Raw genomic sequence first — 72,089 nt, forward strand, 5'->3', positions numbered from 1 at the left:
AAAGCCAAAATAAGGGGGGAACATACAGATTACATATACATCTTTCCCAACTCAAAATTTAGAATTTAAAGGAACAGCAATTTTAGAATACATGGAACTTCTCATTAATGGACATCGATCTCATCGATGATCATAGGAATTCTATATACAATAACAGAGTCAGTCGAGTATTGTATTCAGTTCTAGAGCCTCGTTCAGACCTTGTGGATGTAATGTATTTAATTGAAAAGTCCAATAAATCTCCTGCCTACACAACCTCGCAAATCTATCCCCTCCTCTTTTTGTTATTGGAATAAATTCTAATCCAATAATTCTCAGGGATGCCGGATTACTATCATGATGTTTATTAAAGTGCCTAGGAACACTATGATTAGTAACTCTATTTATTACATTCCTCCTGTGTTCCATAAATCTTACTTTAAGTGGCCGAGTGGTTCTTCCCACATATTTCAAATCACAAGCACATATCAGTACATAAATGACCCAACTAGAGTCACAATTAATAAAGCTTGTAATAGCATAATCCTTTTGTATCCAATCTCGAGGCAAAATTAATGTTTTATTTATTGTATATTGACAAGTGGTACATCTCGTTTTGCCACACTTAAAAAATCCTTTTTGTCTAGTTAACAGCCAAGATTGGCATCCATTTTTCACCTCTTGTTCTTTTATTGGTTTCATATAACTAGGGGCAAGTAGGGTTTTTAATGATTTATTCTTCTTAAACGTAAATTTCGGATCAATGGGGATACAATCTTTTAAAATCATATCATATCTCAAAACATTGTAATTTCTCCTAATAATACGTTTAATCTCCCCCGATTGGTTGTTAAAAGTGGATATAAACGAAATCTCTCTCTCACTATTCACAGATTCTTGTTTTGATTTAGACCCTAAAAGTAAATGGAGACTCCATCCAAACCTCCAACCATATTAAGGAAGTAGGAAGTGGGACCTATTTGCATTTCAATAGTTCCCATTATATGTCTTGGAAACTGAACATCCCCAAAGGACAGTTCATGCGTATCAGGCGCAACTGTTCGTCAGTCAGCTTATTTGAGTCACAAGCTAAAGCTATGTGGGAAACTTTTAGAACTCGAGGTTACCCCGAACCATTGCTAAAGAAAGCATATGATGAAGTCTTGGTAATGGATCGAGGTGAGCTGTTGGTTCCTAAATCAAAACAAGAATCTGTGAATAGTGAGAGAGAGATTTCGTTTATATCCACTTTTAACAACCAATCGGGGGAGATTAAACGTATTATTAGGAGAAATTACAATGTTTTGAGATATGATATGATTTTAAAAGATTGTATCCCCATTGATCCGAAATTTACGTTTAAGAAGAATAAATCATTAAAAACCCTACTTGCCCCTAGTTATATGAAACCAATAAAAGAACAAGAGGTGAAAAATGGATGCCAATCTTGGCTGTTAACTAGACAAAAAGGATTTTTTAAGTGTGGCAAAACGAGATGTACCACTTGTCAATATACAATAAATAAAACATTAATTTTGCCTCGAGATTGGATACAAAAGGATTATGCTATTACAAGCTTTATTAATTGTGACTCTAGTTGGGTCATTTATGTACTGATATGTGCTTGTGATTTGAAATATGTGGGAAGAACCACTCGGCCACTTAAAGTAAGATTTATGGAACACAGGAGGAATGTAATAAATAGAGTTACTAATCATAGTGTTCCTAGGCACTTTAATAAACATCATGATAGTAATCCGGCATCCCTGAGAATTATTGGATTAGAATTTATTCCAATAACAAAAAGAGGAGGGGATAGATTTGCGAGGTTGTGTAGGCAGGAGATTTATTGGACTTTTCAATTAAATACATTACATCCACAAGGTCTGAACGAGGCTCTAGAACTGAATACAATACTCGACTGACTCTGTTATTGTATATAGAATTCCTATGATCATCGATGAGATCGATGTCCATTAATGAGAAGTTCCATGTATTCTAAAATTGCTGTTCCTTTAAATTCTAAATTTTGAGTTGGGAAAGATGTATATGTAATCTGTATGTTCCCCCCTTATTTTGGCTTTATTGTATAATTAAAATTAAAAGCAACCAATTTTGGTAATTGATTTGTTGTCCCCTTTACCTATACTGGTGTCTAAGTATTAATCTATACCGGGTTGAGATGGTACGGTTGCTATGGAAACCATCACTTCCGGTGATCGTATTCATAATTTACATACTTTTCTAGTTTTAATATAGTCCTCTGATATGTTGTGCAATATACGTTATGAAATAACCAATTCTGTTGTGGGAGAAAACGGGCCATTCCACTACGAGTGGAAAATAGCTACTAACTAAATACAATAGTATGCGCCAGGCCTGTTACTATGGAAACAGGTCACTTCCGGCAAACGCGCGAGTTGCCGAAGCGTCCCCTCCGTCAACTAGGCTTCCTGTTTCATTGCGGTCTCCTAGCAACGAGCAATTCAGGAAGTGACGGCTCCGTAACCATGGGGAGCGATACACTTCCTGTGTTGCTGACTCATGTGATTTCTCTATGGGGCGTTTTTTGTGGATTGACAGACGGCTGCCCCTATTAATGAATAACAATACAGGAAGTTGTCACACATAACGTCATGTGATCGGTGACACCTGAGCGCCTGAAATTTTTCGGGTTTTGTGTTTTGGTTTTGGGTTCGGTTCCGCGGCCGTGTTTTGGGTTCGAACGCGTTTTGGCAAAACCTCACCGAATTTTTTTTGTCGGATTCGGGTGTGTTTTGGATTCGGGTGTTTTTTTCAAAAAACACTAAAAAACAGCTTAAATCATAGAATTTGGGGGTCATTTTGATCCCAAAGTATTATTAACCTCAAAAACCATAATTTACACTCATTTTCAGTCTATTCTGAATACCTCACACCTCACAATATTATTTTTAGTCCTAAAATTTGCACCGAGGTCGCTGTGTGAGTAAGATAAGCGACCCTAGTGGCCGACACAAACACCGGGCCCATCTGGGAGTGGCACTGCAGTGTCACGCAGGATGTCCCTTCCAAAAAACCCTCCCCAAACAGCACATGACGCAAAGAAAAAAAGAGGCGCAATGAGGTAGCTGTGTGAGTAAGATTAGCGACCCTAGTGGCCGACACAAACACCGGGCCCATCTAGGAGTGGCACTGCAGTGTCACGCAGGATGGCCCTTCCAAAAAACCCTCCCCAAACAGCACATGACGCAAAGAAAAAAAGAGGCGCAATGAGGTAGCTGTGTGAGTAAGATTAGCGACCCTAGTGGCCGACACAAACACCGGGCCCATCTAGGAATGGCACTGCAGTGTCACGCAGGATGTCCCTTCCAAAAAACCCTCCCCAAACAGCACATGACGCAAAGAAAAAAAGAGGCGCAATGAGGTAGCTGTGTGAGTAAGATTAGCGACCCTAGTGGCCGACACAAACACCGGGCCCATCTAGGAGTGGCACTGCAGTGTCACGCAGGATGTCCCTTCCAAAAAACCCTCCCCAAACAGCACATGACGCAAAGAAAAAAAGAGGCGCAATGAGGTAGCTGACTGTGTGAGTAAGATTAGCGACCCTAGTGGCCGACACAAACACCGGGCCCGTTTAGGAGTGGCACTGCAGTGTCACGCAGGATGTCCCTTCCAAAAAACCCTCCCCAATCAGCACATGATGCAAAGAAAAAGGTTAGGTGGTATACAATTATGGACGGACTGCCTGCCGAGTGCAGACACAGAGGTAGCCACAGCCGTGAACTACCGTACTGTACTGTGTCTGCTGCTAATATAGACTGGTTGATAAAGAGATGTCGTAGTAGTATGTATGTATAAAGAAGAAAAAAAAACCACGGTTAGGTGGTATACAATTATGGACGGACTGCCTGCCGAGTGCAGACACAGAGGTAGCCACAGCCGTGAACTACCGTACTGTGTCTGCTGCGACTGGATGATAAATGATATAAAAAATATATATATATCACTACTGCAGCCGGACAGGTATATATTATATATTATATAATGACGGACCTGCTGGACACTGTCTGTCAGCAGAATAAGTTTTATTTTTATAGAATAAAAAAAACAACAACACACAAGTGAAGTCACACGACGAGTGTTTAACTTTTTCAGGCAATCACAATATAAGTATACTACTAACTATACTGGTGGTCAGTGTGGTCAGGTCACTGGTCAGTCACACTGGCAGTGGCACTCCTGCAGCAAAAGTGTGCACTGTTTAATTTTAATATAATATTATGTACTCCTGGCTCCTGCTATAACCTATAACTGGCACTGCAGTGCTCCCCAGTCTCCCCCACAATTATAAGCTGTGTGAGCTGAGCAGTCAGACAGATATATAATATATATAGATGATGCAGCACACTGGGCTGAGCCTGAGCAGTGCACACAGATATGGTATGTGACTGAGTCACTGTGTGTATCGCTTTTTTCAGGCAGAGAACGGATATATTAAATAAACTGCACTGTCTGGTGGTCACTCACTATATAATATTATGTACTCCTGGCTCCTGCTATAACCTATAACTGGCACTGCAGTGCTCCCCAGTCTCCCCCACAATTATAAGCTGTGTGAGCTGAGCAGTCAGACAGATATATAATATATATAGATGATGCAGCACACTGGGCTGAGCCTGAGCAGTGCACACAGATATGGTATGTGACTGAGTCACTGTGTGTATCGCTTTTTTCAGGCAGAGAACGGATATATTAAATAAACTGCACTGTCTGGTGGTCACTCACTAGTAAACTCTCTGCACTCTCTACACTTCTACAGTACTCCTCCTAGTCCTAAGCTCCAGTAAATCTCTCTCTCTTATAATCTAAATGGAGAGGACGCCAGCCACGTCCTCTCACTATCAATCTCAATGCACATGTGAAAATGGCGGCGACGCGCGGCTCCTTATATAGAATCCGAGTCTCGCGAGAATCCGACAGCGTCATGATGACGTTCGGGCGCGCTCGGGTTAACCGAGCAAGGCGGGAGGATCCGAGTCTGCTCGGACCCGTGAAAAAAACCATGAAGTTCGGGCGGGTTCGGATTCAGAGAAACCGAACCCGCTCATCTCTAGTTTTTAGCAGCCGTGCAAATGCTATGCCGCCTCCCACAGGGAGTGTATTTTAGCTTAGCAGAAGTGCGAACGAAAGGATCGCACAGCGGCTTGAAATTAATTTTGCGCAGTTTCAGAGTAGCTTCAGACCTACTCAGTGCTTGCGATGCCTTCATACTGTTTAGTTCCTGTTTTGATGTCACAAACATGCCCTGCGTTCACCCAGCCATGCCTGCGTTTTTCCTGGCACGCCTGCGTTTTTTCGAACACTCCATGAAAACGGTCAGTTGACACCCAGAAACGCCCACTTTATGTCAATCACTCTGCGGTTAGCAGTGCGACTGGAAAACTTCGCTAGACCTTCTGTGAAAGTACGTCGCGCATGTGCATTGCGCCGCATACGCATGCGCAGAAGTGCCATTTTTTTTCCTCATCGCTGCACAGCGACCGATTGCAGCTAACAAACAACTCGGAATGACCACCCATGTGCACTGCAGGTGGGGCAAAGTAACGTGCAGAGAGAGTTAGATTTGGGTGGGTTATATTGTTTTTGTGCAGGTTAAATACTGGCTGCTTTATTTTTACACTGCAATTTAGATTTCAGTTTGAACACACCAACCACAATTATGGGCAGAAGGCCAAGTGTGGTACATAAGTTTGTGGAAACACCTCCCAATGGGACTGCTTGTCCTGCGGATGGTTGGAAGGTAGGACTTCCAATAGGAAGTCACTGCCAGTCACAGTGAAGCCACTAAGCCAGTGCAGTCACACAGACTGCAACTGGCTCAGCTGAGCTCACTGGCGGATTTTACTGAGGGGGCCGTAGTCCTGCAGCCCATAGGTAAAATCCGCCACTGGTAGCAGCGCTTGCCCAGTTGAATCTCTTCAATACTCTAGCAAATCCAATCTCACTTAAAACTGTTATAGCCCAATTTGTCTTGACTATGCTTTGGTCTTTGACTTCTTGGTAATGGTGGGATCCGGGGAAACAGAAAGGAGAAGGGGAGGGGAAGCGGGCATGGAAAGACTTATCTACAAAATGCAGCTCCTTTTTATAATATTCTGCACCATTCAGAGGCTAATATTCTGGTATGAACATTCTTTTGTTATGCATACTGGTGCAACATCTGCTACTAATATGATTAGGCTTACCAGGGTTCACTACGGGTGGCCGGCGGTCGGGCTCCCGGCGACCAGCATCCCGGCGCCGGGAGCCCGACCGCCGGCTTACCGACAGCTTGGCGAGCGCAAATGAGCCCCTTGCGGGCTCGCTGCGCTCGCCACGCTATGGGCACGGTGGCGCGCTACGCGCGCCACACTATTTTATTCTCCCTCTATGGGGGTCGTGGACCCCCACGAGGGAAAATAATTGTCGGTATGCCGGCTGTCGGGCTCCCGGCGCCGGTATACTGAGCGCCGGGAGCCCGACCGCCGGCAAACAGAAGACCACCCGGCTTACCATACTATTCCTTTAAAATGGTACACTCATGAATTACACAGGTTCTGTGGCTGATTAAAAGCAAGTGAAAAAAAGCAGATTTGAATTAAGGCAGCTGCAAAACCTGTGTAATTCATGAGTGTCCCAGTTTAAAGGGATAGCATGGTAAGCCTTAAGGTGTGTACACACGGTGCAATATGCACTTAACTTTCCTTACGATTTTGACTATATAGTCAAAATTGTAAGGAAAGTCTGTGCATATTGCACCGTGTGTACACAGCTTGCGATGCTGATGCACGGCCCCGCGGGATCGACATCGCAAGCAAAAATTGACTGTGCAGGCAGCCCAACATTGACTATATCGGCGGGGCCGGGCCCGTTGAATAGTCAATGGGGGTCATTCTGACCTGATCGCACGCTGCCGTTCATCACAGCACAGTGATCAGGTCAGAAGTGTGCATGCGCCGGCGGCGCAGTGCGCCAGCGCATGGCTGACAGCCGACGGCTGTCATTGCCTAGCGATCGCCTCTGCCTGATTGACAGGCAGAGGCGGTCGCTGGGCGGGAGAGGGCGGCACGGCGGTGTTTGGCCGCCGGTTTGTGCGCGTGGTCCGGCTAACGCAGATGTGACCGGACCGGGCGGGGGGGTGGGCCGCAGCGGCTGCGTGATGTCACACGCAGCTGCTGCGACCCAGGCAGCGACGAGTAGCTCCCGGCCAGCACGCAAAAGCTGCGTTGGCCGGGAGCTACTCCTGAAGTGCAAAAGCATCAACGCTGTACTTCTGCAGGGGGGGGGGGGGAGCTGGTCTGACATGCGGGGCGGACTAGCATCAGGTATGAATTAGGCCCAATGTCGGGTTAAACCCGTGTACACGGCTTTACTATGATGGTGTCCATGGTCCTGCATATCCCTTGTTTACTGCTGCCTAAAAACAAGTCAAGTGTATACAGGCTCCCATTGGTAACAGCACAAAATTAATGGAGTGCATCAGTGGTGGAACTAGCGAGCGGTGGGCCCATGTGTGACAAAATGGCTTGGCCCCCCCCCCATCCCATCCAAGTCCACCCCCTCACCCCTGGAGGGGATCTGGTGAGGGGGACCTGCTCAGGGAAGTGGATACCTAGCAACAGTGCCGTAACTAGACATTTTAGCACTGTGTGCAAGAAATGGCATCGGAGCCCCACCCCTGCATGCAAAACAGGGGCAGTGTGCGCCGTAGGCGCGCGCAAAAATACATAGTGGCGTGGCTTCGTGGGGAAGGGGTGTGGCCACAGAATAATACCAATTCATAAAACGGTGCACAGTAGTCTCCATTATTCAAATTACGCCACACAGTAGCACCACTACACCAGGTAGAGACCCTTTTACACCTTATGGCGGACAGATTCCTCTTTTTACACATTACAGCAGACAGCGTCCCCTTTTTACACATTACGGCAGACAGCGTCCCCCTTTTTTACACCTAACGGCAGACAGCGTGCCCTTTTTACACATAGCAGCAGACAACGTGCCCTTTTTACACATAACGGCAGACAGCGTGCACTTTTTACACATAACGGCAGACAGCGTACCCTTTTTACACATAACGGCAGACAGCGTGCCCTTGTTAAACATAGCGGCAGACAGCGTACACTTTTTACAAATAACGGCAGACAGCGTGCCCTTGTTAAACATAGCGGCAGACAGCGTACCCTTTTTACACATAACGGCAGACAGCGTGCCCTTGTTACACATAGCGGCAGTCAGCGTACACTTTTTTCACATAACGGCAGACAGCGTGCCCTTGTTAAACATAGCGGCAGACAGCGTACACTTTTTACACATAACGGCAGACAGCGTGCCCTTTTTACACATAATGGCAGACAGCGTCCCCTTGTTACACATTACGGCAGACAGCGTGCCCTTGTTACACATTACGGCAGATAGCGTGCCCTTGTTACACATTACGGCAGACAGCGTGCCCTTGTTACACATTACGGCAGACAGCATCCCCCTTTTTACACATTACGGCAGGCAGATTCCCCCTTTTTACACTTTACGGCAGGCAGATTCCCCCTTTTTACACATTGCGGCAAGCAGAGTCCCCGTTTTTACACATTGCGGCAGGCAGATTCCCCCTTTTTACACATTGCGGCAGGCAGATTCCCCGTTTTTACACATTGCGGCAGGCAGATTCCCCCTTTTTACACACTACGGCAGGCAGATTCCCCCTTTTTACACATTGCGGCAGGCAGATTCCACCTTTTTACACATTGCGGCAGGCAGATTCCCCCTTTTTACACATTGCGGCAGGCAGATTCCCCCTTTTTACACATTGCGGCAGGCAGTCCCCCTTTTTTGTAGTAAGAAAAGAAAGAAAGAAAAAAAGAAAGAAAGAATTATACTTACCCTCTCCGCTGGCTCAGGCTCCTTGGTGCAGCGTCAGACGATTCCCGGGCAGGAGAGAAGGAGGAGGAGGGAGGTGGGGGAGGGAGCCACAGCAGCGCTGTGTTATTGGTGGAGGCGCTGCTGCTGCTGCCCCTCTGCTTCACTATAGGCTGTTCTCGGAAGACAGCCTATAGTGAAGCAGAGGGGCAGCAGCAGCAGCGCCTCCACCAGTAACAAAGCGCTGCTGCGGCTCCCTCCTCCACCTCCCTCCTCCTCTTTCCCCCGTACCGCTGCTCCTCTTCTCTTTGGGCGGCTGTGCACTGCGAGCAGCGGTTGCCCGCAGCGCACAGCGGCATGTAATGAGTCAGTTTGACTCATTACATGCTTTGGGCCCCTGGACAGAGGCGGGCCCCAGTGCAACGCACTGGTTGCACTGGCGGTAGTTCCGCCTCTGGAGTGCATGACTTACAGAAGAAAAGAAGTGAAAAAGCCCTCATAGATTGGATCTTTTAGGCATCTCAAATAAATTTCTTAAACAAAACTTAGGATGTTTGGTCAAAGTGATCATCAGAAGAAATATCTTAAAGGCAAGATTCAATAAGCCACGGTAATTTACAGCGCAGTGACAAGGGTGGTAGCTATTCAGTTAGAGACCCTTTTTCTCTCGTGGTAAATTTGCCTGTAAAACCATGTTAACCCATATGTTAGTAAGTATATCTTTGGGTTAACATGTTTGCGGTACCTGCGGGAAGGGCACTTACCACAGATTTCAATTCGAGCCTTCTCAGGCTCGAACAGAAATCTGCATTAAGGGGGTCATTCCGAGTTGTTCGCTCGTTGCCGATTTTCGCAACGGAGCGATTAAAGCGAAAATGCGCATGCGCTTGGTACGCAGTGCGCATGCGCTAAGTATTTTAGCACAAAACTTAGTAGAGTTACTCATGTCCGAACGAAGGATTTTCATCGTTGAAGTGATCGGAGTGTGATTGACAGGAAGTGGGTGTTTCTGGGCGGAAACTGGCCGTTTTCAGGGAGTGTGCGGAAAAACGCAGGCGTGCCAGGATAAAACGCGGGAGTGTCTGGAGAAACAGGGGAGTGGGTGGCCGAACGCAGGGCGTGTTTGTGACGTCAAACCAGGAACGAAACGGCCTGAGCTGATCGCAGTGTAGGAGTAAGTCTCGAGCTACTCAGAAACTGCTAAGAATTTTCTATTCGCAATTCTGCTAATATTTCGTTCGCAACTCTGCTAAGCTAAAATACACTCCCAGAGGGCGGCGGCCTAGCGTGTGCAATGCTGCTAAAATCTGCTAGCGAGCGAACAACTCGGAATGACCCCCTAAGTGCAGCCTGCTGGCCTATCTCATCTCATAACCATTGAGGTGGAACAGATGTGGGCTGCAAATGTATCTGAGAGTTATATACATATGTGTGTAAGGGTGTAATACATTTTACCGGTGGCCAGGATGCTGGTGGTCACATGACAGACACTGGCATTCTGACAATAAGAGTTCTGACAGGGGGTGGGGGTCATTATTTTACCCCTCCCCTGTTCCCGTCTCTAATCTTAACCCACCTGGGTTTGTGAATAGTAGTGATGAGCGGGTTCGGTTTCTCGGAAACCGAATCCCCCCGAACTTCACCCTTTTTACAAGGGTCCGAGCCATACTCGGATTCTCCCGTATGGCTCGGTTAACCCGAGCGCGCCCGAACGTCATCATCCCGCTGTCGGATTCTCGCGAGATTCGGATTCTATATAAGCAGCCGCGCGTCGCCGCCATTTTCACTCGTGCATTGGAAATGTTAGGGAGAGGACGTGGCTGGCGTCCTCTCCGTTATTGTTGAACTTGATTGTGCTTTATTGCTTAATTGTGGGGAGCAGCTGTATTATATAGCAGGAGTACAGTGCAGAGTTTTGCTGACAGTGACCACCAGTATACTATATATAGCAGTACGGTACGGAAGGCCACTGCTGTACCTACCTCTGTGTCGTCATTAAGTATACTATCCATCTACATTCTATACCTGTGGTGCATTTTAGTTTTGCAGTTTGCTGACACAGTGACCACCAGTATATATAGCAGTACGGTACGGAAGGCACTGCTGTACCTACCTCTGTGTTATCATTAAGTATACTATCCATCTACATTCTATACCTGTGGTGCATTTTAGTTTTGCAGTTTGCTGACAGTGACCACCAGTATATATAGCAGTACGGTACGGAAGGCCACTGCTGTACCTACCTCTGTGTCGTCATTAAGTATACTATCCATCTACATTCTATACCTGTGGTGCATTTTAGTTTTGCAGTTTGCTGACACAGTGACCACCAGTATATATAGCAGTACGGTACGGAATGCACTGCTGTACCTACCTCTGTGTCGTCATTAAGTATACTGTCCATCTACATTCTATACCTGTGGTGCATTTTAGTTTTGCAGTTTGCTGACACAGTGACCACCAGTATATATAGCAGTACGGTACGGAAGGCCACTGCTGTACCTACCTCTGTGTCGTCATTAAGTATACTATCCATCTACATTCTATACCTGTGGTGCATTTTAGTTTTGCAGTTTGCTGACACAGTGACCACCAGTATACTATATATAGCAGTACGGTACGGAAGGCCACTGCTGTACCTACCTCTGTGTCGTCATTAAGTATACTATCCATCTACATTCTATACCTGTGGTGCATTTTAGTTTTGCAGTTTGCTGACACAGTGACCACTGATAAAGCTAATTATTTATCTTATAACACAAGCTATTTACTAATACCTTCAAGCCGTAATGGCCGCTAAACCACGTGCACGTGCTACGCACTCCGTACGCTATTTGCGTACAAAGACCTTGCACGTGGTACGCAAGTTACGTACACACGCTACGCTGAGTGTACGGAATACACACAGCGAGCGTACACAAAGACAGTACTTTTATAAACTTTAAACAGAATATGCTTATACTGTAAACCTTAGTACTGTAATACTGTAATGATATAACGCTTCTTAACCTTGTTAATATAAAAGCTGCTTGAGCGACTGAGACGCTCAGTATACCCTTAGCAATGTAATGATAAACACACGATACCTTGTAGGTTCCAAAACCTTTATCTAGATGATTTTAGTATGTAAAAAGGGGAAAAACAGTTACAGCTTATACACTACAAAACTAACATTAATACCTAAACAGAATAACTATACATAAATATACAATAGCGGCACAATCGCAAACAATAACATACAAAGAGAAAGAGTATGTGGCTAACACAGGCGGAGAACAAAGATGGTTACAGAGAAACTTACACACGTGGGAATGATCGCTAGCGCAGTCCTGGAAACCAGCTCTCAGTTAGTCAATGATGATAACCTTGTGGAGAGAAGTGAGTGAGCTGGCCCAGGCTGGCTGCCTTATATACACAACATACAGTACACTACAAAGGGCCCTACAATCTTATTGTTCATTGGACACAGGAATGTCTCTCTGCATTATAACAAAAGGTCATAGGTGGATTTGAACAGGTGGGCTGTGACTATTTCAAACTGCTAAGGTGGGAGGTATCCTCAGGATTCCCGCCGCATGGATAATGAACTGTAAATACAGTAAATGTCCATAAACTACTTTTAATCATATCTATACGCCGGAGCGATTAATCTCTTCCTAACCAACACCGGAATATTCCTGATAGAATACTCTTCAGTTAGGTACCAGACACCACTGTTCAACCTGTGTCAGACCCTTCGTATCATGAAAAGAGGAATTCCCAAGTCCCTGAACCATTTACATTAACCATACTTACAGATATTATTAAAGGGAATATTACCTACAAAATACACTATGTGGGTTAAATATACTATAAACGAGTTGCCCGCTACAAGCCCATAAACTCTACCATAAATACGCACATACCGCGTGTACTCGCCGGAGCGAGCGTACGCAATATGCGGACATGTGTACGTACAGCAGACTATATGCATGAGCAGCGGGCATGTGCATTGGGGTTAGTACAAGGCAATGTGAAGCATGCTATTTTTCGACTTTGACAGTCCACCCTTTGGCAGTCATCAATAACTGCCACTTCCTAAACAATTCAAACAGAAAAATATATGTCATCAAATAAACACCTTTTTATGATTGGGTAAAGGGAGGAGAAGAGAAGGTGGGAAAGATGTGACCTAGTGAGACAGTAAAAGCATGTGTGTATGAAATCCATGTCTGAGGGGTCATGTATCATCGTGCTGTATGTGTTTTAAATCAAGCTTCGAGGTATTGCGAAGTATACATTTGAATCCTTCTTATCCCGTATTAAGGGTCTGTGGATGGGCTGTCAAACTCTTCCGAGCTCTTTTCGGCTTTTGGTTGCAACAAATGGGGTGCACATTAGTTGATGATACATGAAGGAGGAGAGTATGTGGATGCTAATATGTGAGAATCACCTGTCGACTATGTGGGATACTACCTGGAGGTTGTAGGGATGAAGATAAGAAACAATCGTTATAAATGCGGTCATAAACTATGTGAGTTTTAATGTACAGTCGCCGATTGAGGTCTTGTTGATGTCTTGTCTTGATGTACATGTTGTCTGATGTCTCTCGGTGCTTTTGCTGTAAGTGGCGAACAAAAGCTGTTCCAGTGTCCATAAACTTACAGTCTCTAAAGTATTGGGTTTCCCGTAGATAGTTAAAGTCACTAAAAGTATTGGGTGTCTGTGACACAGTTCATCAATGGTCTGTATAAAAGAGGTTGTCAAATTCTTCTTCCAAGCGGATGTCTTTGTACTTTGGAGGAAAACAAAGGAGAAACGGGTGAAAGAAACGGACGTGGAATCACATTTTCATCACAACATTGTCTCTATCGTTGGGTCATAAATTAAATTAGTTGCTGTTATTACAGTGTCCTCGCTCCTCAGACTCATCACTCTGGTACTACCTTTACACTTCGTTAAAGTCCGACCGCATCTAAATATCAGACCAACCAATATGACGATTCCCAGAATACACAAGAGGAATTTCCCTACATCCATTATAATACCTTGGGCCCATTCTCCTAAACCAGAGAACCAATTTCGTGGGTTCAACCATGACACCCAACCGGTCAGCTCATTACCCACAGCAGCGAGAGTGAGATTATGCCTCCTTCGAAACTCCCACTTCAATTGCAAAATGTCATCCATCTTTTGGTCTATGACCTCGGCCGGGTCCTCAGTGCTGTTTGTAATATACGTGCAGCACTTTACACCATATTGAGTTGCTAGGGTAACACAATACCCGCCTGTCACTGCTGTGAGATAATTGAGAATCATCCTATGCTGAACCAGCTCTGTTTTGTAGGCTTGTAGCTCTCTCCCAGTATACCTGAACGTGTCGTCATACATTTCGGTGATATTGTCTATCAGGTTCGCAAGTGCGTTTATATACCTAAAGTTTATCACTCCTCTGGCGGTACGAGTGATATCTAACGCGATTAGGAATTGAATCCCGGTGGATTCATGGATCAGATCAGAGGCCGGATGCTCTGTCCTCTCTATCAGGTGCCTTTTAACGACGTGCTCGTAATGAGTGTGAGTATAAGGAGCTTGGGCACCGCGGTGAATGTCCTTCATTTTGATATGGGATACAGTCATTACTTCAGGCAGTACTTTTCCAATGTAACACAATCCCTCTGAGTTTGGGGCAAGCCACTTATACGCCTTCCTCCCGCATATGAAATATGCATCATCGGGGAGAACATATGGGACGGAGTATGACATAACCATGTTACAAACTTTCCATGTGAAATCTCCTAACCCTAATTCTCCCATCTGTCTAGTACACGTATCTGGTTGTACGATATGTGCACAGTATCCTGGTGATACTTCTCCCACTCGCATGGTCCTACTTCCTAGAGTATATCTAAACCGGAAAAATTTTCCACTGTCGGCTATCTGGCGTATAAGCTTTGAATCTATGGGCATTCTATCGGCTCTATGTGAAAATGTCATGGTTTGATTACTCCATGACACTTCCCAATTTCCCGGCTTTCGGGGATTGGAAATGTTAAAGCATAATAAGGACCTATCCACATGATATTGGTGGAGCTTCAAACTAGGAGGAATAGAGATATTAAACCTCTTGTCCACCGGCCTCCCACCACTTAACTCAAGTGCCTCTCCTACAGTTAAAGGGAATGGTACTAGTCCTGATTTGCTATGACCTTGAGGTACTTGAGAGCATACCCAACAGTCTGTCTGGTTTAACACTTTACCCACTAAGGAGTGATAGTCACCCAATGGATGCCGGTCCATGTTGATATTAAAACTGGACTGACATTTCTTGATGCACCCATCCTCAACTATATTGTCACAATGCCTACAGATGCAGTTCTCTTCAGCTAACAATCCTTCACAATTCCTTCTATTGTCAATGCTACCAGGTCGTTTTCTGATACTCGCCTTTACTCGGTGATTGTGTTGCTCTTGGATATCTACGCCTCCATCTCTGTCATCAGAACCCATTCCAGACCCCTTCTCGACCTCCATGGTACTCTCACCGAAACAGACTGCTCTGGTCAACAACAGGGTCAACAGGAAAATCCGGATCACAGTCTCTTGGGGTAAGTCCATCTTGTAGGAGGAAAAGGAGAAGAATGAGAAGGGGGGAGGTAGAAAATGAGGGAGATGGGAAGTGGAGAAAACAACAAAAGGGAAAAAGAAATCTAGCTCGACAACCGCCTCCGATCTTATTATTCTCAGTGCTCAGGTGCCGTCTCAACCTTCCTGAAACAGACACTCTAACGATACAATTTCCTCTACCGTCTGTTCTTTGTCGCGGGACCTCTCTTGATCAGCAACCTTCTTACAATGAGACGAATGGACCCAAGTCTCCCTCTCGGCGACCTTCAATGCTGTTGTGCTGGTTAATAAGACTTGATATGGTCCTTCCCATCTGTCAATAAGGCAACCTGAGCTTAGAAAATTCCGTATCATTACATAATCCCCAGGTTCAATGTCATGACAATTACTGTCTGGCAGATCAGGAATCACCAACTTCAGATTATCATTCTGATTCCTCAATTGCTTACTCATCTTAACCAAATATTTTACGGTTACTTCATTGTTACACTTCAAATCATCCTGGGGGTTAATCATAACATGGGGTTGTCGACCAAACAGAATTTCAAAAGGAGACAGATTAAGAGGGGACCTGGGAGTGGTTCTGATGCTGTATAATACGATTGGTAAAGCTTCGGGCCACAACAATCCTGTTTCGGCCATTACCTTGCTTAATTTGTTTTTAATAGTGCTGTTTACTCTTTCCACTTTCGCACTCGCCTGGGGGCGGTACGGAGTATGCAGCTTACTATTAATTCCCATTAACTTACACATTGCTTGAAAAACTTCACCTGTAAAATGGGTACCCCTATCACTTTCAATGATTCTAGGGATACCATACCTGCACACAAATTCCTGCACAATTTTCTTTGCAGTAAACACAGTGGTATTTGTGGCCGCGGGAAATGCTTCAACCCAATTTGAAAACACGTCAAAACAAACCAATACATACTTTAAATTTCTACAAGGTGGCAATTGAATGAAATCGATTTGTATTACCTGGAAAGGGCCATCTGTGGGAGGGATGTGGGATGGCTCTGTTGGTATTGCCTTTCCGATATTCTTCCTCAAGCAGGTGAGACATGTCATCGCTCTTTTACCCGCATGGGAAGAAAATCCTGGGGCGCACCAATAAGCTCTTACCAATTTACACATTCCTTCTTTGCCTAGATGAGTCAGCCCATGTGCCGCTTCCGCTAGACTTGGAAGGTATGCTCTGGGTGCCACTGGCTTACCCTGTTCGTCTGTCCAGAGTCCTGAGGACTCCTGGCCATATCCTCTTGACCTCCAAACTGCCTTTTCCTGTGGGGAACACAAATTTTGCATTTCACACAATTTCTGTGTATTGACGGTACTGAATACCATCAGTTGTGTGATGTCTGTCTGTATGGGGGTACCGGCTGCTGATTTAGCAGCTTCGTCTGCTCGGCTGTTACCAAGTGATACCGGGTCTTGGCTATACGTGTGAGCTTTACACTTGATAACAGCCACTCTGTCGGGTTCCTGTATCACTGTTAGGAGTCTTTTGATGTGGGCTGCATGCGCTACGGGTGTGCCAGCTGCCGTCATGAAATTTCTGAGGCGCCATAGGGCCCCTAAATCATGGACTACTCCGAAGGCGTACCTAGAATCCGTGTAGATATTGGCTGACTTGCCTTTAGCCAATTCGCATGCTCTGGTTAGGGCAACTAGCTCAGCAACTTGTGCTGTGGTGGGCCTAGGGGTTCCGCTTCTATGGTACCTTGGTCATCTACAACTGCGTATCCAGTACACAAGTCTCCCGAGTCCGTCTGTCTGTGACAACTACCATCAGTGTAGAAAGTAAAATCTACATCTTGCAGTGGGTTGTCACTGATGTCAGGCCTTGCCGTGAAATTTTGGGTCAAATATTCCATACAATCATGTGTGTCATCTCCTGTACTAAATCCTCCTTCTCCATCACTCTCATCTTCCACCCTTTGTGCCTGTCCAGGCACACCTGGGAGATATGTTGCAGGATTTAATGCACTGCATCTCCTTATGGTGATGTTTACCGGGGCCATTAATGCCAATTCCCATCTTGTAAACCGCGCTGATGAGACGTGTCTGGTTTGGGCAGAATTCAGTAAAGCTGACACTGCATGTGGTGTATGAATTGTGAGGTTGTGTCCTAGGACTACATCTTCGCTTTTACTTACTAGCAATGCTATTGCTGCAACACTTCGCAAACATGTGGGGAGGGATCGCGCTACCGTGTCTAGCTGAGCGCTGTAGTAGGCTACCGGCCTGCTGGCATCACCATGCTTCTGGGTTAAGACACCTGCCGCACACCCAGCATTCTCCGTTCCGTACAGCTCAAAGGGTTTCCCATAATCTGGCATACCTAATGCTGGTGCCTGCGTTAGGCACTGTTTAAGTCTTTCAAATGCCATCTCAGACTCGTCTGTGTGCGAAATCCGATCTGGTTTGTTTGATGAGACCATCTCCTGCAAAGGCAAAGCCAGTATGGAAAAACCTGGGATCCAGTTACGGCAGTACCCACACATTCCTAAAAATGTTCTAATCATTTGCCATCAATCCAGTGTCTTGTCCATCCTTGGTCCAAAGTGATTCCGGTATCTGGGAAATAATTTCCTCTACCTTGGACGGACACCTATTTACACCAACAGTGCGTAACATTAATCTTGTTGGGGAATCTAGCATATCCTGTACTTCCTGAGCGCGGCTCTCGGGTATGTCCAAGAACACACCTTCAGGAGTACAATATATGACATATCCCATTTTGCACAGTAAATCTCTCCCAAGGAGATTAGTCGGAGCCGATGCAGCCAGCAGAAAAGAATGCTTGGTATGCAAAGGCCCTATCGTAATCTCTGCAGGTTTGCTTAAAGGATAGTGTTGTACTACTCCTGTTACTCCCATGGCTGGAATTGTTTTACCAGTGGTTCTCATGCCCACGGTCGAATTTATCACTGACTTGGCCGCCCCCGTATCTACTAGGAAATTTAGAGATCTACCAGCTACATCAATTGTGACCTCGGGTTCAATTCCAAGGCTCGCAATTAATTTCACTGGCTGCAGATTACAGGTGTGGCTCCACCCCTATGGTGTGTGGTGACCTCCCTGCATCGCACTGGCAGCAATTACCTGTGAAGGGGGTAAATAGGAACTATCAGAGACTTGCCAGTCTCTTCTTGGGGGATACCTTCTTGTTTTCCCTGCGTGTGGCTCATAACTCCGTCTCTGCGGTCCTTGATCCCAATCTCGTATGTCATGTCGTTGTCTAGGGGTTTGAAATGATTTTTGTGTATTTCTTGATCTACATTCCCGTGCAAAATGTCCCTCTTTGTGACAATGATAACAAACTACCACATTTGACTTACCCACAGGGGTCTGAGACTTATGCTGAGCTGGCCTTGTGGTAAGGGCCTGTATACTTACGGCCATCAGCTTATCACTCTGCAACTCCCTGTGTCTGGTGATGTTCCGATCATGATCAATAGCGGCCTCTCTCAAAGTAGCCACCGACAAACCTCGCCAACATGGTTGGGTGGTCTGTACCCTCATCCTCAATACTTCCTTTAAACCATCCATTAACACAGAAACTGCTACTTCTCTATGATTCACATTTGTCTTAATGTCTTCTATCCCTGTATACTTAGCCATTTCCTGTAGTGCCCGATGAAAATAATCAGCAGCTATTTCTCCCTCTTTTTGCTTGATGGAGAAAATTTTGTTCCACTTAGCAACGGCTAGGAAATATACTCCTAACTGCAGATTGATTATTTTTACATTATCTTGGTTGTACTCATCCGTAAGGGGTACCTCTTCATTTAATTTACAGTCAGCGATAAATTTCACTGAGTCGACATTGGAGGGTAAACATGCCCTCAGCAATGTCCGCCAATCTTTGTTATTGGGCTCTGCAGAATTACCTAGCTCTCTAATGTATTTCTGGCTTGCAACTAGATCTTTCCTAGGATCAGGGAATTCAGACATCATTGATCTTAATTCTGTTCGGGAAAAAGGGCAGTGCATGGCGATGTTCCTGACGGGAGTGGCTCCCGATGCGTCAGTTTTCCCATTTGGGACCGCAATTACCCTGACAGGATTAAGTTTGTTGATACGACCTCACCTGTCCCTCCACTAGGGGCCTTTGATACTACTCTTACTGGTTGGGCCGTGCCCACTGTAGTCTCTTGTATGGTGGCTGCTAGAGAGAGTGCCGATATTGTGGTGGGCTCATCTTCCTGGCCGCAATCCTGGGGAAAGTTTAAAACAGGGTACAGCTTGCACTGGTTAACATTAGCATCAATAACCTTATTTACGTTACTCTTAACATCTATACATTTACTAAGTGCATGTTTATCATACCCCAGTGTGCCATTCTCTGTAACCACTTTCTCTCCTGTTATGTATGGTGGTGGTGGTGCGGTGGCTATCAGTTTCCTGATAGGGTTTGAACCAGCCGCTTGAGCCAATCCTCTTTGTATTTCACCCTCCTGTTGCCATAATTGTAAATAATCATAATGTCTGATCCGTCTCTTCACAGATTTAATTAGACATATCCTTCTCCTTAGATTTTGTAACACCTCGGGACTAAAACTGCCTACTCGTGGGAACTTTTCTCCATCATGCACAGTCATTCTTTCCCATTCATCGCACAAAACCTCTGTGTGTGACCCGTATTTTCCACACATGATATACCTTGCCGACCCTATTGGCCGGTTTACTAAATCAACTCTATTTACTGGAACATGTGGGTGTGATCCGCAGAGCACTTACCCTTCCCAGTAAATATCAGTAGCTGGAGAATTTCTGAGTGATCAGCAAACCTCCCTTAAAATAAAAAAAATTACACAAATCACGTTAGAATGTACAAATAGCGTTTATGACCCCACTAGCGTACGCAAATGGTACTGGGTCAAGTTACAAACTAATGCACACACTTACATGCGGTACAGTCGCACTGTGTATAAATAACTATTATTTATACGCCTTACGACCAGCGGAATCGATAATTGCGGCTGCGAATTCCTTTCAGCTTGAGCTTGATGGCCTATATGGGTATTGCACCAATCCTCCCTGAGTTGTGCCTCTTGACTCTATCTATAGCGGACTTCCTAGTCTGCTGTACCTAGACCTCCTGGTCTGTATCTCTGGACTTCCTGGTCTGTGACCTCCTGGTCTGTGTCTACAGTAGACCTCCTAATCTGCTATACTCTAATGCTCTTATTACAAGACTAACAAGGGATGTCTCCCAAGCCACCACGTGCTATCACTCGCACGGATGTACCTCTACGAGAACTCGATTTCCTAGGTTCCAACCAAAAATGAGAAGCTTATATATATATATATGCACACACTCTTTCACCTCATATACTCTTTACTTTCTTTTCTGTACAGAAAATTCCTTTCATGCAGTAACACAGGCTAGTCCCAGAGGAGTTGCAACTAGAGAAGGATTAAAATTTTGGACACTGAGATTAACTTGCGCTATTATCGCGTTGCCTCCGTATCGCCTACTAAACCAATACTATCGTGTGATTTGTATTAAGTGGGCGTACCCATACGCTCCGTTGCGTAATACACGCTACGTGTATCGACCTTTGCGTCGCGTACGCTTGTCCCGCCCTTTGTTAGGGACACGTGTACACAGGCCAGACACGTCCACAGTAACACAAGTAACACGTTTCTATCAATGCAAATGATATTTAACTGTAATCATTTACCGAGCACCACACAGATCTCCCTTGTATCTTAGGCAATGCCGTGTGCGTGTTTTTTCAAATTACTCCCTTACGTATTAATATTACTTTTAACTACCAATAGCAACAAATCTTTCTCAGCACGTTATCAATGATAAATGGCAAACAGGAAAGTGAGATATGTGAACGTACACAAATGAAAAAATGCAGGTGTGTGCGTGTATTTTGTACGCAATGTGTATCAAACAGAAATAAACAGTTTTAAAAGACAATAGCGTACTGTTCTTACCTTCCGGTTCCGGATTCCATCAGCACTCCTACAACAAAGCGAAGCAGACGCTTATCTGATCAGCACTACCGTATCCCCAACCACCAACACGGATACAAAGGGATACTACCTTCCCGCCCTTTGCTGACAGATAAAGTCTGCTTGTGTTCGCTAGTGCGGATATGTGGAGGACGGACGAGCCCTCAATTGATAAAGCTAATTATTTATCTTATAACACAAGCTATTTACTAATACCTTCAAGCCGTAATGGCCGCTAAACCACGTGCACGTGCTACGCACTCCGTACACTATTTGCGTACAAAGACCTCGCACGTGGTACGCAAGTTACGTACACACACTACGCTGAGTGTACGGAATACACACAGCGAGCGTACACACAGACAGTACTTTTATAAACTTTAAACAGAATATGCTTATACTGTAAACCTTAGTACTGTAATACTGTAATGATATAACGCTTCTTAACCTTGTTAATATAAAAGCTGCTTGAGCGACTGAGATGCTCAGTATACCCTTAGCAATGTAATGATAAACACACGATACCTTGTAGGTTCCAAAACCTTTATCTAGATGATTTTAGTATGTAAAAAGGGGAAAAACAGTTACAGCTTATACACTACAAAACTAACATTAATACCTAAACAGAATAACTATACATAAATATACAATAGCGGCACAATCGCAAACAATAACATACAAAGAGAAAGAGTATGTGGCTAACACAGGCGGAGAACAAAGATGGTCACAGAGAAACTTACACACGTGGGAATGATCGCTAGCGCAGTTCTGGAAACCAGCTCTCAGTTAGTCAATGATGATAACCTTGTGGAGAGAAGTGAGTGAGCTGGCCCAGGCTGGCTGCCTTATATACACAACATACAGTACACTACAAAGAGCCCTACAATCTTATTGTTCATTGGACACAGGAATGTCTCTCTGCATTATAACAAAAGGTCATAGGTGGATTTGAACAGGTGGGCTGTGACTATTTCAAACTGCAAAGGTGGGAGGTATCCTCAGGATTCCCGCCGCATGGATAATGAACTGTAAATACAGTAAATGTCCATAAACTACTTTTAATCATATCTATACGCCGGAGCGATTAATCTCTTCCTAACCAACACCGGAATATTCCAGATAGAATACTCTTCAGTTAGGTACCAGACACCACTGTTCAACCTGTGTCAGACCCTTCGTATCATGAAAAGAGGAATTCCCAAGTCCCTGAACCATTTACATTAACCATACTTACAGATATTATTAAAGGGAATATTACCTACAAAACACACTATGTGGGTTAAATATACTATAAACGAGTCGCCCGCTACAAGCCCATAAACTCTACCGTAAATACGCATATACCGCGCGTACTCGCCGGAGCGAGCGTACGCAATATGCGGACATATGCACGTACAGCAGACTATATGCACGAGCAGCGGGCATGTGCATTGGGGTTAGTACAAGGCAATGTGAAGCATGATATTTTTCGACTTTGACACCACCAGTATATATAGCAGTACGGTACGGAAGGCCACTGCTGTACCTACCTCTGTGTCGTCATTAAGTATACTATCCATCTACATTCTATACCTGTGGTGCATTTTAGTTGTGCGCAGTATATATAGTAGTAGGCCATTGCTATTGATACTGGCATATAATTGCACACATTAAAAAATGGAGAACAAAAATGTGGAGGTTAAAATAGGGAAAGATCAAGATCCACTTCCACCTCGTGCTGAAGCTGCTGCCACTAGTCATGGCCGAGACGATGAAATGCCATCAACGTCGTCTGCCAAGGCCGATGCCCAATGTCATAGTAGAGAGCATGTAAAATCCAAAAAACAAAAGTTCAGTAAAATGACCCAAAAATCAAAATTGAAAGCGTCTGATGAGAAGCGTAAACTTGCCAATATGCCATTTACGACACGGAGTGGCAAGGAACGGCTGAGGCCCTGGCCTATGTTCATGGCTAGTGGTTCAGATTCACATGAGGATGGAAGCACTCATCCTCTCGCTAGAAAAATGAAAAGACTTAAGCTGGCAAAAGCACAGCAAAGAACTGTGCATTCTTCTAAATCACAAATCCCCAAGGAGAGTCCAATTGTGTCGGTTGCGATGCCTGACCTTCCCAACACTGGACGGGAAGAGCTTGCGCCTTCCACCATTTGCACGCCCCCTGCAAGTGCTCAAAGGAGCACCCGCAGTCCAGTTCCTGATAGTCAAATTGAAGATGTCACTGTTGAAGTACACCAGGATGAGGATATAGGTGTTGCTGGCGCTGGGGAGGAAATTGACAAGGAGGATTCTGATGGTGAGGTGGTTTGTTTAAGTCAGGCACCTGGGGAGACACCTGTTGTCCGTGGGACGAATATGGCCATTGACATGCCTGGTCAAAATTAAAAAAAAATCAGCTTTTCGGTGTGGAATTATTTCAACACAAATGCGGACAACAGGTGTCAAGCCGTGTGTTGCCTTTGTCAAGCTGTAATAAGTAGGGGTAAGGACGTTAACCACCTCGGAACATCCTCCCTTATACGTCACCTGCAGCGCATTCATCATAAGTCAGTGACAAGTTCAAAAACTTTGGATGACAGCGGAAGCAGTCCACTGACCACTAAATCCCTTCCTCTTGTAACCAAGCTCCTGCAAACCACACCACCAACTCCCTCAGTGTCAATTTCCTCCTTACCCAGGAAAGCCAATAGTCCTGCAGGCCATGTCACTGGCAAGTCTCACGAGTCCTCTCCTGCCTGGGATTCCTCCGATGCATCCTTGAGTGTAACGCCTACTGCTGCTGGCGCTGCTGTTGTTGCTGCTGGGAGTCGATCGTCATCCCAGAGGGGAAGTCGGAAGACCACTTGTACTACTTCCAGTAAGCAATTGACTGTCCAACAGTCCTTTGCGAGGAAGATGAAATATCACAGCAGTCATCCTGCTGCAGAGCAAATAACTCAGGCCTTGGCAGCCTGGGCTGTGAGAAACGTGGTTCCGGTATCCACCGTTAATTCAGAGGCAACTAGAGACTTGATTGAGGTACTGTGTCCCCGGTACCAAATACCATCTAGGTTCCATTTCTCTAGGCAGGCGATACCGAAAATGTACACAGATGTCAGAAAAAGAGTCACCAGTGTCCTAAAAAATGCAGTTGTACCCAATGTCCACTTAACCACGGACATGTGGACAAGTGGAGCAGGGCAGACTCAGGACTATATGACTGTGACAGCCCACTGGGTAGATGTATTGCATCCCGCAGCAAGAACAGCAGCGGCGGCACCAGTAGCAGCATCTCGCAAACGCCAACTCGTTCCTAGGCAGGCTACGCTTTGTATCACCGCTTTCCAGAAGAGGCACACAGCTGACAACCTCTTACGGAAACTGAGGAAGATCATCGCAGAATGGCTTACCCCAATTGTACTCTCCTGGGGATTTGTGACATCGGACAACGCCAGCAATATTGTGCGTGCATTACATCTGGGCAAATTCCAGCACGTCCCATGTTTTGCACATACATTGAATTTGGTGGTGCAGAATTATTTAAAAAACGACAGGGGCGTGCAAGAGAGGCTGTCGGTGGCCCGAAGAATTGCGGGACACTTTCGGCATTCAGTCACCGCGTACAGAAGACTGGAGCACCACCAAACAATCCTGAACCTGCCCTGCCATCATCTGAAGCAAGAGGTGATAACGAGGTGGAATTCAACCCTCTATATGCTTCAGAGGATGGAGGAGCAGCAAAAGGCCATTCAAGCCTATACATCTGCCCACGATATAGGCAAAGGAGGGGGAATGCACCTGACTCAAGCGCAGTGGAGAATGATTTCAACGTTGTGCAAGGTTCTGCAACCCTTTGAACTTGCCACACGTGAAGTCAGTTCAGACACTGCCAGCCTGAGTCAGGTCATTCCCCTCATCAGGCTTTTGCAGAAGAAGCTGGAGACATTGAAGGAGGAGCTAAAACAGAGCAATTCCGCTAGGCATGTGGGACTTGTGGATGGAGCCCTTAATTAGCTTAACCAGGATTCACGGGTGGTCAATCTGTTGAAATCAGAGCACTACATTTTGGCCACCGTGCTCGATCCTAGATTTAAAACCTACGTTGTATCTCTCTTTCCGGCAGACACAAGTCTGCAGAGGTTCAAAGACCTGCTGGTGAGAAAATTGTCAAGTCAAGCGGAACGTGACCCGTCAACATCTCCTCCTTCACATTCTCCCGCAACTGGGGGTGCGAGGAAAAGGCTAAGAATTCCGAGCCCACCCGCTGGCGGTGATGCAGGGCAGTCTGGAGCGAGTGCTGACATCTGGTCCGGACTGAAGGACCTGCCAACGATTACTGACATGTCGTCTACTGTCACTGCTTATGATTCTCTCACCATTGAAAGAATGGTGGAGGATTATATGAGTGACCGCATCCAAGTAGGAACGTCTGACAGTCCGTACGTATACTGGCAGGAAAAAGAGGCAATTTGGAGGCCCTTGCACAAACTGGCTTTATTCTACCTAAGTTGCCCTCCCTCCAGTGTGTACTCCGAAAGAGTGTTTAGTGCAGCCGCTCACCTTGTCAGCAATCGGCGTACGAGGTTACTTCCAGAAAATGTGGAGAAGATGATGTTCATCAAAATGAATTATAATCAATTCCTCCGTGGAGACATTCACCAGCAATTGCCTCCAGAAAGTACACAGGGATCTGAGATGGTGGATTCCAGTGAGGACGAATTAATAATCTGTGAGGAAGGGGATGTACACAGTGAAAGTGGTGAGGAATCGGAGGATGATGATGAGGAGGACATCTTGCCTCTGTAGAGCCAGTTTGTGCAAGGAGAGATTGATTGCTTCTTTTTTGTTGGGGGCCCAAACCAACCAGTCATTTCAGTCACAGTCGTGTGGCAGACCCTGTCGCTGAAATGATGGGTTCGTTAAAGTGTGCATGTCCTGTTTATACAACATAAGGGTGGGTGGGAGGGCCCAAGGACAATTCCATCTTGCACCTCTTTTTTCTTTCATTTTTCTTTGCATCATGTGCTGTTTGGGGACAATTTTTTTGAAGTGCCATCCTGTCTGACACTGCAGTGCCACTCCTAGATGGGCCAGGTGTTTGTGTCGGCCGCTTGTGTCGCTTAGCTTAGTCACACAGCGACCTTGGTGCGCCTCTTTTTTTCTTTGCATCATGTGCTGTTTGGGGACAATTTTTTTGAAGTGCCATCCTGTCTGACACTGCAGTGCCACTCCTAGATGGGCCAGGTGTTTGTGTCGGCCACTTGTGTCGCTTAGCTTAGTCACACAGCGACCTTGGTGCGCCTCTTTATTTCTTTGCATCATGTGCTGTTTGGGGACAATTTTTTTGAAGTGCCATCCTGTCTGACACTGCAGTGCCACTCCTAGATGGGCCAGGTGTTTGTGTCGGCCACTTGTGTCGCTTAGCTTAGTCACACAGCGACCTTGGTGCGCCTCTTTTTTTCTTTGCATCATGTGCTGTTTTGGGACAATTTTTTTGAAGTGCCATCCTGTCTGACACTGCAGTGCCACTCCTAGATGGGCCAGGTGTTTGTGTCGGCCACTTGTGTCGCTTAGCTTAGTCACACAGCGACCTTGGTGCGCCTCTTTTTTTCTTTGCATCATGTGCTGTTTGGGGACAATTTTTATGAAGTGCCATCCTGCCTGACACTGCAGTGCCACTCCTAGATGGGCCAGGTGTTTGTGTCGGCCACTTGTGTCGCTTAACTTAGTCACACAGCGACCTTGGTGCGCCTCTTTTTTTCTTTGCATCATGTGCTGTTTGGGGACAAATTTTTTGAAGTGCCATCCTGTCTGACACTGCAGTGCCACTCCTAGATGGGCCAGGTGTTTGTGTCGGCCACTTGTGTCGCTTAGCTTAGTCACACAGCGACCTTGGTGCGCCTCTTTTTTTCTTTGCATCATGTGCTGTTTGGGGACAATTTTTTTGAAGTGCCATCCTGTCTGACACTGCAGTGCCACTCCTAGATGGGCCAGGTGTTTGTGTCGGCCACTTGTGTCGCTTAGCTTAGTCACACAGCGACCTTGGTGCACCTCTTTTTTTCTTTGCATCATGTGCTGTTTGGGGACAATTTTTTTGAAGTGCCATCCTGCCTGACACTGCAGTGCCACTCCTAGATGGGCCAGGTGTTTGTGTTGGCCACTTGTGTCGCTTAGCTTAGCCATCCAGCGACCTCGGTGCAAATTTTAGGACTAAAAGTAATATTGTGAGGTGTGAGGTGTTCAGAATAGACTGGAAATGAGTGGAAATTATGGTTATTGAGGTTAATAATACTATGGGATCAAAATGATCCCCAAATGCTATGATTTAAGCTGTTTTTTAGGTTTTTTTTAAAAAAACACCCGAATCCGACAAAAATTTTTCGGTGAGGTTTTGCCAAAACGCGTCCGAATCCAAAACATGGCCGCGGAACCGAATCCAAAACCAAAACACAAAACCCGAAAAATGTCCGGTGCACATCACTAGTGAATAGGGTTAAGTTTCGGGGGGTGGTGGCTAGGGCTAAGACTCAGGGAGTGGCAGGCTAGGGCTAAGACTTGGGGGATGGTTGCTATGGTTAACCCCCCCCCCCAGTACCTAACACTAGCACCCCCTTGGACCCAAACCCTAACATTGACTCTGATACCTTCAGGATGACCGCATCCTGTGTGTAAATATAGTTTTTCCGAACACGTTTCTTTTGAGTAATTCACTCCAATTTTACTACCACTCTGCACGATCATCTAAGGGTATAGAAAGTTTGTTTTTAACATATCTGTATTTAATTCGAATATGTGTATAAATTAATTACATTGCCCATCCCAATAACTTCTTAAGCTATTCTATATACTGTAGAAAATAGGATTTTAATACTTACCTGTAAATCCTTTTCTCTTAGTTCGTAGAGGATGCTGGGGACTCCGTAAGGACCATGGGATATAGATGGGATCCGCAGGAGACAGAAAAAGAAACACCACAATAGTGTAACCATAACCAATAACTGCAGACACAGTACGCACTGGGACGGGCGCCCAGCATCCTCTACGGACTAAGAGAAAAGGATTTACCGGTAGGTATTAAAATCCTATTTTCTCATACATCCTAGAGGATACTGGGGACTCCGTAAGAACCATGGGGTTTATACCAAAGCTCCAGACCGGGCGGGAGAGTGCGGACGACTCTGCAGCACCGATTGAGCAACATGAGGTCCCCATCAACCAGGGTATCAAACTTGTAGAGCTTAGCAAAAGTGTTTGAACCCGACCAAGTATCCGCTCGGCAAAGTTAAATCACCGAGACTCCTCGGGCATCCGCCCAAGAAAAGCCCACCTTCCTAGAAGAATGGGTCACCACCGAATTCGGTAACGGCAATCCAGCCGTAGAACGAGCACGCCGAATCGGATCACAGATCTAGCGTGTAACCGACTGCAGAGATGCAGGCGCCCCAATCACGCTGGGAGCATACCGGACAAACAGAGCCTATGTTTCCGCAATCTGAACCAAATTGGCGACATAAATACTCAAAGCTCTGACTACATCTAGAGACCTTGAATCAGCTTAAGTAACCACAGGCATCAAATAGGCTGGTTTCTGCGAAACACCTAAACCACTGATGGCAGAACTATAATCCGAGTTCTCAATTTCACTCTATCCACCTGGAAGACCCAGCCGCTACTTCCGACACCCGCCTTGCGGACGCCAAAGCCGAAAGCATGACCACTCTCCAAGAGAGAAATTTTAACACAACCTTTCAGAAAGGTTCCAATCATTGTGACCACGTCAAGGTCCCACGGTGCCAATGGGGGCACAAATGGAGGTCGGATGTGCAGTACTCCTTCCACGAAGGTCCGAACTTCTGGAAAGGACGCCAATTCTTTCTTGAAAGAAAATTTATAAGGCCAAAACCGCACTTGAATGGAGCCTAACTTTAGGCCTGCACCCACACCTGCTTGCAAAGAATGGAGAACAACGACCCAGCTGAAGCTTCTGTAGTAGCCTTCTTGGATTCACACCAAGACACATATTCTCTCCAAACATGGTGGTAAGGCTTCGCCGTTACTTCTGTTCTAGCCTGAAGAAAAGTGGAAATGACTTCACTGGGAATACCCCTTCTGGCTAGGATATGGCGTTCAACCGCCACGCCGCCAAACGCAGCTACGGTAAGTCTTGATACACGCCCTGATCTTGCTGTAACACTTCCTCACGTAGAGAGAGAAGCCAGGAATCTTCTATGAGTAAAACTTGAAGAACTGGATACCAAGCCCTTCATGTTCAGACCGGAACAATGAGGATCGTCTGAACCTTTGTACATCTTACGTTTATCACCTTCAGAAGAGTGAAAATGGAGGGGACACATAGACCGACTGAAAACACCCAAGGTGTCCCGAGGATGTCCACTGCTATAGCTTGAGTGTCCCCTGACCTGGAACAATATCCCTGAGATCTCTTGTTGAGGTGAGACGCCAACCTGTCCAATTGAGGCACTCCTCAAAGACTTGTCGCTTCAGTGAACTTCTCGATGATGGCTGTATTTCTCAATGATGGAGATCGCATCTGCAGAGAAAACTATTTCTCCGTCGTTCACATCCGGAACGAAGACTGCTAATATAGCGTTTACCAGTCCTTTCACCCAGCGGAAAACTTTTACGCCATCTGCCATTGCCGCTTTGCTCCTTGTTCCGCCCTAGCGGCTTACTTACACCACTGCTGTCAAGTCGTCCGACAGAATTAACACGGGCAGATCACTAAGCATATGTTCACTGAAAATAGCTCTTAATCCAAGAAAACTTATTACAGACAAGCTTCCCAGCTTGACCTTTTCCTCTGGAAATACTTCCCTTGCAAGGACTGCTCCCCAGTCTCGGAGATCTGCATGCATGGACACCAGGAACTCCACCTGGATTCCGAACCTTCATCCCTCCAGGAGGTGAGAACTGAGCAGACACCACAGGAGCAATATCCTGGCCATTAGGATTATATTCTTGCGCATGTGCAGGTGAGACCCGGACCACATTTCCAACTGGCCCCGTGAAAACCACTCTGGCATTTGACCTGCTCACTGAAAAGCCTTTTAGGCCGCACCATCTTCTTCATCAACGGAACATATTGATGGATTGTCACTGCAAATCTGCTCCGAGTCTGGATCCTCAGACCTCTTTCCACAGGAAAACACAAAACCTCAACAGTTCAGTATCTACTCTGATACCCACCTCCGACATCTGCGTCGTTGGGAACAACAGCCATTCCCTGTGTTGAAGAACAGTCAGAGAGAAACAACGATTTGCACCACTTGTTTCTTGACCTCGCCTTAATCAGGAGAGCATCTCAGTACAGAATAACAATGGCTCTTACTATTGAAAGAAAGCCATCATACTACCATCACTTCGGTGAAATGGCAAAGACAATCCTGGATATCAACCCAGGTAAGCCGAATGCGGAGAAAAACGCATTTAACCCCTTTTCTACCTTTACGTGCTGGAGCTCCCTTCGTAAGTAGAAATCTTTGAATCTTTTTTCTTTTTTTCTTTTTTTTTTAGGGACAGCAGGACAATGTCCTGAACCTGACGCAACTCTGCAACAGCGTCGCGTACTACCTCCCCTTCCAGAGGGGAATCGCTAAGATCTATTCGAAAAGACCAGTGAGGGGATTCATCTGTAAACTCCAGCATGTCCCCCTTTGGATTCTATTAGTAACTCACAGGTCCAAGTCCATTCCCGGACTGACTGAAGAATAGTAGACGAGTTCCCACCGGAGTGGGCTCCAGCCAGATAGACCAAGCGACATGCGGTGGATGTGGTAGAAACAGAAAACAACATCCACTTCTGCGAACCTAACAAGGCTGCAGAACTCTTACCTTTTCACCTTCCACAATCTGCACCGAAAAGGAAAAAAGAAGGGTATCAAACTGGTTAAAATGACTGCATCCCACAACCGAATACGTCACCAACCATTGTGAGGGAATCTAACTCACGAAGTTAGACTTACCCCTGGTATCTGCCGAGATTGACTGAACTGAGGCCTCCCCAACAGCGGTACACCGTCCCAGGGAAACACTCCAGTATCTCTCGGATTCAGCCTCAGCATTTCTTCTGCAGTCGCACGGCAACCTGCCGCCATGTTATAGAGAAGAATCAACATAAGACACATCCCCTCTCTCTATAGGGTAATTCTATCGGATGCCTTTCCGAATACAAACACTCCCCCATGTGCAGGTAATGCAAATAACTCAAAAGTAAAGAATAAAATATTACTTAGCTTCCTGTGTACGATCCTTTGTGACAGAGCCCCGTGTCGACCAGGAGTTGACTTTCACAGTATTCTATCCGCAGCGGGAAAAGAATAAACATTCGGACTCCTTGTGAGGATCTGAGACCAACTCGTCACGGCCGACCTAGAGCTTTATCAACAGAGCGACCAGCACATGAGAAGGAACATTTTCACTTCAGCACTCATTAGAAGTCATAATATGAATATACATAATGCAATACACAAATACACACATATCCTATATATATATATATATATATATATATATATATAAAACATACATATAAGCGGAGTGTCCGGAACCGTCGGGTCCCTAGCGACATTAATGTGTTCTGAATGTGTATGACCATGTACTGAATGCCCCAATTGTGGATCTAACAGGAAACCTTATGGTCGACAGAAAACCCAGTAGTCGTCGACAGCATGGAGTAGTAACCAGGCAAAATAACATTCTTGCGACCCTGAGGGGTCCGAGGGGAGTATACATAAATAATTTTAATAACACACCCCCACATATACTACCATGTCTGTGCTCGAGCTACAGGCCCATGGAACCGTACCATGCATATACATATAAAAATATATACAGGCATAAGGCAGTTACAGCATGTTAATTTACACCCAGTAATAACAGTTGGTGCCACCAGGGTCACACACATACCACTGTGTCTCCCATACAGTGTTTACTTTTGACAAGCATACAACTACCGACCTGTTGACTCTGTATTAAGTACCAACAGGCGTCGGCGATGCCGACAGTGATCCCCATAGCTGTTTGTGACAGAACACTCACGCATGTCGACATATGTGGATTATAGTGGGTATATCTGACAGGGAACACACAAAAATATGCACAACAATGATTACATGCCCATTTCTAAAAATTAGTGCTATATTTCCCTCAATATAACACTAAAAGACTGTGCCCCCCTCGTTTGCACTGTACACATTTTTTGGCGGGGACAGAGAGAAAATGGCGCTGAACACTGTTGTGAGGGCTAAGCCCCGCCCCTTTTTTGGCGCGCTTCAGCCCCATTATAATATAGTTTTTTATGCAGGCAGGGGACCGTATATAGTGTCTACGCACTATATACCTACTTAAATAATATATATATTGCTGTCCAGGGCGCCCCCCCTGCGCCATGCACCCATGTAAAACCGTTGGTGTGTGGGAGCAATGGCAAGCAGAGCGACCGCTGCTTTATACTGGCGGGGGTATCGTACCCGGTGCCAGGGCCCGCATATGCTTTCTTGCCAGTCTAAACGAGACCCTCAGTACCTGCTGCCCAGGGCGCTCCCCCCCCAGCGCCCTGCACCCTGTGAGTGCCGTTGGTGTGTGGGAGCATGGAGCGCAGCGCTACCACTGCGCTTACCTCCGTTACTAAAGTCTTCTGCCGTCTGACGCCTTCTGTTCTTCTCATACTCACCCGGCTTCTTTCTTCTGGCTTCTGTGAGGGGGGTGACGGCGCGGCTCCGGGAACAAGCAGCTAGGCGCACCAAGTGATCGAACCCTCTGGAGCTAATGGTGTCCAGTAGCCTAAGAAGCAGAGCCCTTGAACTAAGAAGAAGTAGGTCTGACTTCTCTCCCCTCAGTCCCACGATGCAGGGAGCCTGTAGCCAGCAGGTCTCTCTAAAAATAAAAAAACCTAACAATAAAGTCTTTAGAGAAACTCTGTAGAGCTCCCCTAGTGTGTGTTCAGTCACTCCTGGGCACAGAACCTAACTGAGGTCTGGAGAAGGGGCATAGAGGGAGGAGCCAGTTCACACCCATTCAAAGTCTTATAGTGTGCCCATGTCTCCTGCGGATCCCGTCTATACCACATGGTCCTTACGGAGTCCCCAGCATCCTCTAGGACGTATGAGAAATATATAAAAAAAAATATGCACCACAAATGCAAGGTGTACTCTTAGCAATAACCTGTAAGATCAGGCATGATGCCCAAAAAGCAAATACAAGTTCCAATTAGTCAATCCTACAATCCTAAAAAAAAAGCTTTCCCATTATGATAATCTGAATATATAATTAGTAAATATCAGAATTAATGGAAAACAATAATTTGTAAACCAATGGAGTTCAATGAATGATTCAGAAAAAGCATTGAAAATGCTTTATGTGGTCAACATAACTCTTATCAAGTTAATAAACTAAAGTTATAATATTTAGCAAATGTACTGTACATCTGTAGGCCGTGTCATATTGTGCAAAGAGCATGAAGACAGGTTTAGTATTATTTGAGAAATTTCTTTGAAAAACCTTTACAGCTTCACTTCCCTGAGTGTAACTATATTCAGAATTAATTAAACTTGAAAATAAATTAGTAAGAATAATTAAAAGGAGATTGTGTAGTCATAAAGCAAGAAAATGAAATGATAGCTCTGTGTCATGTGAAGCTATCAAAAGGAAATTTGTAAAATGAAATAAATTAGAAATAAGTAAAATTACTTAACCAGAGAGCTGTCTGTAAGATGATCTGATGAACGTGCGCAGTAGCACTGATTCGCTGGAGATCAGTGTAGACTAAAAACAAAATTGGTCCGGTGGGGGTTTTGAGCACTTGGAAACCTTCCTGAGGGAGCCACTGCTAGCAGTGATTAGGCAAATGGAAATCAGCTCCATAGTGGCAATATCTGGGACAGTGCCCATCCCCTACACCAAGCCTTATTAAACAAGGGTACCTGAACAAACAGACAGGCACCTACCAGGGACTAGAAACTAAGTAGAGAATGGAGGAGGGCATGGCCTGCAGAGTTCCCGGCCGGACGTGTCTCCCTGAGCTCCTGCAGTCAGCAGCCTTATTAGATGTTCAGGGGACCCCCCTGCTGGTCTTTCAGCTCCCCTAAGTGCCTGCTTACTTACACCTGCCTGGCCCTTTCTGGTCCTGGGGCTGCGATTTGCTGACTTCAACCATGGTCTCCTTGGGAGGGTGAAGCTGCATCTTCAAGTATTGTGTGACGTCATTGCAGAGGCCCACTGGCGTTGTCCTCTTCCTGGACACTGCTTCCTGCTTGGTGACTGGCCTGAAGGATCACTGTCTCCAGCTGGCTCCTGAGGTTTGTGGAGGCTGAAGGTGCTGAGAGGACAGGCTTGGGTTCATATAGTGCCGGGAGCAACAGTCTTACACTGGAGGGCTGATGCTGCAGTGGGTGCTGGCGTGATGGCACTCAGCATGAGGTGGTCAGTCAGCCCATGTTCATCTATTGACATAGCCCTGGATCTGCCTGCTATAGGCTCTCTTTTTATTAATAGTGGGTGTTGAGAGCAGGAGTTTTGTGGCTATCAATATCCTAGACCCCTACACCTTTTATTTCAGAAATCTGATAAGACCTCTGTTAAAAAAGGCTATCACTGTAAAGTCAACATTGGTACCATGTGAACCCGTGGCGGGTCACTAGTCAATAATAAAACAACATATCCAAAAATAATGAATCCAGACTCTCCAAGTATTTCTGTAACTGCTAGGCTGCTGATTCTTTTCAGGCTTTAGATCAAGTACGGAATACAACAATCTAATGAAGAGATGGCAAGAAGTAATGCACATACTTTCAAAGAAAACTATAAGGCGTATTAGAAATACATGGCATTGCAAGTGACTTTAGTAACCGTTAGAAAGCCTTTCTCTCTTCTTGGTGGATGGTCCTATGAAAAATTGTTTTTATCATTGTAAGCGGCCATTTATAAATTATTAATAAAAGTTAGTGAGTTAGTTATACCCTTTTCAGACAGAAATGTCTGAAAATCCCGGCTTTTACCCAGCATCTGAGTGCCGGGCATTTTTGCCAGTCCGCCTGAACGCCCATTCACACAGACAAGCAAATTACCGGGTCAAGAATTTCTACCTGGTAATTTGCGGATCAACATGGGTATTTCGTCTGTGTGAAAGGGTTAACCCGGCTCAAAATTCCCGGATCTCTGACCCTGGTAAATTCCTGGGTCGAAATCCCGGAAATTTCAACCCTTGAAAAAGGATCCGTGTTAATCAGCAAATTACCAGGTAGTACTTCTTCACCCGGTAATTTGACTTTCTGTATGAAAGGAGTATCAGTTAATGAAAGAGTTAATTAGTGAGGTACCTCACTATGGCTGCCCGCTGTGGCCCCTGATCTATATTTTTTTTATAAATATCAATATTTATAGATCCCATCACAGGCAGGCTATACAGAATATATGAGCATTTCTGCTATGGCTTATATTTGCCATTTGAAGGACTGTATGTGCATTACTTGTGAGATAGGAGTTGATATTTTAATGATATTATACTGTAAGTGCCTTCTTGTCATCATCTCTTTATTAGTAATTATTTAGGTGAAATATTTTTAGAGAGGAAATGTTGTAGATATAAATCTGACTACTTGTCCTGTTTAGTTTCATTCATATTTGAAATTGAATGATTATGCATTGGCTTATTTCTATATTGATATGAGGTTAAGCAACATTCTAATAGATTCTGACGTGAAGAGCTATTTTGATGATATTATATAAATAGTGATTGCTTTACTGTCTGAAGGTTATTCTGACCTTACTGTAAAGCCAGGCAAGGGAAACAACAATACTGCTTAGAAAATCAGCAGAAAGCTTCCCTTTGCCACTCATCTGCTGGAGAAATAACATTTATATCCCCTTGAGTAAAAATGACAGCTTTTCATTGCACAGGAGATCTTCTTGCTGCTATTGACAGTACATAGTATAATAAATATTTATATGACTAATGTTGCCTCCCTTAAAAGTATAATTTCCTTTTAAATACATTTTATTTCTGAATTTTTACATTAACATAGCACAACATGATACATATTGGACATGTACAAGTTTGCAAATAAAAAAAATAGAAGTATCATTGCACACTTCACTTCTTAAATCAGGCTAGCATAGGCAAAAGCATGGGGGGGGGGGGGGGGGTTCCAGAAACCTGGAAATCCCCCTTCCCAACAGCCTGGCCTGCAGCCAGCAGTATAGTTAGCAGAATAGAGATCATTAGGCCTGCGTACAGTACGTCTAAAATATTGTATTACATAACGTGCAATTTGTTTGAGACACACAATGGGCAGGATGTAATAGAGTCTGAGTACGCTGGACGTGTGTCTTGCTGGTCGAACTTAGACATGGTTTTGCCTTGTAAATAATTTCCCCTTTAAAAACCAGTGATCAGTCGACAACCTGCACATTCAGCGAACTCAGACTCTATTACATCCAGCCCTATAGCTTTTTTGGGCGGGCTACAATCGCTCTAAAATAAAATATTTGGAACCCCCCCTCCAGAAATCCTGAGTTTGATGCCTGGACTAACAGTGATAATGCAGCTTAAAACTGCACTCACCAAGGTCTACTATGACTATCTCAGCTAATATGTAAATGTAATTTCCTCTTACTCATCCTTCTGGTCTTCTCTGCAGCCTTTCCCAGTGTGAAGCCTAAATTCCAGTGGTCTGCATGCAGTGGTCTTCTTTTGGTTGTCCTGCTATATTCCTACCAGTTATTTGTGTCTACTCCTGATTCCTCTACTCGTAGTGTTCCAGAATGAGCTGTTGTGAACTCCCTTCTCTACTACTTGTACAATTTTTCCCATGGTGATCTCACATGCTTCTTTGGACCCAGTATCATCTTTACATCGATAACAACCAAATTTACCTATTTACCTAAATTTACAAACTGCCTCTTATCTGAGTGTTACTGTGAATGACTCATCAGCCACTATAACATCATATGTATGAGTCCCCAGACTTAAAGGTCAGGCTGATTAAACAGCATGTACATGTTGATTTCTTGGCTCTATAAAAGGATATGCATGTGCACAAGCCTGTAACTGTGTTATTGGAATGTCACAGTGTTGTATGGCTATACAGTACTTAGCCAGGGAGAAACTGATACCTTATCATATTGACTGCTGTTTATCTTCTATCACCTGTATCCTGTTATCTTCAGTAACATCTACTGTGGTTTGAAATCAACATGTGGACTAACCTCCTTGCTCACATCTGCTGCACACCTACCAACTCATAGGCATCTGCCAATACTCTTCCCTTCTTTCACACATTTCCAGTTTTCTGTATGCTCTCTCCATTAGGATAGTCTAGCAGTTTCTTAAACTTTATATGCCTAAAATCTACCTTATTGTTGCCACCCCTCCATCCAGGGTTCTCTTATGTACCATTTTCTATGCTTTGATAATATTACCCTTTCCTCTGAACCACAAGTTACCTGCCTGGGCATCATCCTAAGCACTTTCCTCTCATTCACTCTCCACATTCAGCGCATCTCACATCATCTCAAATCCACATTTGTACAATCTCTAGGATGACACCCTTTCTCACCCTTTCAAGCTACCTACCTCTCATTCCCTCACTTGTCATGACCTTGATTATTATTATTGCAACCTACTCCTTTCTGCCATTCCTCTCACCGACCACCATTTCCATGCATTCTTGACAACACTGCTTGTCTTATTGTTCCTTCTTGTTGCTCTGCACTGGCCTCTTTCTGCCAGTCCCTACACTGGATAACTATACCCCAAGTTACTCAGTACAAACTATTAAACCTCATCTAGAAAGCACGAAGTAGCCATTTTTTCATATACCTCCCGAATGCTAGGTTTAGCACAAGCCAATCACTTTACCACCCTCTCATGAGGCTTGCACTCTGCTCTTTTTATCAATTCACTAGTGCCAAAGAACAAATTGTTATACACAGAGTTAGTTGATAAAGCTTAAATAAATCACTGCTGTTTTAGACCTTGTGTTAAATTGAGTGATTTTTTTGCAAACAGCGGTGGCCATCTCATGCTTCACACTCTAGGCAGATGTACTAAGCCTTGGGGAGTGATAAAGTAGAGAGAGGCAAAACATTACTTGTAACAGGCTCTGATATTCACTTCTTAGCTTTCACAATTGCTACCTTTTCCCAAAACTGAGAACAATAGGCTCATCACCAATTGGAAGATGGACTGTATCAGAGAAACCAATAAGAAACAAAAGTGACTCATATTCTCTAAACAATCTTGAAATTAATTTGCCCAATGCCATGTTGTCATATACATGAATAACTCTTGAAAAAAAATAAACATTTTTGTATTAACTAATTTCATTGGTGCTACTTTAAAGTTATGCAAATGATTTTATGCAAATTGTATGCATGCATAATAATGTTGTTTCATATTGTACAAATCTGACAATGCAATGTGAGTTTGATATTTGGCTTTAAAAGAAACACCCCATAACAAGTCAACAGGGGCTTAGTGTTAATAATTACTTTACTGAGGAGGGAAATAATGCAAGGAACAAAAACTCCAAATAAGACAATGCTGTATAGTTCAATCAAACTCTGTAATAAGACATATGACACACGATTGTTTAAACTGTATCTTTGTAATATGTACAAAATAATATCCATATCAATAAAGGCTTTCAAGGAAACTAATGTATTGATAAACTTATGTAGTTAATTGTTGGGGTTGGAAACAGTTACCGAATTAGGTATGGCATATGACATTTATATACTAACTAGCTGTATACCTGTGCTTCGCTACGGATTTTAAAGAATAATGACAATCTTTGTCAGGCCGCACCTCTGGGCTTCCCCGGATTGATGCTGTTAAAATGCTGGTGCTGAGGAGAATAATCTGCCTCCTCCTCTGCCCCGTCCGGCCTCTGATGCTACCCTGCTCAGTGCTGTAAATGCTGGGATGACAGGCCAAGCTCCACCCGCTGTACGTTAAATATGTCAGGTTTGCAGGCTGTCTCTATGTCAAAGGGCCCTATGTCTCATTGCTTAGCTTTGAAACTAACGTATGCCTCTGCCCCCACCCGTGTGTGCCTGTGCTCCTACCCGTGTGTGCATCTGCCATTACCTGTAGGGGCCTCTGCTCCTACCCGTATGCCTATGTCCCTACCTGTGGGTGCCTCTGCTCTACCTGTGGGTGCCTTTGCCCCTACCCATAGGTGCCTCTATCCTTACCTGTGGGTGCCTCTGCCACTACCCATGTGTGCCTCTGCCTCACCCGTGTGTACTTCTGCCCCCTACCCGTATGTTCTTCTGCCCCTACCCGTGAGTGCCTCTGCCCTTACACGTGGGTGCCTCTGTCCCTACCTATGTGTGCCTCTGTGTTAATTGCTCCAGGCATTCCAAAGTTTTGCAGAAAACTATGGATTTTTACATGTCACCCTCTTCCCACCCCCATCTCTAGGGTTGCTAGGGATGTATTTTTTCCCAGATTGTAAGTCATATGTGCACCAAGTTTGGTGTAAATTGCTCCAGGCATTCTAGAGTTATGCTGGAACATATATACACACATAGATGCATACACACATACACACAAACATATGTCCATTTTTATATATATATAGATTTAGTAGCCACTATTACTTTAATATAACTATAACCTTGAGGAGTTTTTGTGCCAGATGAACTGTATGCCCAGGAAGCAACTTCCTTCTATTCTACACATTAATGCCTTCCTGGTGATTTCACTCTAACATGCTACAAAAGATGACAATCCATTTTAAAACAAGATTTGTATTATGACAGCTAAATAATTGGAAAGAAAGCTTGGGGAAATCTACAACACAAAACCTGGTTTGGTATAACTTACGTAGAACCCATACAGGGCTACACATAGATGGGCTCTCATGCTCAAGTAAGTGCTTGGTCAATTTTGGGGGCATGGCGTGCACTATAAACAAGCACTTCCCCTCATTCCCAGCTAACTCTGGCCTGGGTAGTCTGTATCAACTTCATCCCCCTCTCTTCTTGGCATCCAAAACCCATAAAGATATTTTAGCCCAACCCCCCCCCCCCCCCCTCGAAATGACCAGTCATCTTAGTAATGGGCTCAGTACATTCTTTGTTCCCAAATTACAGACGCTGTTTTACTAACACCCTAGAGGTCTTGAAAATATTTGAACTTTTAGTCGATGTGATTACTGCTTAGTATTAATACACTAGATCATAAGACCCTATAGTATGATTATACAAAATAATGGTTTAGATGTAGTTAGCACCCCTTTCTTCTTATCTATACAAATGCAATGTGTGTGTCAAGACAAGTCTGCAACCGGTTATCGAATGGTTTCAGTTCAGAGTCCTGGTTCCAGACAAGATGGAAGATAAGGGAGCTATAACATGAAGATAAGCAGTCCCTTAAATTTTTCATGGTTCCGTGATATGCACCGGAAATTTTTCGGGTTTTGTGTTTTGGTTTTGGATTCGGTTCCGCGGCCGTGTTTTGGATTCGGACGCGTTTTGGCAAAACCTCCCTAAAATTTTTTTGTCGGATTCGGGTGTGTTTTGGATTCGGGTGTTTTCTTACAAAAAACCCTCAAAAACAGCTTAAATCATAGAATTTGGGGGTCATTTTGATCCCATAGTATTATTAACTTCAATAACCATAATTTCCACTAATTTTCAGTCTATTCTGAACACCTCACACCTCACAATATTATTTTTAGTCCTAAAATTTGCACCGAGGTCGCTGGATGACTAAGCTAAGCGACCCAAGTGGCCGACACAAACACCTGGCCCATCTAGGAGTGGCACTGCAGTGTCAGACAGGATGGCACTTCAAAAAAATAGTTCCCAAACAGTACATGATGCAAAGAAAAAAAGAGGCGCAATGAGGTAGCTGTGTGACTAAGCTAAGCGACACAAGTGGCCGACACAAACACCTGGCCCATCTAGGAGTGGCACTGCAGTGTCAGACAGGATGGCACTTCAAAAAAATAGTCCCCAAACAGCACATGATGCAAAGAAAAAAAGAGGCGCAATGAGGTAGCTGTGTGACTAAGCTAAGCGACCCAAGTGGCCGACACAAACACCTGGCCCATCTAGGAGTGGCACTGCAGTGTCAGACAGGATGGCAGATTTAAAAAATAGTCCCCAAACAGCACATGATGCCAAGAAAAAAAGAGGCGCAATGAGGTAGCTGTGTGACTAAGCTAAGCGACCCAAGTGGCCGACACAAAAAACTGGCCCATCTAGGAGTGGTACTGCTGTACCAGACAGGATGGCAGATTTAAAAAATAATCCCCAAACAGCACATGATGCAAAGAAAAAAGAGGTGTACCAAGGTCGCTGGATGGCTAAGCTAAGCGACACAAGTGGCCGACACAAACACCTGGCCCATCTAGGAGTGGCACTGCAGTGTCAGACAGGATGGCACTTCCAAAAATAGTCCCCAAACAGCACATGATGCAAAGAAAAATGAAAGAAAAAAGAGGTGCAAGATGGAATTGTCCTTGGGCCCTCCCACCTACCCTTATGTTGTATAAACAGGACATGAACACTTTAACAAACCCATCATTTCAGCGACAGGGTCTGCCACACGACTGTGACTGAAATGACTGGTTGGTTTGGGCCCCCACCAAAAAAAGAAGCAATCAATCTCTCCTTGCACAAACTGGCTCTACAGAGGCAAGATGTCCACCTCCTCCTCTTCCTCCGATTCCTCACCCCTCCTCACAGATTATTAATTCGTCCCCACTGGAATCCACCATCTCAGGTCCCTGTGTACTTTCAGGAGGCAATTGCTGGTGAATGTCTCCACGGAGGAATTGATTATAATTCATTTTGATGAACATCATCTTCTCCACATTTTCTGGAAGTAACCTCGTACGCCGATTGCTGACAAGGTGAGCGGCTGCACTAAACACTCTTTCGGAGTACACACTGAAGGGGGGACAACTTAGGTAAAATAAAGCCAGTTTGTGCAACGGCCTCCAAATTCCCTCTTTTTCCTGCCAGTATATGTACGGACTGTCTGACGTGCCTACTTGGATGCGGTCACTCATATAATCCTCCACCATTCTTTCAATGGTGACAGAATCATATGCAGTGACAGTAGGCAACATGTCAGTAATCGTTGGCAGGTCCTTCAGTCCGGACCAGATGTCAGCACTCGCTCCAGACTGCCCTGCATCACCGCCAGCAGGTGGGCTCGGAATTCTTAGCCTTTTCCTCGCACCCCCAGTTGCGGGAGAATGTGAAGGAGGAGCTGTTGACGGGTCACGTTCCGCTTGACTTGACAATTTTCTCACCTCTGCAGACTTGTGTCTGCCGGAAAGAGAGATACAACGTAGGTTTTAAATCTAGGATCGAGCACGGTGGCCAAAATGTAGTGCTCTGATTTCAACAGATTGACCACCCGTGAATCCTGGTTAAGCGAATTAAGGGCTCCATCCACAAGTCCCACATGCCTAGCGGAATCGCTCTGTTTTAGCTCCTCCTTCAATGTCTCCAGCTTCTTCTGCAAAAGCCTGAGGAGGGGAATGACCTGACTCAGGCTGACAGTGTCTGAACTGACTTCACGTGTGGCAAGTTCAAAGGGTTGCAGAACCTTGGACAACGTGGAAATCATTCTCCACTGCGCTTGAGTCAGGTGCATTCCCCCTCCTTTGCCTATATCGTAGGCAGATGTATAGGCTTGAATGGCCTTTTGCTCCTCCTCCATCCTCTGAAGCATATAGAGGGTTGAATTCCACCTCGTTACCACCTCTTGCTTCAGATGATGGCAGGGCAGGTGCAGGACTGTTTGCTGGTGCTCCAGTCTTCGGCACGCGGTGGCTGAATGCCGAAAGTGGCCCGCAATTCTTCGGGCCACCAACAGCATCTCTTGCACGCCCCTGACGTTTTTTAAATAATTCTGCACCACCAAATTCAATGTATGTGCAAAACATGGGACGTGCTGGAATTTGCCCAGATGTAATGCACGCACAATATTGGTGGCGTTGTCCGATGTCACAAATCCCCAGGAGAGTCCAATTGGGGTAAGCCATTCTGCCATGATGTTCCTCAGTTTCCGTAAGAGGTTGTCAGCTGTGTGCCTCTTATGTAAAGTGGTGATACAAAGCGTAGCCTGCCTAGGAACGAATTGGCGTTTGCGAGATGCTGCTACTGGTGCCGCCGCTGCTGTTCTTGCTGCGGGAGGCAATACATCTACCCAGTGGGCTGTCACAGTCATATAGTCCTGAGTCTGCCCTGCTCCACTTGTCCTCATGTCCGTGGTTAAGTGGACATTGGGTACAACTGCATTTTTTAGGACACTGGTGACTCTTTTTCTGACGTCTGTGTACATTTTCGGTATCGCCTGCCTAGAGAAATGGAACCTAGATGGTATTTGGTACCGGGGACACAGTACCTCAATCAAGTCTCTAGTTCCCTGTGAATTAACGGTGGATACCGGAAACACATTTCTCACCACCCAGGCTGCCAAGGCCTGAGTTATCCGCTTTGCAGCAGGATGACTGCTGTGATATTTAATCTTCCTCGCAAAGGACTGTTGGACAGTCAATTGCTTACTGGAAGTAGTACAAGTGGTCTTCTGACTTCCCCTCTGGGATGACGATCGACTCCCAGCAGCAACAACAGCAGCGCCAGCAGCAGTAGGTGTTACACTCAAGGATGCATCGGAGGAATCCCAGGCAGGAGAGGACTCGTCAGACTTGACAGTGACATGGCCTGCAGGACTATTGGCTTTCCTGTCTAAGGAGGAAATTGACACTGAGGGAGTTGGTGGTGTGGTTTGCAGGAGCTTGGTTACAAGAGGAAGGGATTTAGTGGTCAGTGGACTGCTTCCGCTGTCATCCAAAGTTTTTGAACTTGTCACTGACTTCTGATGAATGCGGTCCAGGTGACGTATAAGGGAGGATTCTGTTGAAATAATTCCACACCGAAGAGGTGATTTTTTTTGTATTTTGACCAGGCATGTCAATGGCCATATTCGTCCCATGAACAACAGGTGTCTCCCCGGGTGCCTGACTTAAACAAACCACCTCACCATCAGAATCCTCCTTGTCAATTTCCTCCCCAGCGCCAGCAACACCCATATCCTCATCCTGGTGTACTTCAACAGTGACATCTTCAATTTGACTATCAGGAACTGGACTGCGGGTGCTCCTTCCAGCACTTGCAGGGGGCGTGCAAATGGTGGAAGGCGCAACCTCTTCCCGTCCAGTGTTGGGAAGGTCAGGCATCGCAACCGACACAATTGTACTCTCCTTGGGGATTTGTGGTTTAGAAGAACGCACAGTTCTTTACTGTGCTTTTGCCATCTTAACTCTTTTAAGTTTCCTAGCAGGAGGATGAGTGCTTCCATCCTCATGTGAAGCTGAACCACTAGCCATGAACATAGGCCAGGCCCTCAGCCGTTCCTTGCCACTCCGTGTCGTAAATGGCACATTGGCAAGTTTACGCTTCTCCTCAGACGATTTTGATTTAGATTTTTGGGTCATTTTACTGAGCTTTATTTTTTTGGATTTTACATGCTCTCTACTATGACATTGGGCATCGGCCTTGGCAGACGACGTTGATGGCATTTCATCGTCTCGGCCATGACTAGTGGCAGCAGCTTCAGCACGAGGTGGAAGTGGATCTTGATCTTTCCCTATTTTACCCTCCACATTTTTGTTCTCCATTTTTTAATGTGTGGAATTGTATGCCAGTAATATATCAATAGCAATGGCCTACTACTATATATACTGCGCACAACTGAAATGCACCACAGGTATGGATGGATAGTATACTTGACGAAACAGAGGTAGGTAGAGCAGTGGCCTACTGTACCATACTGCTATATATTATATACTGGTGGTCAGCAATCTGAGCAAAACTGAAATGCACCACAGGTATGGATGGATAGTATACTTGACGACACAGAGGTAGGTAGAGCAGTGGCCTTCTGTACCGTACTGCTATATATTATATACTGGTGGTCAGCAAACTGTGCAAAACTGAAATGCACCACAGGTATGGATGGATAGTATACTTGACGACACAGAGGTAGGTAGAGCAGTGGCCTACTGTACCGTACTGCTATATATATAGTTATACTGGTGGTTAGCAAAATTCTGCACTGTCCTCCTACTATATACTACAATGCAGCACAGATATGGAGCGTTTTTCAGGCAGAGAACGTATAATACTGGTGGTCACTGGTCAGCAAAACTCTGCACTGTCCTCCTACTATATAATACTGCTGGTCCCCAGTCCCCACAATAAAGCAATTAGCACACTGAGCACAGATATTTGCAGCACACTGAGCACAGATATGGAGCGTTTTTCAGGCAGAGAACGTATAATACTGCACTTGCAGCACACTGAGCACAGATATTTGCAGCACACTGAGCACAGATATTTGCAGCACACTGAGCACAGATATTTGCAGCCCACTGAACATAGAAACTGAGAGGACGCCAGCCACGTCCTCTCACGATCATCTCCAATGCACGAGTGAAAAATGGCGGTGACGCGCGGCTCCTTATATAGAATACGAATCTCGCGAGAATCCGACCGCGGGATGATGACGTTCGGCCGCACTCGGGTTAACCGAGCAAGGCGGGAGGATCCGAGTTGCTCGGACCCGTAAAAAAAAAGGTGAAGTTTGGGCGGGTTCGGATCCCGAGGATCCGAACCCGCTCATCACTAGTTCCTAAAAAGATCCAAGTTTGGGCTTGAAATAGCTGATCTACCATGTTCTAGCTGCACCCCTGACTTCCAATATAAGCCATGCCCTCTCACCCCTAACCTTCCAGATGATTGTTCTCCTGTTCATTCATCTACTTGCTGTTGTGCCTTGGTAAGGAACAAATACATACAAAATTGATGAAGGAGATTCACTCATAAGGAAGGGAGTAAAGAGGCCTTTGCTCAAGAGTGCTTGCTGTTTAGTGATATAGGGTAATGCTAAGACAATAATAGAAAGTAGAGATTGAACTGTACAATCTTGACCAAAATTACGGGCTTGCCCACCACTTCATGGTAACCTCATGGACTTGCCCGACTATGAGGTTACCGTGAAGTGGTGGGTAAGCCTGTAATTTTGGCCAAGATTATGTGAAAAACCTCATATAGTGTACTGCAAAAATTATTGCAAAATGTAATGTGTTCTCTTTGTTTGTGACATTTTACAATATCCACAGGTGGAGTATTTTGAGGTTCTGAGATTCAAGTTTGAGAACCTTTGTAATTAATGTGTTCCATCAGATCATCCTGCCTAATTTACCCTCTTCCTGTTATATTGCCTGTAAACTGGAGAGATTGCTTCCCCTAACAGTAATGTCCAGTAACCCAACAACCGCTGTAAAGACAAAAATTATGTTTATTGTATACACTTCCAGAACTCTTCATGATTGTATTAAACTTGTATAACTTGCACTGATGGCTTTAAATAAATATTTTTAAAATAATTTGTTATTGTCTATTTATCTATTAATAAACAGACAGTACCTCATGACCTTCCTTGACATACAGAGAAGCCATCTAACACATACCGTTCCCATATCACATAGTTCCTGACCTCTGAAGACATTTGCTATATTAAGCCAATCACTGCCTAGCAATTAATCATTCATCAAATTTTCTCTCTTGCTTTTATGTTTTTATTTACATATATAAGTAAACTCTGTATTTTATATTTTTATATATATATATATATATATATATATATATATTTATTTATTTTGTTTTGCTTTCCACAAATTCCTTTGGCTTCTCACATTTGTCTTTCAGGTAGTGCCTCAGACCACTTTCTTATAATCATGCTAGGCAATCTGAGTAACAAACGTTATTATGCATTTGGAAACAGCAGCTGTCGGGAAGTGTCTATACCAACTACTTCTTTCTCACTAGAAGGACATTCTTCTGAAAACCAATCTCTACAAACGGAACGGTTAAAGTTTACAACTTTGTCCCGATGTTATCTGGAATCTAACAAATGGTGATATCAAGCCTCAATCACTGAAGCTAATTATATACTGTATGTTTAATCATTTTTATATGCATTTTATCATCCATCTGTTTGGCATTTTTATTCACTACGCAACCCCAACCTTTAATGTGAAATACCACAGATATTCTATACAAGTCAGTTTTAGATATTTATACTCTTACTACGATATGGAAGTATACAAAAATCAAGTTATAATAAGTTGGGCCAAAAAGTATTAACGATACACATAAGCACATGCAATTATCCACATCTGGCAACCTGCCACTTTGGTTTTTTTATAAAAGTTTTGTAAACCCTTTACCACTAGAAAAAGGGTATGTTTAATAATGTGGAAATTACAACGTTCTTAATAAGATAACAATAGACAACAAAAACAACACAGCTCTTGCGGACACATCATCAAATACAATATCAGGGAAATGTTCAGTACGATCAGAATTTCTATAATATTTTTTGTCTCTATGCTTATGCAATGATAAATGTATAAAGTCTATTTGATATCCTATTGGAGGGTTGAATCATTATTTAATTACACATCAGACCAAGATATGAAATACTATAATTTCAGTAACACTCTGCTATGGGGTGCTCAACATACAGCCCTCCAGCTGTTGTGTAACTACACATCCCAACTGCCTGTTGCTGTGCAATTAGGGGGAGCGATCACACTGATTGCATTCTTCCCCTTCCCCTCCCCCTGAACTGCCCTGCTTGGCTGTGCAAATACTTTTTCCCCCACAATTTTTCCCTAAGGAGTCATGGCCACGCCTCCCATGATTCTGTCACGCCCACAAAATTTTACCCAGGCACAGCAGACATCTCAACAGCACTGCTTACACCAGCCCTATGGCAAGTGCAGATATCCATCTGAATTTGGCCTCTATGTGAACAATTCTGTGTCACTCTCTGTATGCAACCACTATCCGCTTTGACATGCCCTCAACCAGAGGTGGTTTTAGATCTCATGGGGCCCTAAGCAAGACACCGATTTGGGGCCCCCCTTCCTCAAACGATCCATAACACTATATTGTCATTAATGATTTATTCCCCTTACATTATTTGTCATTTTTCCTCCTTATATTCTACTTTTTAAAACTTTAAACATTACTGCCATCACAAACATTAAAAAGGTACATAAAAATACAGTGCAAACATAATATTTCATTATCACCACACAGCCGAAATTCACATTATGCCACATACTATGAGCCAAAATTCACATTACACCACGTGATATGAGTAAAAATGCGTATTATGCACCACAGTATGAGCCGAAATATACATTACGCCACACAGTATGAGCCAAAATATACATTATATCACACAGTATGAGCCAAAAAATACATTATATCACACAGTATGAGCTGAAAATTCACATTACGCCACACAGTATTTGCCGAAATTCACAATACGCCACATGATATAAGTCAAAATGCATATTATGCCACACACTATGAGCCGAAATATACATTACGCCACACAGTATGAGCCGAAATTCATATTACGCCATATTATATGAGAAGGAATGCATATTATGCACCACAGTATGAGCCGAAATATACATTATACCACACAGTATGAGCCGAAAATTCACATTACGCCACACAGTATTTGTCAAAATTCACAATACGATACATGATACGAGTCAAAATGCAAATTATGCCACACACTATGAGCCGAAATATACATTACACCACACAGTATGAGCCGAAGTTCATATCACGCCATACGGTATGAGTAGAAATGCGTATTATGCACCACAGTATGAGCTGAAATATACATTATGCCACACAGTCCACCCTCCCACAGCACCCATGTCACCCTCCCCCCCCTCACACGGTGATTGTTGGCCTCTAGGGCTCACCCTCACCTCCAGCAGTACTGGCAATGTCAGGCACACTGTCAGTCTTACCTCCTGGCCGATTGCGCACCCCCACTGACAGGCACCCCCCCTGGCCCCCATCAAAAAGCAGACACCGCATACACTTTAAAGGCAGCCCGGGCCCTGGCCGCAGCTGCGATACTCAGTGAGCACTGACAGCTCTCCTCCTTCAATCCTCCGACGGTGACCAGGATCTGTCCTATGTCTGGGCAGCGGCTCTCCTCTCTCCTATGGCTGGGCAGCGGCTCTCCTCTCTCCTATGGCTGGGCAGCGGCTCTCATCTCTCCTATGGCTGGGCAGCGGCTCTCCTCTCTCCTCCTGCAGCCCTTCCGTCTCCTGGTCTCCGTGCTGTAGTGCTGCTGGTCAGTCACATGAAGGAGAGGCGGAGAGGGTACACTGTGGGTGTGAGCTGGCTCTGGTCCCAGCGGCAGCTGTCCAATCAGTGTGCGCTGACAGCCTACTGGAGTCGGGCCGGCTCAGAATGAAGCATGTAAAAAAAAAAATCCTCTGCAGCGCCGCTACTTATGGCAATCCGTGTACGCGGCTGGGCTCCCTGAGACTCATGGGGCCCTAAGCGCATGCCTTGGTTGCCTAGTGGCAAATCTGTCCCTGCCACCAACACTCGCATGACACTCCCATAAGACAGACCATCTCCATGCGTCTGATTAGTTACCTCCCGTCACAACCCAGAAATGCCCAATACATTTTCCAACCATTGAGTGTCAATTGACTTCAGATGGTTATACATATATGCATTAATTAAAAGCAACAATTAGTCTAGTGTCAACATAAATCAGAGTCTTTCATGCAAGTTACAAAAACTTTTGTTTAAAAATTCTTAAGTTAAATGGCATTCCCCCCACATGGGACGTACCTCACGCACTGATTGGTCATATAACAATATTGAAATTAGGCTTAGTAACATGTTTTCTGTAAAATATCCTATAATTAGTCCCTATATTTAACACACAACTTGAGTATTTGTGTAATATTCTTCTAAAAACAGCTGTGCAAATAATAATTTGAATTTTGTTAAAATTTTCTTTTTTGCTATAACATTAATAAAGCATAACAATCACAATTATAGTACAGTTTACATCTGCAGTGTGTGAATGGGATAATGGTGTTCCACCCATGCAGTACAAAAGAAAAATGAAAGAAAATACAAAAAACCTTCACAATACAGTAGTTTCCAGCAGCAAATAGTTTCCACCAGCAAAAAATGTGCCACCAATACCTTTAATTCCTGCTAGTGTTTCCCACACAACACAAGGAGACCACCACAGGTTTTGGGTTAAAACCTAGGTCGGATTAAGCCTTGAGGGGCCTGGGGAATTTAAGACCAGGGGGCCCCAGGGAAGGAAGGGGGTGAATATTAGATTGTGCATACCTCCCAACTTGACCTATTCCAGGAAGAACAAAATGCTCTGCTCCTGGACTTCCCTCTTAATATATGATTGGTGTCACCTGTGTTGAACTATATAATTAATAAGAAAGGTATTTCAATACAGAAAGAGGGGAGGTGGATGCTGGGATCCCTGGGTCACTTACAGTTCTCTCCCCCCCTCCTATCTCTCCTCTGGTTTGAAAGCTTCATTGGTAGGTCATAAAACCTGATACTCCTGTGTATCCGCCTGTGCTGCATACTGTCTTTCTTGCATTCCGGCTGCCTGGTTCTGCTTCTGCACAAGATGGAGATCAGTGTCCTGACAAATGGGGGCATGAGGTACAGAATCCCCTGCGTGCCCCATTCCCCCCCCCCTCCCCTTTAATCTGGCTATAGCTAAAACCATGGTTGAAAATAACAAAAGCAGAGATTATAGGGATGGAAGAAAAGTGCAAAGGGAGATGTCGTTTACATTCACAATTGTCTGATTACCAACCGGTGAGTATATTTGATAGCTGATATTATATTAGACTGAACTTTGTCTTCTAGAGAGATTCCTCATATTTGTCCCCATTTCTGACTCCTACCTCTGTATTTGAGAGGGCAGAAGTTCTAGCCAAATTCATTGTGAGCTGCCATATTTCCTGTAGGCACACTGGCTTCCCCTTTGCAAACTCTGCTCAGCTGATTGACTCAGCCAAAGAAACAGTCTCTCTTCAGCTGATTTGTTCACTTTGCATTCCAGTATCAGTTTTGTCTTAGTTCCTAGATGACTGTGTTGGACATTTGTGTACTTCAGTGTGCTCCAATGGCTGTATTGTGCTTCTGCGTGCCTCCTTCATATTTTCTAAACTTCACTTGTGTGTGTGCTACATATTTCTAAACAACAGTTGTCAGGGGCGTAGCCAGAACTTTGTGGGCCCCATAGCAACAATCTGAAGGGGCCCTGTCCCAATGCTTCTACAGAGACACTTCTCTGCAGCAGTTGGTAATTGTATGCCCTATAATAGTGCCCTAGTTCATTTTCTGAACCATAGTAGAGCCTTATTTAATGTTATGCCCCATAGTAGTGCCCTAGTTTCTTTTATGTATCGCAGTAGTGTTAACTTCACCCTACTGTATGTCACATTTCAGAGCTGTCAGTACACATTATGCCGCACAGTACCCATAATTCACATTATGATATATAGTGCTCCCTGTTCATATTGTACCTCATTACAGTGCCCAGGTTCATATTATAAAACATTAAAATGCCCTCCAGTCCATTTTATACCACACTACAATGAGCAGGTCCATAGATACACTGCTCAAAAAAATAAAGGGAACACTTAAACAACACAATGTAACTCCAAGTCAATCACACTTCTGTGAAATCAAACTGTCCACTTAGGAAGCAACACTGATTGACAATCAATTTCACATGCTGTTGTGCAAATGGAATAGACAACAGGTGGGAATTACAGGCAATTAGCAAGACACCCCCAATAAAGGAGTTGTTCTGCAGGTGGTGACCACAGACCACTTCTCAGCTCCTATGCTTTCTGGCTGATGTTTTGGTCACTTTTGAAAGCTGGCGGTGCTTTCACTCTAGTGGTAGCATGAGACGGAGTCTACAACCCACACAAGTGGCTCATGTAGTGCAGCTCATCCAGGATGGCACATCAATGCGAGCTGTGGCAAGAAGGTTTGCTGTGTCTGTCAGCTTAGTGTCCAGAGCATGGAGGCGCTACCAGGAGACAGGCCAGTACATCAGGAGACGTGGAGGAGGCCGTAGGAGGGCAACAACCCAGCAGCAGGACCGCTACCTCCGCCTTTGTGCAAGGAGGAACAGGAGGAGCCCTGCAAAATGACCTCCAGCAAGCCACAAATGTGCATGTGTCTACTCAAACGATTAGAAACAGACTCCATGAGAGTGGTATGAGGGCCTGACGTCCACAGGTGGGGGTTGTGCTTACAGCCCAACACCATGCAGGACATTTGGCATTTGCCAGAGAACACCAAGATTGGCAAATTCGCCACTGGCGCCCTGTGCTCTTCACAGATGAAAGCAGGTTCTCACTGAGCACATGTGACAGACGTGACAGAGTCTGGAGACACCAAGGAGAACGTTCTGCTGCCTGCAACATCCTCCAGCATGACCGGTTTGGCAGTGGGTCAGTAATGGTGTGGGGTGGCATTACTTTGGGGGGCCGCACAGCCCTCCATGTGCTCGCCAGACATAGCCTGACTGCCATTAGGTACCAAGATGAGATTCTCAGACCACTTGTGAGACCATATGCAGGTGCGGTTGGCCCTGGGTTCCTCCTAATGCAAGACAATGCTAGACCTCATGTGGCTGGAGTGTGTCAGCAGTTCCTGTAAGATGAAGGCATTGATGCAATGGACTGGCCCGCCCGTTCCCCAGACCTGAATCCAATTGAGCACAGTGGGACATCATGTCTCGCTCCATCCACCAACGCCACGTTGCACCACAGACTGTCCAGGAGTCGCCAGATGCTTTAGTCCAGGTCTAGGAGGAGATCCCTCAGGAGACCATCCGCCACCTCATCAGGAGCATGCCCAGGCGTTGTAGGGAGGTCATACAGGCACGTGGAGGCCACACACACTACTGAGCCTCATTTTGACTTGTTTTAAGGAAATTCATCAAAGTTGGATCAGCCTGTAGTGTGTTTTTCCACTTTAATTTTGAGGGTGACTCCAAATCCAGACCTCCATGGGTTAATAAATTTGATTTCCATTGATAATTTTTGTGTGATTTTGTTGTCAGCACATTCAACTATGTAAAGAACAAAGTATTTAATAAGAATATTTCATTCATTCAGATCTAGGATATGTTATTTTAGTATTCCCTTTATTTTTTTGAGCAGTGTATATTGCAGGCCCCAAGGAAAAAGTTTGAAAGGACCCCTACGTACCACCCAATGGCAAAAAATGTATATAACATATGTAACTGTGACAGGGAAGGTGGTCCCCTCTCAGCTCTGGGCCCCATAGCAGCTGCACTGCCTGCACCTATGGTAGCTACGCCATTGACAGTTGTTGTTATACCCCAATTTTCTGAACATCACCACTGAGTGCAGAGATTCATTCCCATTTCGGTGCATTCTTTTATATACTGTGTTCATCAAAGTTCCATCTATTCCTGGATCTCCTCAAGTAACCTTGCGCTGCTTACTCAGTCCTTTCAGCTGGGTTTTTAAATACCCCATACCTGTCTGGTGCCTCTATTCCTTTCTCCCTATAGACACATTTCCTGTAGGGTTCACTTACTATGAATTATCTACGGCGGAGCCCAAAAGTCCTTTCTAGGGTCCCTCGTTAGACTCCGCACCGCTGGAACAGCTAACAGAAGTGCCTATCTGTGCAGTACAAGCTAACGGGGTAGCAGAGGTACTGTAGATAGACAATAGGGATATTATTGCACAGAACAAAGAATTTGGGTTCCTTCCAAGTGTAATCACTTATGGCAACAAAATATTGTAAAGCATCATCTAGATTCTATACCTGCGAGCAGGTTCCACTTGCCTTCTTGTTCATATCATAGTCGTGGAATGTTGTGCACGCACACTCCTTAGGCAACCATAAGCTTGGCTCATGAATACCAAGCATTCAAACACCTCTTAGTTTTAATGGCTGGTGTGGATGCTAATTGTCAAGACCCATAATCCAAAGAGCAAGTGTTGTGTTGAAAAATTGCAAACCGTCTTAGCAAGTAGCCTGTTGGATTTCCGAGCATGCATAAGGATAACAGTCCATGTGTTGTGCTTCATTAATTTAGCACTAAGAGCAGCCAGTCGTGTAACTATTTTAAGCTTTGCTACTGGTCCATCTGTCTATCTTAACTCTTATAGAAAAAGCTAACAACTAACAACTGCAAAAGAATTTTGCAAAAGTAATTCAAAGGATAATGGACAACTGTTATAAATTTTACACAAATGAAAAGTTATTGTTATCCTAATCATTGTACTCATTAACAAGTCGATCATTAGTCAACGTATGCCCAGAGCAGCACTTGCTCAGGATTTATGTGAAACAACATTAATCAATGTGACATAATCTTTGGATTTAATAATCTTATGATTTTATTGCCAAAACACCTTTTTGTTTCATTGATTTCTATTTATTTCAGAATAAGCCTTTGGGGTACTTTGAATATATGTTCAACTAATATCACTTGTCATGCTTTTTGCCACAAACAGTAAACACATTTCTGTTCAGTGCCTGGAGTTCATACTGTCCATTATCTGGTTCTAGATGGCTATATGAGCCTCATACTGTACTCACTTTCCACTTCACTTAAGCTGCTCAGACCTTGGCCCAAAGTAGAATGTGAAAACTTCTCAGTTTTTTTTTAAAATAAATAAATGATCACAAGATGTTTTGAAAGCGTTTACAGTTTAATGTTCCCTACACAATGTAGATGCAGCCACATTGTTACCTGAACCAATATTCATGAGATAGAAGCTTATATATTCACTAGTAACCAATGACATTTTTGAGGCAGTATTGGGACAAGCCAATTCTCTTCATGGGGAAGTAGCATCCGTGCCCAGAGCAGGGGACGACACTGGGGTCGGTGACACTTGGGCCCTCATTCTGACCTGATCGCACGTAGCAACTTTTTGCTGCCCGTGCGATCAGGTAGACGCCGCCTATGGAGGAGTGTTTTTTTGCATAGCAAGGCTGCTATGCCAAAAAAGTTTTGTGCAGAACTAAACTAGGGTAAGACTTACTCACCGTCTGCGATCACTTCAGCGTTGCAGGTCCCGGAATTTACGTCAGACATCCGCCTTACTAACGCCTCGGCACGCCTGCATTCGGATCTCCACGCCCCAAAAACGGTGAGTTGACGCCCGGAACCGCTGTGACCGTTTTCTTCATTGGAGGCGTCGCTGTCCGACGACAGCCGTCACAGGGTAACGACGCTGCCGCGCATGTGCAGTTCCGACCCGATCGCACCGCTGTGAAGAAGCGCAGTGTGCGACCTGGTTGGAATGACCCCCTTGGTGCGGCAAATAGTGCTCCTGAAAAGGGTGTGTGGCATTATAGGTAGGAGGTTTGGCCTAGAAGGAAACTCCCCAGTTACATAATTCCAAAAGGCATGCACAGCATTCACAGAGAGGCTGGGCTGCCAGCAGAGACTCTGCCTGAACTGACGGCTCCTCTTCAGTGACAGGATCTGGGCGCTGCACGTAAATGCCACAGTGCAGCAACCTGCTCCCTGTCACTGTGAAGGAGCCAGCATTTTGGTGTCACCTTCTGTCACCTTCTGGAGATGCAGTTTACTATAATTAATGCCTGGGCTTAGTCACGGTAAACATCATTTTCCAGCTTAACATTGCGGCTCATCCCTGCAAAGAGAATGGAATTCCCCCTCTTTGTGTGTTGATGTCCTGTTACCTACATTTAAGACAGCTATTTTTGATCTTTAATGACTCACTTACATCAGGCATGGTTCCCAAAGATTGGCGTATAGCGGAAGTAGTGCCGATATTCACAAAGGGAAGTAAAGCTGAACCGGGTAATTATAGACCAGTGAGTCTTACATCTATAGTGGGGAAAGTACTGGAAGGTATTCTAAGGGATAGTATACAGAAGTTCCTTGAAGCCAATAAGGTTATTAATAGGAACCAACATGGATTTGTGAAGGATAGATCATGTCAAACAAACTTACTAGGCTTTTATGAAACAGTTAGTGCAAACCTTGATCAGGGTAAGGAGGTGGATGTAATCTTTTTAGACTTTGCTAAAGCTTTCAATACAGTACCACACATGAGACTTATCTATAAGTTACAAGAACTAAGGCTAGGGAGCACAATATGCACTTGGGTCAGAAATTGGTTAGATAATAGGGAGCAGCGCATTGTGATAAATGGAACTTTTTCAAATTGGACTGAAGTACTAAGTGGTGTGCCGCAAGGGTCTGTTCTTCGACCACTATTTTTCAACATTTTCATTAATGATCTAGCAGTAGATCTAGAAAGCATGGTGTAAATTTTTGCAGATGATACCAAATTGTGTAAGGTTATAAATACGGAGGGGGATGCTGAGTCTCTTCAGAACGACTTAGTTAAACTGGAAGCATGGACAGCAAAATGGAAAATGATCTTCAATACAGACAAGTGTAAGGTAATGCACTTTCGTAGCAAGAACAAAAATAACACCTACATACTAAATGGGGTAAAATTAGGGGATTCTGTACTGGAAAAAGAATTAGGTGTTCACATAGATAGCAAACTAAGCAGCAGTACCCAAAGTAGGATTGCAGTAAAGAAGGCTAACAAGGTATTAGCATGCATAAAGTGGGGAATTGATGCAAGGGATGAGTGTGTTATACTCCCATTATATAAATCACTAGTGAGGCCACATCTTGAATACTGTGCACAATTTTGGGCACCATACAACAAAAATGATATCCTGGAACTAGAAAATGTTCAGAGGTGGGTGCCCAAATGCCTGAACCATCACTGGACTTTTACACAACACAGTGGGACTGTTTCTATTAAAAGGACCGGACTGTTATCAAGCCACGGCAACTCTGGTGAGGATTCCCCAACTTGCATCTATCAGTGGGACTACTAATCCTCCAGCAGTGTAAGCGATACATACCGTCCTGGGACTGCACCGTCAGCCCCAAGAAAACAAAACTGCCCACTTGCAATTATTTACAGGTCATCTGTGAACTATCAGGAACAGGCGAGATGTGGTATGGCTTAACACATGGTGACTAGGAGTTTGAGTTTTAAATGCATTTCATGTGTAAAGATTTTAACTATTGTACACAAATAATTTATTTACTTTATTAAATTGTGGTATCATTCAACAATTTATCTGTTCCTTGATTAGCGCTGCCTCCATTTCCTCTTTTTTGGGCACCCAAACTAATTAAGGGGATCGAGACGCTGGAATCCGAGAAAAGGCTTGCAAAGCTAGGCAAGTTTACACTGGAAAAGAGGAGACTAAGGGGGTCATTCCGAGTTGATCGCTCGCTGGCTAGTTTTAGCAGCCGTGCAAATGCTATGCCACCGCCCACAGGAGAGTGTATTTTAGCTTAGCAAAAGTGAGAACGCATGTGCAGCCGAGCTCTGCAAAAACAGTTTGTGCAGTTTCAGAGTATCTCTGAACCTACTCAGTGCTTGCGATCACTTCAGCCTATTCGTATCCAAATTTCAAGTCATACACCCACCCAGCGAACACCCAGCTATGCCTGCATTTTTTCAGACACGCCTGCGTTTTTACAAACACTCCCTGAAAACGGTCAGTTGACACCCAGTACCGCCCCATTCCTGTCAATCTTCTTGCGGTCGCCAGTGCGAAGGAAAACTTTGCTAGAACCTGATCACAACCACAAAGAGCTTTGTACCCGTACGTCACGCGTGCGCATTGCGGGGCATACGCATGCACAGAAATGCAATTTCTCTAACGTCCTAGTGGATGCTGGGGACTCTGTAAGGACCATGGGGAATAGACGGGCTCTGCAGGAGACAGGGCACTTTAAGAAAGAATTAGGAATACTGGTGTGCACTGGCTCCTCCCTCTATGTCCCTCCTCCAGACCTCAGTTTGAATCTGTGCCCGGACGAGCTGGGTGCACTTTAGTGAGCTCTCCTGAGCTTGCTGAATAGAAAGTATTTTGCTAGGATTTTTTTATTTTCAGAGAGGTCTGTTGGCAACAGACTCTCTGCTACGTGGGACTGAGGGAGAGAAGCATCCCTACTCACTGTGGATAGGTCATGCTTCTTAGGCTACTGGACACCATTAGCTCCAGAGGGATCGAACACAGGAACGCACCCTTGGTCGTCCGATCCCAGAGCCGCGCCGCCGTCCCCCTCGCAGAGCCAGAAGCCAGAAGCCGGCGTGAGAAGCAAGAAGACTTCAAAAGCGGCGGCAGAAGACTCCAGTCTTCACATGAGGTAGCGCACAGCACTGCAGCTGTGCGCCATTGCTCCCACATTAAACCCACACACTCCGGTCACTGTAGGGTGCAGGGCGCAGGGGGGGGGGCGCCCTGGGCAGCAATTAGAGACCTCTTGGCAAAGTGGGCATATCTACAGTTGGGCACTGTATATATGCATGAGCCCCCACCATTATTTTACACAAAATCGCGGGACAGAAGCCCGCCGCTGAGGGGGCGGGGCTTCTACCTCAGTACTCACCAGCGCCATTTTCTCTCCACAGCTCCGCTGAGAGGAAGCTCCCTAGGCTCTCCCCTGCAGATTCACGGTAGAAAGAGGGTAAAAAGAGAGGGGGGGGCACATAAATTTAGCGCAAAATCAGTATATACAGCAGCTACTGGGTAAACACTAAGTTACTGTGTAATTCCTGGGTCATATAGCGCTGGGGTGTGTGCTGGCATACTCACTCTCTGTCTCTCCAAAAGGCCTTGTGGGGGTTCTGTCCTCAAATAGAGCATCCCCTGTGTGTGTGGTGTGTCAGTACGCTTGTGTCGGCATGTTTGACGAGGAAGGCTATGTGGAAGCAGAGCAGGTACAAATGAATGTGGGATCGCCGCCGACGCCCGATTGGATGGATATGTGGAAGGTTTTAAATGATAATGTTAATTCCTTGCATAAAAGGTTGGATAAAGCTGAAGCCTTGGGACAGTCAGGGTCTCAACCCATGCCTGCTCCTACAGCGCAGAGGCCGTCAGGGTCTCAGAAGCGCCCACTATCCAAAATTGTTGACACAGATATCGACACGGATTCTGACTCCAGTGTCGATGGCGATGATGCAAAGTTGCAGCCTAAAATGGCTAAAGCCATCCGCTACATGATTATAGCAATGAAGGATGTATTGCACATCTCAGAGGAAAACCCAGTCCCTGACAAGAGGGTTTATATGTTTGGGGAAAGAAGGCATGAGGTGACCTTTCCCCCTTCACATGAGTTAAATGAGTTATGTGAAAAAGCTTGGGAATCTCCAGATAGAAAAATGCATTTTTCCAAACGGTTGCTTATGGCGTATCCTTTCCCGCCAACGGACAGGTTACGCTGGGAATCCTCCCCTAGGGTAGACAAAGCTTTGACACGCTTATCTAAGAAGGTAGCCCTGCCGTCACAGGATACGGCCACCCTAAAAGATCCTGCGGATAGAAAGCAGGAAGGTATCCGGAAGTCCATTTATACACATTCAGGTACCCTACTAAGGCCGGCAATTGCGTCGGCCTGGATGTGTAGTGCTGTAGCAGCATGGACAGATACTTTATCTGAGGAACTTGATACCTTGGACAAGGATACTATATTACTGACCCTGGGGCATATAAAAGACGTGGTCCTATATATGAGAGATGCCCAGAGAGACATTAGCCTACTGGCCTCTAGAATAAATGCAATGTCGATTTCTGCCAGAAGGGTCCTGTGGACTCAGCAATGGACAGGTGATGCCGACTCAAAAAGGCACATAGAGGTTTTACCTTACAAGGGTGAGGAATTGTTTGGGGACGGTCTCTCGGACCTAGTTTCCACAGCTACGGCTGGGAAGTCAAATTTTTTGCCATATATTCCCTCACAACCTAAGAAAGCACCTTATTACCAAATGCAGTCCTTTCGATCACAAAGAGGCAAGAGAGTCTGAGGTGCGTCCTTTCTTGCCAGAGGCAGGGGTAGAGGAAAAAAGCTGCACAATACAGCTAGTTCCCAGGAACAGAAGTCCTCCCCGGCTTCCACTAAATCCACCGCATGACGCTGGGGCTCCACAGGTGGAGCCAGGATCGATGGGGGCGCGTCTCCGAAATTTCAGCCACCAGTGGGTTCACTCACGGGTGGATCCCTGGGCTATACAGATTGTATCTCAGGGATACAAGCTGGAATTCAAAGTGATGCCCCCTCACCGTTACCTCAAATCGGCCCTGCCAGCTTCCCCCATAGAGAGGAAAATAGTGTTAGCGGCAATTCACAAATTATATCTCCAGCAGGTGGTGGTAAAGGTTCCCCTCCTTCAACAGGGAAGGGGTTACTATTCAACAATGTTTGTGGTACCGAAACCGGACGGTTCGGTCAGACCCATATTGAATTTAAAATCCCTGAACAGTTACCTGAAACGGTTCAAGTTCAAGATGGAATCGATCAGAGCGGTCATTGCAAGCCTGGAAGAGGGGGATTTTATGGTGTCTTTGGACATAAAGGATGCTTACCTGCATGTCCCCATTTATCCACCTCATCAGGAGTACCTCAGATTTGTGGTACAGGACTGTCATTACCAATTCCAGACGTTGCCGTTTGGTCTGTCCACGGCACCGAGAATATTTACCAAGGTAATGGCAGAAATGATGGTGCTCCTGCGAAAGCAAGGAGTCACAATTATCCCATACTTGGACGATCTCCTCATAAAGGCGAGGTCCAGAGAGCAGTTGCTGATCAGCGTAGCACACTCTCGGGAAGTGTTGCAACAGCACGGCTGGATTCTGAATATTCCAAAGTCGCAGCTGATTCCTACGATGCGTCTGCCCTTCCTGGGCATGATTCTGGACACAGACCAGAAGAAGGTTTTTCTCCCGACGGAGAAGGCTCAGGAGCTCATGACTCTGGTCAGAGACCTCTTAAAACCAAAACAGGTGTCGGTGCATCACTGCACGCGAGTCCTGGGAAAGATGGTGGCGTCATACGAGGCCATTCCCTTCGGCAGGTTCCATGCGAGGACCTTTCAGTGGGATCTGTTGGACAAGTGGTCCGGATCGCATCTTCGGATGCATTGGCTGATCACCCTATCCCCCAGGGCCAGGGTGTCTCTTCTGTGGTGGCTGCAGAGTGCTCACCTTCTCGAGGGTCTCAGGTTCGGCATTCAGGACTGGGTCCTGGTGACCACGGATGCAAGCCTCCGAGGGTGGGGGGCAGTCACACAGGGAAGAAATTTCCAGGGTCTATGGGCAAGTCAGGAGACTTGTCTGCACATAAATATCCTGGAACTAAGGGCCATATACAACGCCCTAAGTCAAGCGGAACCTCTGCTTCGCAACCATCCGGTGCTGATTCAGTCAGACAACATCACCGCAGTGGCTCATGTAAACCGCCAAGGCGGCACAAGGAGCAGGGTGGCGATGGCGGAAGCCACCAGAATTCTTCGCTGGGCGGAGAATTACGTGCAAGCACTGTCAGCAGTGTTCATTCCGGGAGTGGACAACTGGGAAGCAGACTTCCTCAGCAGGCACGACCTCCACCCGGGAGAGTGGGGACTTCATCAAGAAGTCTTCACACAGATTACAAATCGATGTGAACTGCCACAGGTGGACATGATGGCATCCCGCCTCAACAAAAAGCTACAAATGTATTGCGCCAGGTCAAGAGACCCTCAGGCGATAGCTGTGGACGCACTAGTGACACCGTGGGTGTTCCAGTCGGTTTATGTGTTTCCTACTCTTCCTCTCATACCGAAGGTGCTGAGAATCGTAAGAAAAAGAGGAGTGAGAACAATACTCATTGTTCCGGATTGGCCAAGAAGGACTTGGTATCCGGAACTACAAGAAATGCTCACAGAGGACCCATGGCCTCTGCCTCTCAGACAGGATCTGTTGCAACAGGGGCCCTGTCTGTTCCAAGACTTACCGCGGCTGCGTTTGACGGCATGGCGGTTGAACGCCGGATCCTAGCAGAAAAAGGCATTCCGGATGAGGTTATTCCTACGCTAATAAAGGCTAGGAAGGACGTGACGGCTAAACATTATCACCGTATATGGCGAAAATATGTTGCTTGGTATGAGGCCAGGAATGCCCCTACAGAGGAATTCCAGCTGGGCCGTTTCCTTCACTTCCTACTGTCGGGAGTGACTTTGGGCTTAAAATTGGGGTCCATTAAGGTCCAGATTTCAGCCCTATCCATTTTCTTTCAAAAGGAACTAGCTTCTCTTCCTGAAGTTCAGACGTTTGTAAAGGGAGTGCTGCATATTCAGCCCCCTTTTGTGCCACCAGTGGCACCTTGGGATCTTAACGTGGTGTTGAGTTTCCTGAAATCACACTGGTTTGAGCCACTTAAAACCGTGGAGTTAAAATATCTCACGTGGAAGGTGGTCATGCTATTGGCCTTAGCTTCGGCTAGGCGTGTGTCAGAATTGGCGGCTTTGTCACATAAAAGCCCCTATCTGGTTTTCTATATGGACAGGGCAGAATTACGGACTCGTCCGCAATTTCTGCCAAAAGTGGTGTCCTTTTTTAATTTGAACCAACCTATTGTGGTGCCTGCGGCTACTCGTGACTTGGAGGATTCCAAGTTACTAGATGTAGTCAGGGCTTTGAAGGTTTATGTAGCCACAACGGCTGGAGTCAGGAAAACTGAGTCGCTGTTTATCCTGTATACATCCAACAAGCTGGGTGCTCCTGCTTCAAAGCAAACTATTGCTCCCTGGATCTGTAACACGATTCAGCAGGCTCATTCTGCGGCTGGATTGCCGCCTCCAAAATCAGTAAAAGCCCATTCCACAAGGAAGGTGGGCTCTTCTTGGGCGGCTGCCCGAGGGGTCTCGGCATTACAGCTTTGCCGAGCAGCTACTTGGTCGGGTTCAAACACTTTTGCAAAGTTCTACAAGTTTGATACCCTGGCTGAGGAGGACCTTGTGTTTGCTCATTCGGTGCTGCAGAGTCATCCGCACTCTCCCGCCCGTTTGGGAGCTTTGGTATAATCCCCATGGTCCTTACGGAGTCCCCAGCATCCACTAGGACGTTAGAGAAAATAAGATTTTACTTACCGGTAAATCTATTTCTCGTAGTCCGTAGTGGATGCTGGGCGCCCGTCCCAAGTGCGGACTTCTTCTGCAATACTTGTATATAGTTATTGCTTAAATAAGGGTTATGTTATGGTTGCATCAGGTTTATCTGGTGCACTGTTCTTGTTCATACTGTTAACTGGGTAAGTTTATCACGAGTTATACGGTGTGATTGGTGTGGCTGGTATGAGTCTTACCCTGTATTCCAAAATCCTTTCCTTGTACTGTCAGCTCTTCCGGGCACAGTTTCCTTAACTGAGGTCTGGAGGAGGGACATAGAGGGAGGAGGCAGTGCACACCAGTATTCCTAATTCTTTCTTAAAGTGCCCTGTCTCCTGCGGAGCCCGTCTATTCCCCATGGTCCTTACGGAGTCCCCAGCATCCACTACAGACTACGAGAAATAGATTTACCGGTAAGTAAAATCTTATTTTTTTTTCACCTGATCGCTGCGCTGCGAAATCGTCAGCGAGCGATCAACTCGGAATGACCCCCTAAGAGGGGACATGATCAACATTTACAAATATACAAGAGGACAATACACAGCCCTTGCGGGGGATCTGTTTTTGGTTAGATCAACACAGAGGACACCCGCTTAAGTTAGAGGAGTGGCGATTTCGCAGACAGAGGCGAAAAGGTTTTTTCACGGTATGGACAGTACCTGTTTGGAATTCCCTGCCTCAGAGAGTAGTAATGAGCGGATCCGGTCAACACTTTTAAGAATGGGCTAGATAAATTCCTAATGGATAAGGAATATACAGGGATATGGTGCGGAGTCACGCACTATAGTTATAAAAAAAGAGTAATAAGCACAACAGCTGACATTAGCAACAGACAAAATTTGTCCTAAAAATAATACAGCGTAGGAGACCACAAATAGGTTGAACTTGACGGACAAATTGTCTTTTTTCAACCTCAGAAACTATGTTATATACACGCCCTGGCTGGTGAGCTGTTTGACAACCCACCCCACTCAATCTCAACTCCATCTACCAGTGTGTATACCAGTGAGTATAGCTGAACCTGCTTTATTTTCAATAGAAGCACTCCACTAAGTAACTGGGCTGTCCATAGTTATATGCCATCTGCTGCTGTGTACAGAAACTCTGCTACATCCTCAAGCCTGTACACAAATATTTCCAACAAGAAGCAGGTAGAATAGCAAATAATGCAGAGCAGGTATCCCATAAGAAGCAGGAAATATAACCAGCACTGTGTCAGCATCCGGAGTGTTACCTCCGGTTCTGGTCCCTGCAGCCTTCCTCTTAGCTGGCTGGTATGGCTGCTGCAGATAGGAGCTGGGGCAGTGAGGTCCTCTGGTGTGGCTGCTGGGTATCTGGAGGCCGAGGTCCAGGTCCTGGGGAGTGGAGCATGGCATCCGGAGGTGTCTGTTTCCAAGAGTTCTGTTGCTGGAGTGCGGCGTCTGGGAGGCTGAGGCCTGAGGTAGTGGTTGTGTGCTGGTTCCACATGTGTCCTCTGTGCAGGGGGCCTCCATGTTGGAGGCCAAGCCAAGCCAATAGGAATCCCAGTTTGCATCCAGGCAATCCGGTGCAGTCTTCCCATATACCGTAAAAAGGAGTTGATGCTTAGTCATGGTGCCAGTGCTTCAAGTTACTTGCTGCTATAAGGTGCTCAAGCCCTGTGCTCCCAGGTTAACCCCTGGTATCCTGGTTCTGTTGTGGCCACCTGGTGGTCAGTTCTGTTATTGCAGTCCTTTGCTCCCAGTCCACCTGCTCTTGCGGTTTAACCGCTGGGTCCTCTATCTGGCAGAGGGTCTCTATTTGCTGAAGGTGCTCACAGCGATCCTCTCTTCAACATCTTTCTTCAAGTCATCTCTTCATTCAGAGTTCTTCAGCATCGTTTACAAATCACAAGTCATCTCTTCATTCAGAGTTCTTCAGCACTGTCTACAAATCACAAGTCATCTCTTCATTAAGTGTTCTTCAGCATCATTTACAAATCACAAGTAATCTCTGCATTCAGTGTTCTTCAGCATTGTTTACAAATCACAAGTCATCTCTTCAGTGTTTTTCAGCATTGTGTACAAATCACAAGTCATCTCTTCATTCAGAGTTCTTCAGCATTGTTTACAAATCACAAGACACTTCTTCATTCAGTATTCTACAGCATCGTTTACAAGTCACGAACATTTAGTATTTCAGAATTCACTCAGACTTATTTCCTAGTCGTTGTGTATGATTGTGGTCTCAGTAAAGCTGAATTAATCTTTCTTCTGTGTATCGTTCCCGTTAATTGTCCTCATTGCCTACCCCTCTACATCTTCGGGCCTAAGTCTTCAATGCATGAGTAAGAACTACATTCAGCCATCTCGTTTCCTTCCTTTGCCGAAAGCTGCTCCCTCAGTCAATTGTCAGTTGTCAGATCCTCAACTCAAGCCGAGCGTGACACACTGCAGGGAAGATAGAGTCTGTAACAAGGGGAGCCAGCGCAGTGCAAATACTGAATGGATGCACCCAGACAAGCACGGGAAGACCTCCATATGGCTCTCCCGGCCAGCTGCCCCTCTATACCCGCCTGCCACAATTGCCTCCCAGGGCTCTGTGCAGCAGTTGCTGGGACCCTTGCCCACAGCACAGCTCCTCACAGCCTTGCCCGACCAGTGCTGAGATCTTCCCAGACACGCTCCAGGCTTATCCTACAGTTAACAGAGCAGTGGCATGATGTCATAGGTCATGCCGCTGCGTGCACATCACACTGTGTACTGAGGTGGAAGGTTATGAGTGGAAGGTGATGGGACTGGGGACTGAGGATGGTGTTATGAATGTGAAAGATGATGGGGTCTGAGGAAGGTGGTGGGGCTGAGGAAGGTGATGGGGCTGAGGAAGGTGATGGGACTGAGGAAGGCTATGGAGTGTTGGAAGGTGATGGGCTGTGGAAGGTGATGGGGCTGTAGCTAAGAATGGTGATGGGGCTAAGAAAGGTGATGGGGCTGTGGCTGAGGATGGTGATGGGACTTAGGAAAGTGATGGGGCTGTTTCTGAGGATGGTGATAGGGGCTGTGGCTGAGGATGGTGAGGTGGTTGAGGGTGGTGTTGGGTTGGGGACTGAGGGTGTTATAGGGCTGAGGCCAGTGATAGGGCTGAGGCCAACAGGTGGGATGAGAAAGGTGATGGGGCTGAGGAAGGTGATGGGGCTATGGCTGAAGATATTGATGAGGGCTGTGGCAGAAAAGGTGATGGGTCTGTGGATTGTGATGGGCTGTAGCTGAGGAAGGTGATGATGGGCTGAGTATAGTGATGAGGGTCTGAGGATGGTGGTGAGGGGCTGAGGGCAGTGTTGAGGGGCTGAAGAAATTAATGATGGTTGAGGACGGTGAGGGAGGGAGGGAGGGAGGGAGGGAGTGGGACCAAGTTCCAACCCACTGGTCTGATCTGGACTGGTCTGGATGCTTTGGATGAACGCACTCACTGGTCTGGACGTTTTGGAACAGCTGGAGGCTGGTCTCCTGCAATTAGCTCTTCAGCTATCTGTTACAGCCCAGCAGACGAGGTCAGTGCTCTGCAGGGGGCTGGGGGAAACAATGTTTGTTTAATTTTTTTCTGGGGCAATGAATCAGTGTACTTTTTAATTTCCTGTGGGAGCAACCATTGAATCTCATTGTTTTTTTTTGTGTAGGCCAATGTGAGTGTTTTTTTTTCCTGTGGAGGACATTGTATTTTTTCCCTGTGGGTGTTATTGTGTTTCCCCCCCCATGTGGGGACTAATGCTTATGTGTGTGTGGGCCGCCAAATTACTGCCTTGTCCTGGGTGTCGAGAATCCTAGTTTTGGCACTGCTCTATGGAAACTGGATATGTCGCTATGGAAACTGGGTGTACCTCTATTGAAACCAGCTGCGTTTCATGCATATCCCAAATATATAAAGCCTCAACACTGAAGTAGAAGCATGAAATTATCCTGTGATGCAACCCAAAAGTCAGCAATTGGTTGCTGGGCAATAGTTGCAATTGTTTCTAACACCCAACAAATCACTAAAAAGTCTCCTATGGTTGTTAATTAATGTGGTAGACAAACTCCACATTTATCATTGTGTAATACATCACTAAAAAGGAGTCTTAAAACTGTATGTGTATGGCAAATTTTTGTAACAAATATTTTGTGAAAAAAATTATTGTCTTGCTTGACTGTGAAATAATAGTTCTACTATAACTAAGATCTTGGCAGAGACAGGTACAAATATGTTATCTATCGCAATCGAAGAATGCATGGTACATTTCAACAAAGAAAAATATCTGCTAAAAAAATATATATAAAAATTAATTACATAGTTGTTTCATAATGATAACAGTACATACAATATGAGATCACAGTGTAAAACAATTCAGGAATGACAGTATTACGAAAAACCATAATGTTATTACCCTTGTGTGATCCAAGGTTTATTCAGCAGAACAGAAAACAGTCTACTACAGTACAGTATGTGCTTGAAGTGTTATTTGGAAAATGCAGGTGTTGCATTACTCTGGAAACCACAATGCTAATTTACAGCGAGGGCAAAACTTTTTCAGTTGAGCTGGTATCTGTTCCTTTGTAGTAATGCTGGTACCAAAAAACTCCTTAATCCTTAAACTTCTCTCTTTTCAACTCTCCATGAAAACTCATCAAAATGCTTGGTGGGGAGGAAAGAAAGTCCATTAGATAACAAGCTGTATTCCCCCACCGATAAGTTAAAAAATCAGGTCTTTTTCGACAGGGGAGGTCTCCCTGCGCGTCGTCTGCCTCTTTTATTGCTGCCCTCTTCGCGTGAATTTTCATTTATGCTTTTTACCCGACCTTTGTTTGAACCTCGGACAGGTCCTAAAGGGTCCACCGGTGTGTCCGATCTTTCAACTTCACTATTAGAGCTGGTATTGTCCTGTAAGGTATTAGTATTGAAACGAGAGGTAGGTTGCCTATTACGGCGTGGATCTCGTCTAAAAAAAGTTTTTTAGGGGGAATTTTGAGAGGAGTTTTTCCGAAAGCCACTTTTAGACATTATGTTTTTCATAGTCAGCATCCACCTTTATTAACTTTTCTTTCTTGAATTGAAGTAATTCCTTTTTATAGGCTGCTGACTGGTGTTTTAAACGCTCCATCCAATTCACACTCTGATCTAACATCAACGGCGGAACTTTCAAATTGTGTAATTTTATCCTTAATCGATTGTAACTCCTTTGTTGAATGTTCGATCATCAACAAAATTAGATCAAAAGAACAGCGATTTAAAATCCCAACCCAGCATCTACAGAACTGGGTGTCATGTCGTCCAATTGTTGGGCAATTATGTACACGGAAATCCCGGGGGATTTTTTTAGACTTAAAGTAATCACTTATTGACAAACCATGAAGAAAAAAGTAAATTTCCTTTTTCTTTTACTGTAAAAGATCTCTATAAGCAATTTCAGGTGTAGAAGACTCCATCTCATCATTCATCCCCGTATTATATAAAATGGTTTCAATTTCAGCCTCAGAGAAGGTATATTTATCCCTGATGGGGAAATGAAATTGTGCAACAGAGCGTTCCATATCCTCCACAGATTCAGCCATAATGCACTAACTGTTTGTATAAAGATCCGATATGAAAATAGACAAGCGAGAGGTAGCAATGTTCCTTAATTACCACAATATTCACAGAGAGATCACTTCTGCTCAATCTTTATAGAAAATATATTCTTTAAGCAACAGCGTTTGTAGCTGCCACACTTGCTCTATACAATGTCGTGTCACTGTTCAGTGCTTGAAGCCATTGTGCCCCCCCCAAAAAATACATAATGATGTCACAGTCCGGTAATTAAAAACAAATATGCTACTGTAGCCAACAGCATAACAGTATCCACAAAGGATGGCGCATGTATACAGGGATAGGCTGGGTGCCTAAACAGAGTACTCACTCATTGTTAGGGTCTCCTGCCCTGTGCTGCCACATCGTCATGGCAACCGGGAGACAAGTGCTAGCGGAGTAACCTGAGCGCAGCTGATACTCCGGTTCGGGTCTTTTGCTGTGCAGTGGTTACAGGCAGGGGATCCGGTGCTGGTTTTTGTGCTCACAGTCTGTGAGGTCTGAGGGGGGCGTGGTCAGCACCTGCTTTATAAGGCCTCTTCTCAGGTTAAGCAGATGCTGCTGAATCTTTGTTGGTTAGTCAGTTCCTGAAAGTTAGCCAGTACTGTGTAGCTTTGTATTTGTTGTTGCTTACTGCAAATAGGCCTGGGAATTTGGTACTACACTCTGCCAATCCAGACCTAGCAGTAAGACTGGAGTCAGTCGTTTAGCCTGCTGAGGTTCTATTGCTATTCTGTGAACCCAGCAGGTTTGTGGCTGTACTTTTAGACCTGCCTGCTTAATCCTCTCTCACTGTGCAGGGCGTCCATGTGTCAGTTTAGTGGCAGTAAGCTGAACCTGGGCCCTGCAAGTGAGAATAAGGATTGTGGAGACTCTCCTTGTGTCTATTATTCCATCTCTGACCAAGGAGCTTACTGCCACACCCGTTGGTAACCCTTTAGGGTTTTGCTGTTGCCCTTAGCAACAGCATTTCGGGTTCTCTACGTATTAAAACACAACATCTTGCTTTTCCCATCTGAGCATTTCTAATACTAGGGAGACACCCAGTTTCTTAGCCTCTGGGCTTCGCTGTTCACTCTGTGTTGGTTTTGTTACCCTATCACCTTCTGTGTACATTATGTCATATTTCCCAGTCTGTCTGTGAGTTCATTTGTTTTGCATCCCTCTCTGTTCAGACACCAGTACATTCCTGCAGGCACTGGAGTGCATAACAGTTCTGACACCAGTACATTCCTGCAGGCACTGGTGTGCATAACATATTCAGCAGCCTAATACTCCTGTTGAAATTTTGTGGGAATATGGAGCATACCCCTCAAAATACGTTGCAACAGGTGGTCGATCAGGTGCAGGTCCTGACTCGACAATTTAATGATTTGTCCATTAAAATGCACACCTCCCAGGCCGCTGGCGGAGCTCCCGCAGCAGCAGCACCTTCAGGGGTTAAGGAGCCGAAAGTAAATCTCCCGGATCGTTTTTCTGGAGATCGCTCGCAGTTCTTTTGTTTTAAGGAGAGCTGCAAGCTATACTTCCGGCTTAGGCCTCAGTCTTCTGGGTCGGAGATTCAGCGGGTGGGCATAGTGATTTCCTTGCTACAAGGAGACCCACAGGTCTGGGCATATGGGTTGCAGCCTGACTGTCTGTCGCTTAAAAGTGTTGATGCTTTTTTTACGGCACTGGGCATGTTGTATGATGACCCTGACAAGACGGCCTCAGCCGAGGCTCAGATTTCGATCCTTAAGCAAGGGCGAAGGCCAGTTGAGGTTTACTGTACGGAGTTTCGGAGGTTGGCCCATGATACCCAGTGGAATGACCCAGCCCTGAGACACCAGTACCGAAGAGGTCTTTCTAACCAGATAAAGGACCAACTGGTACAATATCCCTTGCCTGATAGCTTGGATCAGCTCATGCAGTTATCCATCCGGGTGGATAGACGGCTGAGAGAGCGTAGGCTTGAAAAGGAGACTGAGATTTCCTTCTTTCCCAAGGGAACCTCAGACTCTGAGGAATTTTCCGAGGAGCCTATGCAGATTGGGGCTACCTGCCTCTCCTCGCGTGAGAAGACGCGGAGGAGACAGCAGGGGTTGTGTTTGTATTGTGGGAATAAAGGTCATGTGGTAGTATCATGCCCAGAAAAGCCGGAAAACTTCAGGGCCTGAGGGTGATGGGAAATATCCTGTCAGGCCAGAAGTCAGAATTTCCCAAGAAGACTTTTATCATTCCGGTGACCTTGAAGATCCTCGGTCAAACTGTCAAGACTGAGGCCTTTGTGGACAGTGGGGCCGACGGGGTTTTTATGGACCGCCAATTCGCCCTGAAACACTCTGTTCCCTTAGTACCCTTGGCATCGGAAATTGAGATTTGTGGGTTAAACGGGGAACCATTATCCCAAGGTAAAATTACCTCTTGCACTAGCCAGATTTCTTTGTTTATTGGAGCCACACACTCTGAAAAATTGTCCTTTTATGTGACTGTCTGTACTTTTGCCCCATTGGTGTTGGGGTTACCCTGGTTAAGGGCCCACAATCCTCAATTTGACTGGGTCTCTGGGGAGATTCTTAGTTGGGGTACTGATTGTTTCAGGAGTTGCTTGAGCCTTCCAGTCAGGCTCTCGCAGCTAAGTTTGCCAGGATTGCCAGGGTGTTATGCAGATTTTGCGGACGTGTTCTCCAAAAGGGTTGCAGAGGTACTACCTCCCCATCGCCCCTATGACTGTGCCATTGATTTGTTGCCAAATGCTAAGCTTCCCAAGAGCAGGTTGTACTCCCTGTCACGTCCTGAGACTCAGGCTATGGCAGAGTACATTCAGGAGAACTTGGCTAAGGGATTTATCAGACCTTCACAGTCTCCAGTTGGGTCGGGGTTCTTCTTCGTGGGTAAAAAGGACGGTTCGTTGCGACCCTGCATCGACTTCAGGGAATTGAACCGTATCACGATTAAAAACTCATACCCACTGCCTCTCATTTCGGTCTTGTTTGACCAGCTTCGTACTGCCACTATTTTTTCTAAGATTGACCTACGCGGTGCGTACAATCTAATCCGAATAAGAGAGGGGGATGAATGGAAGACTGCCTTTAATACCCACTCAGGGCATTATGAATATTTGGTGATGCCTTTTGGGCTCTGTAATGCCCCGGCAGTCTTCCAGGATTTCATGAATGATGTGCTCAGGGAATATTTGGATAGATT

The sequence above is a fragment of the Pseudophryne corroboree genome, chromosome 1 (genome assembly GCF_028390025.1).
Source record: "Pseudophryne corroboree isolate aPseCor3 chromosome 1, aPseCor3.hap2, whole genome shotgun sequence".
Classification (NCBI taxonomy): Eukaryota; Metazoa; Chordata; class Amphibia; order Anura; family Myobatrachidae; genus Pseudophryne; species Pseudophryne corroboree.